General features: G+C 43.3%; 1 protein-coding gene across 1 annotated transcript; it reads left to right on the top strand.

Moving 5' to 3' along the window:
• The first annotated feature begins 6995 nt into the window (after positions 1-6995).
• On the top strand, positions 6996-47600 carry LOC103191011 (arf-GAP with dual PH domain-containing protein 1-like). Its single transcript, XM_042341241.1, has 10 exons — positions 6996-7141; positions 7501-7592; positions 15396-15478; positions 32433-32545; positions 33105-33251; positions 33372-33455; positions 33890-33952; positions 43064-43135; positions 43996-44224; positions 46888-47600. The coding sequence occupies exons 2-10, from the start codon at positions 7504-7506 to the stop codon at positions 46914-46916; spliced, it is 909 nt and encodes a 302-aa protein (XP_042197175.1). The 5' UTR covers positions 6996-7141; positions 7501-7503; the 3' UTR covers positions 46917-47600.
• The last annotated feature ends 2932 nt before the right edge of the window (positions 47601-50532 follow it).

The following is a 50532-nucleotide window of genomic DNA, read 5'->3' as shown; positions in this document are numbered from 1 at the left end:
AGTTGGGAAGGCCGACAAGCAGGTCGTTTGCATAATCGAGCCTGGAGGTGATGAAGGTATGGACAAGAGTTTCAGTGGCCTGAGGGGTGAGGTAGTGGTGGAGTTGGGCGATGTTATGGAGGTGAGGGAAGACAGAGCGGTCATGGCTTGGTTGTGGGGAAGAACACAGTTGAGGGTTGAACAAAATACCCAGGTTCCTGACTGGCTGGTGAGTTGGTGAGTTGTAGTATTCAACCATGGAGGTTGATGTTGCCAGAGCCTGAGGTGCAGAGGCGCTGACGTGAGCCAATCAGGAGCCTTAGTTTTGTTCACATTCAACTGTCGGAAATTTTCCCTCATCCAGGACTTGATGTCCAACAGACAGTCTGTCAGGACAGCAGTGGTCCTGGAGTCGAGGGTGGAGGCAGAAAGATAGGGTTGGGTGTCATCCGCATACAGGAGGAGACACCGTTAGGGGCAACGAAGTGGAGATGGTGAGAGAGATGGGAATCGAACCAGGCAAGGGCAGATCCATGAAGATTGAGTAAAGTGGAGAGGTGGTGTATGAAGATGGAGTGGTTGACAGTGTCGGAGGCGGCAGAGAGGTCAAGGAGGACAAGGAGACAGAGGGAGCCCTGATCACAGAGGTTCAGAATGTCATTAGTGATTTTGATTAGGCCTGTTTCTGAGAGAAAGGAGTGGAGCTGGGACCCGACGACTCATTCCAGGACCTTGGAGAGGAATGGGAGGTTAGAGATTGGCGGGAGCTGGAGAGAAGGAATGGATCCAGGGAAGATTTTTTCAAGATGGGGGTGATGAAGGCTGTTTTTAGGGGGGTGGAAACTGAACCCGTGGACAAGGAGAGTTTGATGACATCGGACAGGAGAGGGGCCAGAAGGTGGAGCTGGGAGACGAGGAGGGGATGGGATCGAGGGAGCAGGTGGTGGGTTTCAGTTTGCGGACAGTCGTGGTGAGGGAGGAGGGAGAGATAGGGTCGAAGGAGTATGGGGGGGGATGGGTGGGGGGTGGGTCATGAGGGAGAGGTGATGTGGGGGTGGCTGTGGACGGGGCTGAGACGGCTGAACGATGCGATCAAATCAACCAAATCTCGTTCGTCACTTACATGACCTGTGATATTAATAGATTTTCTCCCTCCAGTAAAGTACCGAAGAAAAAAATCCCCAAATTGAGGACAGTACAAATGATTTCAGTGTTTAACACCAAACAGAGGTCTTGCTAAACAGTTGGCATTCTTAACAATCCTCTTTGCCAAAAATCAACCATTGTCTTAGAATCAATGCTCAAGTCACACTTTGCACGCAATTTAGTAAATTATAATCAGTGCCAGAGGTGGTCATTACCATCGAATAACTGTCAGCAGCTCTGCTCAGCAAGTGGTTTGTGAGAAAAAGGGTGTAAACACATTGATGTTAATAATAATCCTTGCATTTAATATAGCGCCTTATCACATCGTTGAGACGTTTCAAAGCGCTTTGCAGAATATTTTGTAAATTGAATTGACTTTGTATAGTTTGTGAACAAAACGTGGCAGCTCTTTCAACAATGTGGTACACCCCAAATAATACAATGCAATGTCCTGTAGCTCAGTGGTTAGAGCACTCACCTCGCAAGCGAAAGACTTTGGTTTGGTTCCTAGCAGGGCGAAACCTTGGGCAAGTTTCCTTACTCCACACTCCTGATAATAATCCCTCAAGAAAAAATAATAAATTGGTCACTTCAATCCACGACTGTTTGTGGCACAATTGGCAGCTGCTTTTCACCCTCAAATATACAGTCAATTCACTTTACAGTATATTCTGTGAAGCACTTTGAGACGTCGAGAAGACGTGAAACGCACTATATCAAATGCAAGGATTATTATTATTATTACAATGTGTGAGTTCAAAGTCCTGATGTCACAAGTTCCTGACTCGGAAGTGAGGTTGCTATCAACTGAGCCAGGCTCTTAAACCTGAGTTACAGGGGGTACAAGTCCCAGCTGGGTCTAGATTTACTCTGTCTTTTTAAGCATTTTAGCACTTCAAGAATTTGGCAAATCGGAAATCCTACACAAAACTTGCTTCAAATTTAACGTCGCAAGAATTTATCAAATGCACTGTACAATGAGTAAATATCCAAACCCAAGTGGAATTTCTACCCAGCAGCCTAGCCACTGATGCTATACTTTGGAAGCGGCATCTGTGCGTACCAGCTAAGCTGAACTGTGACGATTTGATTAGTCTCATTTTAAGGTTGGGTCGAGTCACTCTATTAAAACCTCACTTTGGCTTAAAATAGTGGAGTCTGTTCTTGTCTCTATCGCATCACAGTGTCCAATGTTAGCGATCATGTTCTTTAAAGCCTGTTTAAGTTAAGCCAGTATGGAGGATGTAGCAGTGTATTTTTTAAATAGCACAACGGCTTTGATTAGTATCATACATCACGACCAATAGATTTCACAAGCTTTCATTCAACATAGCATTTAAGGCATTAATGACACTATTGGTCTGCTAGCTTGCAATTCCTCACTGTCACAGCCAGTACCTTTTACACTAATTAATTGTGGAGTGCAAAAGGTTCTTTACTGTTTTCAGTATTTCACAAGAGAATAAAGAAATGCACAAGGGCTGCAGGCCTTTTCAGCCTCAAATGTGACTGGGGGCATTTGGAGATTGTATCTAGAGAAAAGTAGTTTGCAAATCAAGCTGGAACAACCTGTAGCTCAGTGGTTAGAACACTCGCTTTCCAAGCGAAGAGACCCGAGTTCAATTCCAGGCAGAGGGCGAAACCTTGGGCAAGTTTCCTTACTCCACACAGAGCCTAATAATAATCCCTCCAAAACCAAAAACAATAATAAATTGGTCATTTTCAATCTACGACTGTTTGTGGGACATTGCTGTGCGCAATTGGCTGCCGCGTTCGCCCACAAATATACAGTCAATTCACTTTACAGTGTGTTCTGTGAAGCGCTTTGGGACGTCCTCCCGACGTGAAAAGCGCTATATCAAATGCAAGGATTATAATGACTCTCAGAGTGACTGTGTTTTTGTAGACAAACAAGGGAACGTACGAATATGCTGTTGGGCCAGAATGGCCTGTTTCTGTCTATGTAACATACAGAAGTTGAGATATACTGTGCCATTTCTGATGGTTTTGTTAAAACTTGCAAAGGGTTAATTTCTGGTATTTATGATTTATGCACCAGAAATACTATGTCGAACGATGTGATCATCATGACGTCACAGACTGCATAGTTCACTCCATTATTTCAATGACAGCTGAGAAACAGATATGGTAAATTTGTGGTAAATTTGTTTTCAGCTGTGCTGCAGTCTCTGTTTCAAGACCAGACTCAGAAGATCATTAGGAGTGGATAGAGCAAGCAATTGTAGATAACTGTGCAATTCTGCTCCACATGGCTTGAAGGCCTCAGTTGGCCTGCATTTGATACACATCACCGTTAATCTCCTCACTGCACAGATGACACGAGCATCGCACACAAGAAAATATAATTCCAACAGCACTTGGCACTCCATCCGCATTCGTTGATTAACAAGGTTGTACATTTCCTCTTGTGTATAAATCCTTTTTATAATTGAAACCAGTCCTTGTGATCTGAGGCACTTGAGCCGGCGGTGGGAACCAATCACTGGGTTAAAGGGAGGGGAAGATGAATTCTGTTGGTAGGTTGAGATCTCTTTCATACCTGGCCCCAGTGAGACTAATTCCTGCCCTTAAATCTGAAACATTTACACTTAAGGTCTTTAATAAGAAATTTAATGATGAAAAATCTACTTATTGTCAATGGTGTAGCTAGGAATGGAAATTTGGGTAGGCACCAACTTATGGACAATGACCAAATTTCCATTCCTAGTAATGCTACTTTATCACATCTCCTGCTCTGGCTGTCTTCCCATCGCTTGCTCTCCACGCTGCCTCAGCATGGAGATGGGATGAAAGGCAGAGTGGGAGGTACGAGGCATCGCGGAGAGCGACAGATGGGCCCCAGATGTTAATTGGGTGGGCTGTGGGTCACCTCATTCTGCAAATGAGAAACCCGAAATACGTCCCGCACAAGGCGTTTGCCTAGATGTTCAGCGACTCAGAAGCAAAACATTGAAACATGAATCAAATCAATCACATCCCTGCTTTAGGCAACACGGAGAGTCTATTATGCACCATGTGTAAACTGCGTGTAAATCATGTTTACGACCACTACATGCCATGTGTACACCGTATTTATAGACTATTATGGGTCAACGTGTTAAACAATGTGTACTAATTGAGTCCTGTAGCTCAGTGGTTAGAGCACTCGCTTTGCAAGCGAGAGACCTGAGTTCAATTCCCGGCAGAGGGCGAAACCTTGGGCAAGTTTCCTTACTCCACACAGAGCCTAATAATATTCCCTCCAAAACCAAAAACAATAATAAAATTGGTCATTTTCAATCTACGTCTGTTTGTGGGACATTGCTGTGCGCAATTGGCTGCCGCGTTCCCCCACAAATATACAGTCAATTCACTTTACAGTGTGTTCTATGAAGTGCTTTGGGACGTTTAAAGATGTGAAAAGCGCTATATCAAATGCAACAATTATTATTATTATTATTATTATAATTCAAGTGTGAACTATGAGCAAATGCACATTTACAGAGAAATTACTTGTGCCCTTAAATGAGGGAATTAAACAGTGAACAAGAATAAATATTTAATTATGGATTCATGGAGAAAGTGACATCACAGAGCTTCTCACTCCTGACTGAGGGTAAGGATTTGGGGCAATGAAGGCAATCCATAAATTACTCACAGATCCACAGACAGGAAGGAGTGAAAGAGGCCCAGATGCCCATCAAGTTCTTCCTTCTTAATTACTTCCATAGTTCAAGACCAATTAGCAATGAAAATCTCATGGGTGTTTATAGACAAACTCGAAGGACAAGAACATGAAGCCACAAGTATAGGCAGTGTGAGCATATCACTGCTCACACTGCCTATACTTGCAGCCCGTGGTCTCTCCCGCACCAAACTCCATGACCCCATTTCCCCCATTCTTGCCCAACTCCATTGGCTCCTTATCCTTCAGAGGATCCAGTTCAAGATCCTGGTCCTCACCTACAAAGCCACCTACATGGCCTCGCCCCGCCCTACCTCTGTGACCTCCTAACTCCCTACCAACCCGCCCGCTCCCTCCGCTCAGCCGGCTCCAGCCTGCTCCACGTCCCCCGACCCACCGGCCCCACCATTGGCCTTCAGCCACTCTGCCCCCAACCTCTGGAATTCCATCCCCTAATCACTCCGTCTCACCCCCTCCTTAGCCTCCTTCAAGTCCTGCCTCAAAACCCTCCTCTTCGACTTTGCCATCGGCCACCCCCCCCTCCCCTCCCTTCTCCCCCCTGACCCCAGCTCGGGTCTGAAATGGTGTCACTGTCCAGCACCTTGGGACGTCCTCCCCACGTGAAAGGCGCTATACAAATGTAATCTTGTTCATTGAAATAGTAAACATTCCAATATGGAACATGCCTGAATTTATCCTATCCATAAAGGTATTGAGATGGTAGTTAGTGAAAGATTACTCCTGCTGGTTAGTAAGTAAGTTACAAGCAGTCCTGTAGTGGTGAGACCCCAATCATATCTTTGAGAATGTTTGATATAAGGCACTTTATCAAATACAAGGATTATTTTTAATTTTTTATTATTACAGAATATTCTGTATGTTGTCGGTGAACGCGGCAGCTAATTTGCACACAGCAATATCCTACAAACAGCCATTTAATTTTAACTAAAGACAGAATTTAAGATGCAATATTTTCTTAAAATTTTAAATTTAAGCTTAAATTTTAAGGCCAACAAAGGGTCTCGCAGGAAAAGACTAGGAGGGATTTAGTGCTTTATGACTCAAGCTGAGCCCAGGGAAAGCAGACCTGGTTAGTGTTACTAAGGAGCACGGCAGGTGGTACATTTGCTCAATAAGGCTTTGCAGGGGCCTCCTGTTGTTATCCTTCACCAGAAATATTATACATTAGTAAGTGTAAGCCGGAGCTGTAACTGCAGGAAATCTCAACAACGCCAATTCTCCACTGGATCACTTATCATTTCTAAATACCTTGAACCTTTCATTTGGTGCATGCAATTAATTAGCTTGGCTTTGTACATTACTCCTACATCCTCCCTTTGGACCATTTACCGCACACACATCCTCTCCCTCTCTACCCCCTGCATCTCCAAAATAGGCTGGTGGTCTAACCCATACATCACTACATCTTTCTCCTGTGACAGAAAAGAACATTCGAGCAGTGATGTCTTTGGAATGACAGCAACTTCGAAAACATTTTCTGCGATTTCACATACTGTACTAACATTTTGATACAATACGTATAAACATTCAAATGTCTGAAAGCACCAGGAGATCTTTAGTATCCACCAGAACAGGAAGACGGGACCTCAGTTTTAAATTGCAACACATCCCCAACCCTGCATTGGAGTGTCATCTTAGACTATGTGAGTTCAAGTCCCGACATGGGGCTTGAACCTACAACCTTCTAATTTAGAGGCAAGCATGCTATCACTGTACCAGGCTGACAACTCCATTCTTTATGTAGGAGTCGAAGATAATAGAACATCGATATGCGGGGGTAGGAGGAGTAATTTAGTTTCATGTATTAAATATATTATAAATACATGATGCAAGGATTATTATTTTTATTAATATTAAATGAATGCAGCTGGAATTTTGACAGCCTAATGATTTAAGTGGTGATGACAAGTTAAGTGGGGACGAGTTGTCAGGAGTTTATGGTTTCATTTTCACCTCACACACGAGCAGGATCATCAATAGCCCAACAGTGCTGCACTTGAAGTTTGCTGAGTTAGAATAATGCCCTTTGATATAAGGCTCTATCACATTGTTGAAACGTCTCAAATATGTGCCTTTAATAATAATACTTGTGTTTGATACAGCCCTACATCACATCATCAAAACCTGGGTTGGAAAGTAGCTTTTAAAATAATAGAAATGCTTCCCTTTGCTTTTTCAGATCCCGAATGGGCATCTTGCAACCTCGGAGTTTTCATCTGTTTAAATTGTTCGGGAATTCATCGAAATATTCCTCAAGTCAGCAAAGTGAAATCCATTCACTTAGAGGACTGGGAAGATGCACAGGTTGAGGTAAGTCCATGTGGAAGGGTGGCCTAGATTTGGATTTAATCTTCACAGCAGAAGGGCTGTAGCCCAAACTGCCCTGAAGGTTCACTGGGTAAATGTGCCACTGAACCTCGCAGACCAGGAAAGACCCGTGTTGAGTTAAGAGATTTATTATCTCTCACTGACTTATCTCATAGAGCCAGCACCTGATCACCAGCCTGGCACCCTGGCTGTAATATAGTAGCAGGAGGTCAATGGATTATGGCTGGTTGGAGAGAGGATAATTATAGAGAGGCATTAATGATTCAGGTCATCTTTGGAACCTAGAAAAAAGGAACAACATTACTAATCGATCCAAAAACCTATTGGTTTTCTTTTCACAGTTTATGGCCTCACACGGGAACAATGAAGCTAAAGCAAAATACGAGTCTAAGTTGCCACCATTTTATTACAGACCTACCTTTATGGATTGCCAGTAAGTAAATCATTTCCTATAGAAATCCCTCATCAATATGTTTGACTGCAACTTAATACTTCAGCCATGGGGGGAATGCACGTACGTGTGTGTGTGTGTGTGTATTCTGTTAAGCAGAGCGATAGTTTTATGCATGTCAACGCCCAGCTGATTCTCCTGTTTGACTGCATGATATCGTAAAGCGCCTTCAGGGGTAAGGTGGGGGGGACGAGGGGAGTTAAAAAGCACAGGCCTCGATGGTTTTCTATAGTCCATTGGCAATGCTACAGAAATCATTCTCCACTACTGAGCAAAGTGATTTGTACAAAGATTAAAGTTCCTCAAGCACCAGCAGTGTTCTAGTACTGTCCTCTGGTACTTATCCAAGTGTTCATAACAGTAATAATCCTTCCATTTGGTATAGCGCCTTTCATATTAGGAGGATATCCTAAACACTTCACAGGATTTACTGTAAAGTGGATTGACTGTGCATTTGTGGGCGAATGAGGCGGCCAATTTGCACATAACAGCAATGACCCACAGAGGATTGTTGACCAGACCATGAGGAGAAACTCCCTTCTCTTTTTGAATAGCGCCATAGGATCTTTAGCATCTACCAGAAGAAGAAGATGGGTCCTCGATTTCAGTGTCTCATCCAAAGCACGGCAACTCCGACAATGCAACACATCCCCAGTCCTGGATTGGAGTATTCATTTAAAACTATAAAACTTAAAATCCTGATGTGGGGCTTGAACCCACAACCTTCTGACTTGGAGGCGAGCATGCTGCTACTGTGCCAGGCTGACACACTCCATTCTTTATGTAGGAGTCGAGGACAATGGAGCATCGATAAGGTGTGGGGGTAGAGGGAAAGAAGTAAAGAGTCCCTGGGATAGTGATCAGAAGTGGGAACCCAGTCAGACATCCCTGACCCAGGGATTCTGAGACCTGTTGCAGTTAACGGCCTCAGCTGAAATGAACTTATTGCGTACAACAAGTTTCAATACGTGGGTCCTTACAGCTCTGCATGGCTCAGTACACCAACACGTGCCCATATAGCAGTGCTTACAATCCCATGATAGACTCGAGAGCTGGCACCCCATTGAAGAGCCTGGCTTTGGTTATTCGGACTTGGTTAAACTTCTGAATTCTGCTTCTAAGAACTATTTTTAAACTTTAGATCCTCCTAAATCAGGTCTGGATGTTAAAAAAAATCAATTTCTGTAGAGCCGACAGCCACGGTTTTTTTCTCTATTGGCAGCTGACGGCTAAATAAAAAGTTATGCTTTGTAATGAAAAGCCAGCCAAGCATCCAGTGCATTCTGAAGCTCATGCCATTGCCTTGGCAGCTGTTCCCACATTGCATCATTGGATTCTGTGGTCGGAAGGCAGTCACAATGCAAAATAAAACTCAGAAAACATCAATCTTTTAAAACTTTGCGTCTGCATAGGCCCAGGCAAGAGGTGTCTACTCTGCCTAATTAACTCTGTTGCTGAACTGAGTCAAAGCTACCATGTTTGCAGTATTTGTTAATGAAATTTCTTATTCTGGTTGGGAATAATCTCTGCTCCGAAAGTTAGATTGTGTCAGAGTGAAGTTCCCGGAGGTCAGGGTAACTATAATAATAACCCTTATTATTTGGAATTGTTTCAAATTATTTCAAATTTGAAGTTGAGGTACAGATCAGCCATGATCTAATTGAATGGCGAAACAGGCTCGAGTGGGTGAATGGCCTCCTCCTGTTCCTATGGTCCTGATAAGGAATCCAGCACAGAAATGCCACTATTGTCTGACATTATATTCCTACAAGTGGGCAGGTCAGATTTCTTAATGGGTTTGATGCAAGTTAATACGGTACAATTGTGCCTCTTACTGCGAGACGCTGTATGCAAAGACCAAACACACTTCAATCGAGATTGGTTTATTTAGCCAAAATGTCATGCCCATGAAATTCTTCCTTCATTTAAGCATTTTATGACTAGAATAGTTCAGCTTGTAGGTCGGACTGAGACCCCTCGAATGCTATGCAATAATAAGTGCGCACCATCTGTATCCAATTAATGGGGATCTGGTTTTCACTGCACACTGAAGTACAGCTGCGAGTCCTGGTCGGGCGAGATCTAGAAGATGGAGCAGGCTTGCAATAACAGGTCATCCAGAACTGTCAAAGGATTGAGGAGCTGGAGCCGCTGATGAGCAACACATTATACGTGTGACACAAAGCAGGAGCACAGCCCATCAGTTCTATTAAACCATGGCAGATCTTTTAATCCTATTTCCCTGCTTTTCCTCCCTTACTTCTAAAGTATCATAAAAGTCCTTTATGTATACATCTGTTATAGTTGACTATATGTGGGATATAACTGTGCAACTTAGTTGCTGCATAAGGTCATGACAATTGACACGACAAGTGACGATAAGCATTTTAGATGTCCTCCTTACATGAAACGTACAATATCAGATGCAACAATTAATATTATTTATATGAACTTCCCAATCTATTCTGCATCTACGGCCATCTGCAAGTTTGTTTTCAGAACTATATAATACAAATTTACATTTAAACGGTTGCTTTCACGACAGAAGTCTCAAGTCTCAAAGTTCTTGACAATGCTGGTTGGGCACCCAAGCTGGGGATAGAAAACTGACTTCAAAGTTAAGACTGAATCTAAGGATCTGTGTCAAATTCTGGACACTCTAAAACACCACACAAAAAGGGTAAATTTTGTCCCAGATGGAACTTTTCCCCATCTTATGTCCTGATAACCTTCTTGTTTGTGGAAAAACAAAAAATGGGTATTTTTGGTTATTGTTCCTAATTTCAAACTCCCAATTGAATTCTTATATAATTTGTTATATAAGAATTTGTTTTTCTTGTTGATGATGAAATGCCTCAGTTGAAAAGATCACAGCTTGGGTGGGTAAGGTATTGCACGTTGTGCTTTGCTCAGCTTCCTGTGCTGAGCTTCAGCCTAGGCTGCTCAACGTGTAACTTTAATAATAATTTTCCATATGGGCTTGTGATGTAGGTCGACTCGGCATTACAACTTGTGTGTGGGAGGGAAGGGTGGTGGCCCTGGGTTTAGATGTTTCAACACCAGTTTCAAACTTTTTTTAAAAAATGCTTTTTTGTATAAAATTGTTCACTCACTTCATGACTGTTTGTGGGACACTGTTGTTCAAAATTAGCCAGCACATTCACCTACAAATACAGTTAACTACACTTTAAAATCATTCCTGTGAAGCACTTTGAGACACCTTAATCTCCGGTCGCTGGTCTGCCCTCCTCCACTATTCTCAAAATTCAGTTTATTCAAAACTCCGACACCTGCATTCTCACCCATACCAAACTTCGTACCCCGATTACTCCAGTCCTTGCCAAACTCCACTGGCTCCCTGTCACAGAGCGGATCAACTTCAAGATCCTACTCTAGTGTTTAAATCCCTCCATTCCTTGGCACCCCCCATTTCTCTAACCTCCACAGCAGTACCTGTTGCCTCTGCTCTACTGGCTCTGGCCTCCTCTGCATCCCCCGAATCCTCCGCTCCACCATCGGCGGCCGTGCCTTCAGCCACTACGCTCCGAAACTTTGGAACTCCCTTTGTCTTGCCCCCTCCTTCCCCATCTTCAGGCCGTGCCTGAAGATCTTCCTTTTCGACCACGCCTACGGTCACCATCCCCACCCCTGGCTCAGCCTTGGGCTCAACCATTGTTAAGTGCTCTGAGACGCCGCCAGGGGTGGAGGGCTCTATATAAATGCAAGTTGTTGTTGATAAGGAGCTATATTAAATGCAAGGATTATGATTTTATTCATATTCTGCATTCTGGTTTTCCTTCCATCTGACATTGCATCCTGACCTATACACTGTGGTCGGGCTTGCACAAGATGGGGCACCTGGCCAAAGCCAGACTGTGTCAATGAGTCAACAGCCCTGGTGATGAAGGTGAGAAAGTTGGAAGACATCAAATGAATACAAACACCCCAAGTCTATTTCAAAGCACCACTCTGTACATTCTCACAACTGTCCAGTCAGCTACCCTCACCTCATCAAAAGGAAACGGATTAAGACTGTGGGACTTATTGGCCGCTCAGAATGTGCCAGTTTGCTGGGGTCTGTAAATGCTATTTCTTGTCAGAGTCAAAAATCGGTTTCAAAAGTGCAAACTTTAGTGTACACCTTGTGACCAAGAGACGCTGACATTGAATCCTATGATCTTGTACAGATGTTTATTTATACAGTACCAAATGTCAAATCGACTGAGCTGTTTGACGGACAATAGGTTGTGTGTGATGCCTGAGGGGGGCTAAATGTATCGTGGCTCATGAGGTTTGCTTTGCTTCTGTAATTTACAGAATCCACCCTCACCACCAAACCCAGCTTAAACTCTTGGGCCCCACACATGTTCTTCAAATCCCTGAGCCATAAAACAAGAGCAGCTGCAGAAGCGTTGATTCCACTTAATACTCGGTCCCTTGATATGTCCACCTTTCCGCATAAGGTCGCTGATTTGCCCATCCTCCCCCTCCCAAAGAAGTACCCTCCTCCTCTTTCTGCTTCCCTTTCTCCCCAATGAATACATATGGTCCCAACTTCCCCACCCCTCCCTGGAGACACACCATCCCACACCCCCAGGAAACACTATCCAAACTTCAAGCAGCTCTATTTTGGGCAAAATGAATTGAGATAAATTGATCTACGAAACATTTCACCTTTTGAGCTTAACCATCAGCACATTTAGCAAAGGGCATCAATACAAAAATGAGACCGCATTGCAGCTGTATGACTCTCATTGATACAGTTGTAGTCTACCCAACCCTGTATCTGCACATTGGCAGCACCACACAACAGAGCATCGGTACACTGGCATGCTATGTATCATCACCACAGATTAATAAACCCAGATGCTGCTCTTTGCTCACATTTGACACTGCTGCCACAGCACTCCTCCAAAACCGCAAGCAGCCTATCAACATGGGTAGCTGTTCAAACACTGGAATTGGTCCATGTCCTCGACATTGGACTCACACTCCTGACCATTACTCGGTACTTTCCGTGATCTCTGGTGGAAAAGGACACAGGCATGGTGGAATCTGGTCGACCATCAATGTTTGGGCTCATGCAGGAAGAACAGCCAGAGGTGGTGTACCAGATCCCAGAACCATGGAAATTTACAGTACAAGAAAGAGCATTCAGCCCATCGTAGAAAGCTCTCCATTTAGTCTCATTCTCCTACCTTTCTCCACCCCGCCCCCTCCAAACCCAGTCCCTTTTGATATTTCTTCTCGATATTTATCTAATTCCTTCTTAAAAGCTAATATAGATTCTCCCTCTACTACCATTCTACGTGAGACATTCCATGTTTTTAAAAACATTCTACAAACCTCTCTCTTTGCTATGTTGGTAATTACCTTAAATCTGTTGCTTTTACTTATTGACTGACCGATTGGTGGAAATTATTTATCCCAGTTTATGTTACCGAAACCCACTCTTTTAGAAAGCTCCATCCGGTCTCCTCTCAACCTGCTCTGTGTAAAATAGGCTTGGATCCTACAATAATAACTAAACACCTCAAACCGCTGCTTGAATTGAAGGCTTTGTGAGTGGAGGTTAATAGAAGTAGATTCACAGGAACGCTAATCCTTGTATTTAATATTAGTTTAGAATACTTGAATGTCTCGGTGGCTTCACACAGAATTGCTGTCAAATTGTGAATTTGCAGACTAATGTTCATGCCAATTTGCACAGTGACATGCAACAAATGGCCATGGAGTGAACACCCTATTTATTTGGAGGAATGCTGGCAAACGGGTCCTCAGTTTAACGTCTCATCTACCAATGCGGTGCTTATCCAGTGCTGCACTGAGTATCAGCCTGGACTGGGAGCAACCCCGATCAAGTGGGGCAGGGGGGTGTTGAATGCACAACCTACTGACCCAGAGGCAAATTGATGGTGATAAACAGGTTGTGTAAAAGGTGACCCAGCTTGTGAGAAAGATCCAACCCCAGTTTCAATCCGTCGGTTGAGGCGATAAACCAAGATCCAGTCTGCATATTCAGGTGGACGTTACACAGCGCTATTTAAAGGGAGAAGAGAGTTTCTCTTGGCCAACAATTCCCCCAAATAAAATCGGTCATTCGCTTCATGGCAGTTTTTGGGACATTGCTGTGTGCAAATCAGCTGCCAACGAATGTGTGGGCGAATGTGGCAGCTAATTTGCACCCAGCAACAATAATAATAATCCTTGCATTTGATATAGTGCCTTATTACATCTTCGAGATGTCTCAAAGCACTCCACAGTATACACTGTAAAGTGTAGTGACTGTATATTTTGTGGACGAATGTCCCACAAACAGTCCCAGAATACAGTCACCTCATTTTACAGTATATCTTGGGAGGCACTTTGACGTGAAAGACGCTATACCAATTGTAAGGAAATTTTATTAGTTGAGACATTTTGGAACATTGCCAAGCTCCAGATTTCCATAGCAACTAGTGCATAACACAACCAGAAATCCCAGTATCCAAACCCCAACTACAGCCGTAGCTCCCGGAGTGTCTGATGCTGAATTCACAGCTCGTTGGCCTGCAGCTGTTCTTCAGGGACAAAAAGTACAGCATAAAGTGTAGAGTTGCTTTCCTGTTGCTTGCACAGTGAGGAATTCAGATGCTCCATTTAATGCATATCTTTCATCATCATTAGCCGATTCCCTGTATAAAGGACTGTATGTTTTCTGTCAACAAATCTGGTTGTGAAGTTTACGGCCTCGATTTGCAACACTAACGCCTTGTGTCAGACAACATTTAGAAGATTTTACAGAATAAATCGCTCGTACCGCACTGCGAGAATGACGGCCAATGGCCTTCAGGAAATGTGGATAAACAATAGGGATTGGCAAATGAATCTCTCCGTTGCCTTTGTGTTATCTGTGGGTAATTAGAAATGGGAAGTGACCACCATTGGCTGTTGAGCCTTCAGCCTTTCTTCCCCCTACCCCATGGAACACCCTCCCGAAGTCTTTTCGCTTCGTCCTTGGCCCATCACAAGATATTCAAGGCCCATCTCAAGACGTTCCTTTTTGATCGTGCTCCCACGCCCCTAGTCCTCGACCCCTCTTGATTCCAACCAGTAGCTCGGGTGCAAACCATTGATTATTCAGCACTTTGAGATGGCCTCTTGACATGAAAGGCATGATATAAATGCAGATTTGTTGTTATTCGAAAGCATAGCCTTTGTAACAATGAATAACACCGACTTGAAGTGAGCCATTGTGTGCTGTGTTTTCTGGATACCTTTCCAATATCAACCCTATTTCCATGTTACCAAAATCATACTATCACTCTCTGATGGCTGAAGGGAAGTTTATTATGAGACAAAATTAATACTGTTTGTTGTGTCACCTGGCCTCCCCCTCCTGACACACAGCGTCTAATAAGGATTCCTGAATAACTGAGTCCTGTAGCGTAGAGCGCTCATGGTGCAAGCAAGGATCCGGGTTCGATTCCCAGGCAGGACAAAACCTTAGGCAAGTTTCCTTACTCCACATGCCTCCGTTTATCTAGCAGTAAGTAGGAATCTGGCTGTTAGTCAATTGGCAGATCGCTTTCCGGGGGTAATAATCCCTCAAAAAGAAAATGGTTGTTGGAATGCTTCCCTGCTTGGAATGCACGCCAAGAAATCACCAAATATAGGACCTCATTATCCAGTGGGGAAAATTGTGCAATTGTGTAATTATTTCATTTTTTAGGAAGAGATGAACCAATTTTAACCATTACTCCAAATGGAGTCTGGTCTCTCAGTTCCTGATCTGTTGCTTTTCAGAGTGCTCCGAGAGCAGTGGATTCGAGCCAAATACGAAAGGAAGGAATTTATGTACGTTGCAAAACAAGAGCCTTACTCTGCAGGTAGGGGACTGCTTACATACACTGAACAGAGCACACTGTCTACTCCACACAGGCATACATCACTGCTGGATGAGAGAGAGAGGGGGGGAAGAGAGCACAAGCACACAATGAAGCATGGAGCCAACTCTCTCCACAATCAATGCCAACCGCCCCCTGTATGCTTATGGAGCTCCAACACAGTACACATTCGGTGGAACTCTGGAGAGCAAGAGTTAAAAAGGAACCATAAAAACTTTGGAGGGGGAGGAAATGTGATTCAGTTCAGGGTTGACTGTTCAAACTGGATAATCTGATTTAAAAGCACAGCTAGAATTATCCTCCCACCCCTCACCCATACCACAGCAGTTGATGACAATAATTCAATACAATGATAATTTAGTGCATCCACCGCATATAATTCCTCAACTCAGTCTGCACCTGCTCCTAATAATCCCCAATCCTATGGCTGTTGATATAAACTCAAATTCGGTTTGCTGTCATATTCCCAGTGTGTTGCAATGTACTTGTCATATCGAGATTTCTTGTGTGTATCTGGATTGGATCAGGTCAGTTAGATTTGTGGAGAAATAATTTGCATTACAGAATTTTAGCAGCTCAGGCTGCATTGTAGGAATTGCAGCCAGTAGGCAATTTAGAACATCTGTCTGCTCAGGGTTTCCTGTTCAATGCAAGAGCTCTCTTTGTATCCAAGCTCCCCACCTGTTCACCATTTGGCAACTTGAGGGAAATCTCTCTGGAACCACATTTAAACATGGCCAGAAGGCTGAAGGGTTTCCTTTCTCAGTTTAAATCTGTCTGTGTTTCAGGGCAGTGTATCTGTATGCGTGTGGGGAGGGGGGGCACAAAATGGAAGTGAGAGAGAGAGAAAGGCTCTCCAATGTCACACTAGTTTGCCGGGGCAGATTTTTCTGCGAGTGTTAACAGCAATTCAATTTGTAATAATAATCCTTGAATTTGATATAGTGCCTTATCACATCATTGAGACGACTCAAAGCGCTTCTCAGAATATGCTGTAAAGTTTATTGTGTATTTTGTGGGCAAAATGCAGCAGCCAATTGTGCACAGCAGTGTCCTGCAAACAGTTGTAGATTCAGTGATTTTTTTTGAGGGATTATTACCCCCCAGAAAGTGATCCGCCAATCTACTAACAACCTGATTCCTACTTGCTGCTAGGTAATCAGAGGTGTATGTAATAAGGAAACTTGCCTAAGGTTTTGCCCCACCCGGGAATCGAACACGGGATCTCTCGCTTACGAGGCAAAGGATTTGCAATGTGAAGCCATAGCAATTCGTAATATACCGACCGAAGCCTAAACAAAACGAGTATGACCTGCCATGAACTCATCTCACCACAGCCTGCCTCTCCGCGCTCCTTTGGAAGCTTTCAGTTTCCTTTAATATTTTTTTTAAAACTAAGTGTTGTCACTTGTGTACACTTGCGGAAGGTCAGACATAACTCGCTTAACATGCAACATCGAACAGAAGACAAAGATCAGGCTTCCTTCCCATTTCTCTAAAGCTCAGAGTAAAGTGGTCGTCAAGGAAGACGTGGCTCACAGTCATGTAAACGCCTCATGAGTTGCACATTAGCTGACATCTTACCCCCTCTGCTAACACAATAAAATAAACAAATTAAATTAGATTTTCCTCACAGAGAGAAACACACACAGTACAAGCTTTACTCCTCTGCCATTTTGCAGCTTAGAAGAATATGAACATAAGAAACGATGTACAGTCCGAGTGCTTGTCACAGAGCCAGACGGTTAACTGTGTGCAGAATGAATCCACTTAGCTTGGTGATGTTCACGATGTGTTAGCACATCTGGAAGGTGAATACTGCATTGAGCTGCAGGTTTACGAAAAGGACCAACTGAACCCTGCCTCAAGCACACTGACAAGCAGAGACCTGCCCTAAATACTCTCTGTGGGTTATTACGGTCATAATAAGGCATTATGAAATGCAAGGATTATTATTATTTATTGTAGTCAGTGCAGTAGTGCCTCTGTGTAATTACACATCCACCATTGGGAGTTCCTGGCTATATGATCCTCTACTTTGTCAAATGGGGAGGATTTCAGCAGCTTGTATTGCACTTGTGAACAGGGTGAATCTAGATAACAACAACAACAAGATTCCATTTATAGAGCGCCTTTCACGTCGGGAGGACGTCCCAAGGCGCTGTACAGTTGGGTCAGGACCCGAGCAGGGGGGAAATGGTCAAGGGGAGGGAAGGGAGGGAGCGAGCGAGGAGGGGGGAAATGGTCAGGGTGAGGGGAGGGAAGGGAGGGAGCGAGGAGGGGTGAAATGGTCAGGGTGAGGGGAGGGAAGGGAGGGAGCGAGGAGGGGGTAGAGAGTCGAGAGGGGAGCTGAAGACACGGTCAAAGAGAAAGGTCTTGAGATCGGCCTTGAAGGAGGAAAAGGAGGAAGCACTGGCGGATGGAGTTCCAGATCCTCGGGGCTGAAGGCCTGGCCACTGATGGTAGGGCGGTTGGGGCAGGGGGTGTGGAGCAGACCGGAGCCAGAGGAACGGAGGGTACGGGCAGGTAAGTAGGGGGATAGTAGGTCAGAGAGGTAGGAGGGAGCGAGGCCGTGAATGGCCTTGTAGGTGAGGATGAGGATCTTGAATTCGATCCTCTGGGGGATGGGGAGCCAGTGGAGGCGAGCGAGGGTGAGGGTGGGAGTGATGTGGGCGCGGTGTCTGGTGCGGGACAGTACACGAGCTGCAGAGTTCTGAATGACCTGCAGTGTGGAGGGAGGGCCGGGAAGGCCGGCGAGGAGAGAGTTCCCGTAGTTCAGCCTTGAGGTGATAAAGGCGTGGACCAGAGTTTCAGATAAGTCCGGCCATCAAGTTGGGGTATATGTTTGTAAGTTTTGTTGGAGGGCAAGAAAAATACACAGAATTCTTTAGATTCCAGAAATCTGGGCGTGAGGTTACAAAAACATATGAAGAAAAGGCAAATGGGGTTCTGCAATTTAATAATCGTGGGGACTGAAAGTTAGAATTGTACAAGACATTGGTCAGGATTGCACGTCAGGAATATTGTGGTCAGTTTGGAGTCCCTTATCACAAGGAGGCTAGCATTTCAATGGGTTTTATTTATACACAGCCTCTCATAAAATCAAAACATCCCGCAGCGCTGTCTGAAATACAAATATCAGCGATGGAGAGTGTGGTGAGTTATATAATAATAATCCTTGCATTTGATATAGCGCTTTTTCATGTCTTCTCGACGTCTCAAAGCGCTTCACAGAATATAATGTAAAGTGAATTGACCGTATATTTGTGGGCGAAATGCAGCAGCCAATTGCGCACAGCAGCGTCCCACAAACAGTCATGGATTGAAAATGACCAATTTATTATTGTTTTTTTGAGGGATTATTTCACTCTCGTGAAAGGGGGATAATATGGGTGGGAGGGGGTAGAAAATACACATGTGGGGAGAGACTGGCTAAACTGGGGCTATTTCCACAAGAGCAGACAGTTCAGCAGACTCCCCCCACTTCCCTCCATACTGCACTGCGTACCCATCACGCCCCATCTTCACCAGGTTTCTCTGGTCTTCTAGACGATTGACATCAAGAGAATTTCTCATTCCGTCTTTCAAAGGATTCCATGCTCTTACGGATACAGAAATGTTCCTCCCTTCCACCCCAAGGAGCCATGAAGTGAATGAGAAATTGTATTTGGGGGAATTGTTGGCCAGGAGACCAGGAGAAACGCTTTTTAAATAGTGCCACAGGATGTTTAACCTGAACAGGCAGACAAGACCTAGGTTTCAACAATAACAATTTGCATTTATATAGTATGCCTCACATAGGATAGTGACCCAGAGCACTTAAACGACTTATGGTAACACCTCTGACAATGCAGCCCTCCCCAACCACATTCTGTGTTCTGTGAAGCGCTTTGGGACGTCCTCCCGACGTGAAAAGCGCTATATCAAATGCAAGGATTATTATTATTATTCGAGTGTCAGCCTAAATTAAAGGCCCAAATTAAAGCACATACCACAATTAAAATTGGCTATTCACCGCTTGGCTGATTGTGGGACATTGCTGTGTGCAAACTAGTTGTTGGGTTTGCCTGCAAATACACAGTCATTACATTTTAAGCATTTCCTGGTGAAGTGTTTTGCGGCTAATGTGAAAGGAAGCTAATATTAGATACTCTCTGAAATCAATGCTGTTTATAACGCCATAGTATCAAAAGTGAATCCCACCCACCCCCAGAACTGTGAAGGTTAAGGGATGAATAGGGTAAATAGTGAGAGTAATTCCACTGCTCAGTGAGTCAGGCAGGTTTTCCTAACCTCCCCTTAATTACTTTTCTGATTTCAAAGGAATTAAAGGGGAGGTTAGGAAAACATTTCTTAATAATACAAGTATAGACTTAATAGGCCATAAAGCCCGTTTCTGCATTATTTACAAAAACTCAACCTTGTAGCTTTAGACAAGAGGAAGTGATGCAGTGTTCTGGGTTTGGAGATAAAAAGAAAAAAAAACTGACCAACAACTGTATGAACTGCAAGACTCAGCTCACAGTGTAAACCGCGTTAAGCCGAGGTCCCATCTGCTTGTTTAGGGAGACGTTAAAGATCAGACCACCATTCGAAAAGAGAAGGGAGTTTTACCGGGTGTCTTGGCTGGCAATCTCCAATAAATTGGTCATGGGCGCTTACGGGATATTGCTGTGCACAAATTGGCTGCCGCGTTCGCCTACAAATGCAGTCACGTCACTCGATAGCAATAACCTGTAAAGCACTTTGAGACAATAGACACTGTATCAAATGAGGATTATGTTTTTTGCCTAGCATTTCACCCGGTGTCTTGGCCTACAATTATTATTAATACTAATAGTAATCTTTCATTTGATATAGCACTCATCATGTCACTGAGACTGAGCGCTTCAAAGAATATATTGTAAAGTGAATTGGCTGTATATTTTGAAATCATAGCTCAATGCCAATAGTACAAGGTAGATGGAATTAAAGGAAAATAATAGTTATACAATTCTACAAATTCACAGGTACATGTATTTGTAGAACTCTCTATAATATTCTCCTTTATTATTGCCACTAATTTTCATTTAGTAATTTTCACTAATTTCATTTATTTGGAAATTTAGGGTGGCCTGTCCCTTTTAAAAATGTGGGGAAAAAAAGGAGCTCTTCCTCCGCCCAGTGCCTGACGTTCTGCAAAATAACTGTATCCCAGCGAGATAAGAGATCCAAACTGAATTCATAATCCAACAGTTCTCACCTGCACAATTCCATGGATACTTCTCGGACTTTGCATTTAGTCCAAGCAATGGCCAGTAGTCATTGTGGCCCTATTCACTATCACACAGCATGAAGCACAGCACACACACACCTCACAGCACGTTGAGATGTTGCGAAGTAGAAGGCACTATAAAAATTCCCTTGTGTCATTGAGAAGCTTTTCACTTGACTTTGGGTTTCTGTGTTAATTCGAGAATGTGAAGGAGTTCTGTTGAAACATTTGCCCATCCAGTTGCTCCTGATGTAAATATACAGGAGACCACCACAGCGTTGCACGTCATCGTCGTATATTACACAGAACAGGGTGATTGCTGTGACCTAACCTGCTTCGCTTTACAAACCTCAAAGTTGTGGAATTTTACAGCTCATAATAATAATAGCATTTGATATAGCATTGAGAAGTCACTTTAGTGAGCACCAATGTTATCAAAGCCATACTGAAAAGCAACAGCTTCACAGCCACCTGCACAACTCGGGGTCTGGTAGATCAGGTCACAGACACCCAACTCCACGAGAGCCACCTTTTCTCTCATTCCTTCAGACTTGAGTTTGAGGTAAATTGTATTAAGTAAGTCCTGGAGAAGACACAGCAGTAGTGTGCATATGGGTTCTACAGTATTTGGTTGAGGCCAGGACATTAAACTCATTTAAGAAACAGCTTTATATCTTAATGGGAGGATGCAGGGAGAATGAGATCAAATAGGCTGAAAGGCCTTCCTCATCTGAATCTCGCTTGCGATAAGTTCATTAAAATTCTTTGATTTCGTAGTCTACAAACAATCATGACTGAAACTCATTTGTGAAGGTTTATATGTGCCACCAAAACCTATACGTGATGGTGTGACAGACCTGGACCAGACTGAGGAAAAGCTCAAGGTTTCACTCCAGAAACCTCTACTCCATAAACAAACAGAAAATGTCCAGCACCACGTTACCTGCTTTCTGAAGACCAACTCCTCCTGTGCTTCTGGCTTCCTCCATGCAGCCCAATGTTGCTGCGCTGGCAGCTCCTCAACTAGCCATCTGCCTCTTATTATTTCATCAATTAGACCCTTGTCTCTAAAGACCATCTTAAGGGGAGACTTTACTAATTCACCAATCTGGGTACTCTGTGTCCTCCTGGGACCCACTCAGCCTATCACAGATAGATCATACAACAAAGAAATATGACCACACAAGTACAATCAATCAGATCACTGCAGACCAAACAGTCATCCAAACTTCATAGAAATTTACAACGCTAGAAGCCATTTCAGCCCATAGTGCCTGTCCCAGCTCTCCAAAAGAACTATACATTCAATCCCATTTTCCTGCCTTTTCCCTTATTACTATTTTAAAGTTAATATTGTATTCTTTCACTCCTTCTTTCAGACAAGATGTTAAATTGGGCTCCCATCTGCCTGTTCGGGTAGATGTTAAAGATCCCACAACACTGTTTGAAAAGAGAAGGGAGTTTGTCCGTGTATCCACGTGAAGCACTTCAAGGCCAGTTGGAATTATATAATAATATAATAATCCTTGCATTTGATATAGCACTTTTCACAACTTCTCGACGTCTCAAAGCACTTCACAGAATATACTGTAAAGTGAATTGACCGTATATTTGTGGGCAAAACGCGGCAGCCAATTGCGCACATCAATGTCCCACAATCAGTCATGGACTGAAAATGAACAATTTATTATTGTTTTGTTTTGGAGGGATTATTATTAGGCTCTGTGTGGAGTAAGGAAACTTGCCCAAGGTTTTGCCCTCTGCCTGGAATTGAACTCAGGTGTCTCAGGTGAACTCAGCTGCAGGACTCCACATTACAGGCACTGTATCAAATGTAAAGATTATTATTGTGGAACAAGTTAAAAAAATGCAATTGTGATGCACTGAAAACAGTGTTTTATCATAGTATGGAATAGACAGGTTCCAATATGTAAATGTGGACAAAATAGCTAAGATTTGCAGCTATGTCCTCTTGTTCTACTGGCTTGTTGCATCCCAAAGTATTGTTCTGGGATTATGCACCCTCCACTCTTATGACTTTTGTCTACAGTTCACTTCCCACTCACTTTACTCGACCATCAATGGTCAAACCTCCAAACAACATGCAAACAACATCTTCTCTCACTTCCTGCTGATATAGCTCTGGGTTGGGCTGATTACTGAATGGGAAGCTTCCTCTCATTATTTCATCAATTAGTCTCTAATTGCTAGCTTCCTGCAACCACATCTCCTCCACTGAGCCTTTGATGAATATTTTTAAAACTCTATTTCTCTGCTTCGTGTCTACCACGTTTGTCAAATGCCCAAACCATTGTTTTATTTACATATTTGATTTACGTATAAAAATGGAAATTGTGCTCCACTCCCACATCATGAGCCATCCTCCCATCAGCCAGTTACTGAACAAAAGCCTCTCTTATGTTGCCACATCAATGCATACAATTGGGTTGGAAATTCCACCTTGTTTTAGCCTGTGAGATTATAATAAGATCTAAGATTTATGTAATTGTGGAACACTCTTGAATGCAGTCTTCATTTGGATTTTGGTTTTCCCAGGTTCTTAAAATGAACTAGTTTTCAAATTAAGGCTGAATTTAAGAATTCACAATTCTGCACAATCGTAAATTGTAAGATAAATGGTTTCACAGATGAAGATAAAGTGGAATTTCGAACATAAAGTAACAACCCATCCCCCATTGACCTACAAGAGCAGCACCCGGTTTTCAGTTTCACCAAAGCTATCAGAAACTCAGTCAGTGGCACAAAAGGAGTTTGTTATGCATGTCAGCCTGGTTTGGTAGCACTCTTGCCTTGGTTTTCAGAAAGTTGTAGGTTCAAGCCACATTCTGGACTTTGCACTTTCATAGGGTGACACTCCACTCCAGTCCTGGGGAGTTATTGCATTGTCAGAGGTCCCTTTCTTCAGATGAGACGTTAAACAAAAGTCCCATCTGCCTAACGTTCAGGTGAACGTTAAAGATCCCATGGTACTTCTCAAAAAGAGAAGGGAGTTTCTCTCTCCTGGTGTCCTAGCCAACAATCTCCCAAATAAAATTGGTCATTAACTGCATGGCTATTTGTGGAACATTGCTGTGTGTAAATTGGTTGCTGTGTTCCAAAATCCACAGGTACTATGCTTTACAGTAAATGCTATGAAGCACTTTGAGACATCCACCTGACGTATCAAATGTAGTATTTTTATTCAGTTTGTGAAATGCCTGGGAGAGGCCATATAGGCACTGCTCAGAACACAGGAACACAGAGCTAGAAAAGTTCTTGTGAGTTCCGTACTCTATGTAGGCAAAGACACTTTGAAGCAGTGGAGTCCTGTAGCTCAGTGGTTAGAGCACTCGCTTTGCAAGCAAGAGACCTGAGTTCAATTCCCGGCAGAGGGCGAAACCTCGGGCAAGTTTCCTTACTCCACACAGAGCCTAATAATAATCCCTCCAAAACAAAACAATAATAAATTGGTCATTTTTGATCTACGACTGTTTGTGGGTCATTGCTGTGCGCAATTGGCTGCCGCGTTCGCCCACAAATATACAGTCAATTCACTTTACAGTGTGTTCTGTGAAGCGCTTTGGGACGTCCTCCCGACGTGAAAAGCGCTACATCAAATGCAAGGATTATTATTATTATTATTATTATAGTGGCTATTATTATTATTATAGTGGCTGCATTGTTGGAGGTGCCTTCCTTCAGATGAGACATTAACCCGAGGTGCTGTCTATCCGTTCAGGTGGACGTTAAAAATCGCAACAGCACTTTAGAAAGGAGAGGTGCGTATCCTGGCCAACAATCCCCCAAATAACACGGATCATTCACTAGTAGTTTGTAGAACATTGCTGAGAGTATCTTGACAACTGTGTGGGGACACCACAAGAATGCAGAGCTGTAGCAGCCAGACACCATGCAGACGTTCTCAGTACCCACAACTGCAGATAAGCAGGAACAGATTTGATATCGAAAGAGACCCTGCGAAGGGGCGCAGTTTATTTTAGAACAAATAAAATAAGTGTTGAACCTCCATCTTATCGAAAATCAAACTACACACAAGTTCAAGGTTTCGCACAGGTTTTTGGTGCTAATGGCATTCCAAGGGTTTGAATTCCACCTAGTCTTATTTTTGGAGACTCTACTCTGCGTGAGGTGTGCTATATAAACCTAAGTTGTCGTTGTTGTCTTAAAAAGGTTTAGATCCCGAAAATCTGGTCTTAAGTGTTCTGAGACCTGCAGAAAATCAGCTTCCAAATTAAGACTGAATTTTTCATAATTCGAACACAAACTTAAATTTTAAGGCTCAACAGTCTTACCGGCTGAGACAGTCAATTCACTTTACAGTGTGTTCTGTGAAGCGCTTTGGGACATCCTCCCGACGTGAAAAGCGCTATATCAAATGCAAGGATTATTATTATTATTAGGTGGAATTTCGGACCTATGGAGTACACTTTTGAACACACCAGGTCTCGCAACTCATTTTATTAAGATAAGTGTTTATTTATTGTTTTAACGGTTGAGTATATCAGTTGCATTTGACAGCAGCCTTTGTATTTCAACATACATGGTAATAAACGTACTTCGAGAGAAATTGTGACCCGCTTTGTGGCTATGTTGTTCAGTAGAACAAGAGGAAACAGGTAAAGGCAATTTCAGGACAGACACCTGAAAACTTTGATTCACCCAGAGGATAATTAATGACTGGAAGAGGTTACCAGGAAGGGTGGTTGCGGTGGGGGAAACTCGACTAAATTAAAAAGCAGCTTGATGCTGCAGGGTAGATGTTCTAGAGAGATGAAACCAGATGGGGGCAAAGGGGCTTCTACATCCAAAATAATCTTGTGATGACAGATGAGAAAAAGGATGAGATCTTCCCCAGTGGTCTCAGCAGGCCATTGCAACTTGCAGTGTGGTCGATCAAAAGGCCATCTCTGTGTAGGATTCGGGTCAAAAAACCCCAAGGGCTAGGAGTATAAAGAAATGGGAGAGGGAAAGAGAGTGATGTGAGAGGAGAGAGGACAAGTACACACAATGGTCAATGCTTGACAATTTTTAAACTCATAGCACTGAAGCAAGCCTCGTAGAGACAAACATCACTGAGGATTACCAAGGGCAAGACTGAGGCTCCAAGCTCAGCAGAGGAGCCAGCCAGGCGGGAGAGAACTTGGCATCTTCAACATGAACAGAATGGTATTGGGTTTCAGAGGCTTAAGCCGGTATAAATAAAATTGAACAGGCATCAGAAATAACTAGGGACTTTTGTTTCAATATAAACATAACTCAGATGGGTTTATTTTAGAGTGACGCCGTGTGTGGAATCAACAGCAGGGCGGAACCAGTTGGAATAGGCGTGGAGGAAATCCAGTGAAACAAAGTCAGCTCTCTTTGCTGCCTTCTGCCCTCTCCTCCCAGCACATTTATGGAGCTCTGCTTCCTTTGTCTACTTTGCCTTTTCACACTTACTCTCTCAGAACATCACCTTGCAAGCAAGAGGACATGGGTTCGATTCCTAGGCAGGGCGAAACCGTTGGCAAGTTTTCTTACTTCAACACGTCTCTTTTTATCTAGCAGTAAGTGGGAACTCGGTTCTTAGGCGATTGGCGGAACGTTTTCTGAGGGTAATAATTCCTCAAAAAAAAATTGTCGCTCAATCCACGACTGTTTGTGGGACACTGCTGTGTGCAATTGGCTGCCTTATTTCACCCACAAAATATACAGTCAATTCACTTTACAGTATATTCTGTGAAGCGCTTTGAGACGTCTCAGGCAACAAACTGAAGAGAAGGAGGGCATTGACCTCAAAATGCAAAGTGAACCAATTCTTGGCCATCATCCTGGAACCTTCACATGACCTACATCTCATGTCCAGTTGGTCAATTCCTAGAATCATAGTATAATTATGCAGCGCAGAAGGAGGCCATTTGGCCCATTGTGTCTATGCTGGCTCTTTGAAATGAGCTATCCAAATTAATCCCACTCCCCCGCTGTCTCCCCATAGCCCTGCAAATGTGTCTTCCCCAAATAATTATCTACTTCTCTCTTAAAAGCTGTTATCGAATTGGCTTCCACCAACCTTTCAGGCAATGCATTCCAGATCCCAACAACTCGCTGTGTGAAAAATTTCTCCTCATCTCCCCTCTGTTTATTTCAACAACTATTTTAAATTGGTGTCCTCGGGTTACCGACCCACCACCAGTGGAAATAGTTTCTCCTTGTTCACCCTATCAAATCTCCTCATAATTTTGAAAACTTACATTAAGTCTCCTCTTAACCTTCTTTGCTCCAAGGACAATAATCCCAGGTTCTTTATCCTCTCCTGATAACTGAAGCCCCTCATTCCTGGTACCATCCTGGTAAATCTCGTTTACACCCTCTCTAATGCCTTGACATCCTTCCTAAAGTGTGGGGCCCAGAACTAAACCAAGTCTCCAGCTGAGGCCTAACCAGTGTTTATATAAAGCTTCATCATAACTTCCTGACTTGTGTATTCTATGCCCCTATTTATAAAGCCTGGTATCCCGGATGCTTTTTTAAAAGCTGTATCTGCCTGTCCGGCCACCTTCAAAGATTTACTATATGACCCCCAGGTCTTTCTGTCCCTTCCCCCCCTTTAAGACTGTACCATCAGCGTATATTGCCTCTCCTCATTCTTCCTCCCCAAATGCATCACTTCGCATTTCTCCACATTAAACTTCATCTGCCACGTGTCTGCCCATGTTACCTGTCTGTCTATGTCCATTTGCAGTCCGCTACTATCCTCCTCACTGTTTACTACTTTTCTTAGCTTAGTATCATCTGCAAACTTGGAAATTGTCCTCGCTATACCCAAGTCCAGGTCATTTATAGAGATCAAAAACAGCAGTGGTCCCAATACCGACTGCTGGGGGACACCACTGCACACTGCAGTCAGAAAAACAACCATTCACCACCATTACTTTCATCCACACTCTCAGTTACTTCATCAAAAAACTCTATCAGGTTTATTGAAGATGATTTACCTTTACAAATCTGTGTTGGCTGTCCTTTAGTAACCCATATTTTTCTAAGTGAAAATTTATTTTGTTCCAGATTATAGTCTCCAAAAGTTTCCCTACTACTGATGTTAGGCCGATTGGCCTGGAGTTCTCAGGTTTACGCTTCTGCCCCCTTTTGTACAGGGGAGTAACATTTGCAACCTTCCAGTGCTCTGGCACCACTCCAGTGTCCAAAGAGGATTGAAAGATTGTGGCCAGAGCCTCCACTATTTCCACCCTTGCTTCCCTCAGTAACCTAGGATGCATCCCGTCCGGACCAGGTGACTTATCTATGTTGAGCACCGACAGCCTTTTTAGACCTCCTCTCTGTTTATTCTTATCCAATTTCTCTCCCCTCTCCTCCGATACTGTGGCTTTTGCTGCATCCTCTTCTTTTGTGAAGACGGATCCAAAGTCCTCATTCAGTATGTCAGCCATGCCCTCTGCCTCTTTCGTCCCTAATTGGTCCCACCCTATCTTTGACTAACCTTTTATTCTTTATATGCTTATAAAATACCTTTTTATGTTACCCACTAATCTTTTCTCATACAATCTCTTTGCCCTTCTTACTTCCTTTTTCAGTTCTCTGTACTTTCTACATTCTATTTGATTATCTTCTGTATTTTGGACCTGACATTTATCATAAGCCTCCTTTTTCTGTTTTCCTTATTCATTCAGGGAAGTTTGGATGCCCTCCTTTCCCCTTTGTGGGAATGTGTTTGTTCTGTCCCTGAACTATCTCCTCCTTGAAGGTTTCCCATTGCTTGTTAGCTGTTTTACCTGCGAATCTTTCTCTCCAGTCCTCCTTGGCGAGGTTCCTTTTTAACTCACTGAAATTAGCCTCTTCCAGTTGAGTATCTTCACCTTTCATTGCTCCTTGTAGCTTTCCATAAGTACTCTAAACCTAATGATGTTAGATTGTCTATTGTCCAGATGCTCTCCTACTGAAACCTGCTCCACTTCATTCCCCAGAACTAGATCCAGCACTACTTCCTTCTTCGTTGGGCTGGAAACATATTGATCCAATAAGTTATCCTGCACACATTTCAGGAATCCTTGCCCTTTACACTGTGTGTTTCCCAGTCTATATTAGGATAATTGAAGTTCCCCCATTATCACTACTCTATTGGTTTAGCATCTTTCTGAAATCTGCTGCAGATTTGCTCATCTGTCTCCTTCCACTATTTGGTGGTCTATAGTAAATACCTAACAGAGGAACAGATCCTTTTCTGCTCTTTAACTCTAACCAAATAGATTCTGTTTTTGGTTAGAGTTAAGGAGCAGAAAAGGATCTGTTACTCTGTAGGTGTATAGATTCTGTTTTTGGACCCTCTAGCACATCGTCCCTTTCCAGGGCCGTAACTGTGTCTTTAATCAGTATTGCCTCCACCCCCCCCTCCTTTTTTTTCCCTTCCCTATCCCTCCTGAATATTCAGTTCCCATTCCTGCCCTTGTTTGAGCCAGATCTCCGTTATTGCCACTACATCATAACCCCATGTGGCTACTTGAGCTGCAGTTCACTAATCCTATTTGTCACATTTAAGCACATGCACTCCAAGACCGACTTAGTTTTTTCTGCATTTCTCCCCCATCTAATCCCTCCTTTTTTTCTGGATTACTCCTTATTACATTACTGTTCGTCTCTCCCAGCCTTCTATGTAACTTGTTTGTCCTCTCTAATACTACATCCCGATTCCCTTCGCACCTCAAAATTAGTTTAAACCCTTCCCCCAAGCACTAGTTAACCTCCCTGCAAGGACATTGGTCCCAGCCCTGTTCAGGTGCAAACCATCCACCTTGTACACGTCCCACCCGCCCCAGAACTGATCCAATGATCCAGGAATCTGAATCCCTCCTTTCTGCACCATTTTTCCAGTCATGTGTTTGGGACGTCCTCCTGATGTGAAAATGTAGTTTTGTTGTTGCTGTTTTGATACTCACTTGCATGAGGCACTGGGAGTCATCCAGAGATCACCACCTTTGAGGCCCTACTCTTTAGCTTTTCCCTAGCTTCTGATACTCTCCTTGTAGGATCTCAGCCCTTTTTTTTCCCTACGTCATGGATCCCAAGATGGACCACGACTTCTGGATATTTCCCTTCCCCCTGTAGAACATTTTTCACCCATTCCATGATGTCTTCAACCCTGCCACCAGGGAGGCAACATGCAATGCTAGAGTCACGCCTTTATTCGCAGAAATGCCTGTCTATTCCTTTCACCATTGTGTCCCTAATGACAATTGTATTGACACTCTTCCCTGTGTCCCCCTGTGCATCCATTTGCTTTTGACTCCCCTCCCCAGAGATGTCATCACCCTGACCGGTCTTCAGTACAGAGAACTGGTTTGTGAGTGCCACACTCTCAGGGGATTTCTGCATTGCCCGTCCCCTCTTCCTACCACGCCAGGTGGTCACTCACTCACTCTCCTTCTGACCCCTCTGTGGATATGGGGTGACCACCTCCTGAAACGCTTGATCCATAAACTTTTTAGCCTCCCGTTTGCTATGTAGTGACTCCAACTTCTCCTCGAGCTCAGAAACCCTGAGCTCAAGCTCGAGCAGCCGAAGGCACTTCCTACACACGTGTCTATCCAGGGCACGCAAGCATCCCGGAGTTCCCACATAGTACATATTGTGCATGCAACTGGTTTCACTGCCCTGCCATATTCCCAGACATATTTTATATTATTTTAATATAACTATTATATATTTTATAATTATGTACTTCTTTCCCCATCTGCACCGAATTCCTAAACTTACCAAATTCTGTAACAGAATTATAATAAATAATAATCCTTGCATTTGATGTAGCGCCTTATCATGTCTTCGAGACGTCTCAAAGCACTTCACAGAATATAATGTAAAGTGAATTGACTGTATATTTTGTGAGCCAAACGCAGCAGCCAATTGGGCACCGCAGTGTTCCACAAACAGTCGTGGACTGAGTGACCAATTTATTAATTTTCTTGAAGAAATTATTTCCTTGCTAGACACACAGAGAACCAGATATGCAGACACTACCACCTTCAAAAAGCATGAGATACAGAGGATAGTTCCACCGAGAAATCGAAGCACATATCCATCTCTTTCTCCTCCTTACTCATATGATAAACTAGGAATCTAGAAAGAGCAAGATTCAATGATTAGTCATGAATAATAATAAATAATAATAAATGAATTATTCTCACTCTGTTCCACCTCACTCAGTTCCCTCCTCACGCTGCTGGGCTCTCTGTCACTAAACCAGCCTAGGTTGTGAAGCTGCCCTGCTAATCCCCATTCTGTTGCCATAGAATAATCAAAATCAAACTGGTTCCGGGAACAGCCAATTTGACTCAAATGAAATTCAGTCTTCTCCAGAACCAATCTTTCAGTCTTTGAACTGAAGAAAAGCGGCTGATATCACATTAGCACTTCTCAGAGTTAAAGGTCAGTCCATAGGTCTCTGCATTCCCAGAGAATGGCTCCCAATTCCATTGGGAAGTGATGGAATATTGTCATCAGCCGGCAGATGGCAGCCTTGTCCCCATGCTCAGGATGGTTCCAGTATCATGTAGCCCTTGTGGCCTGATAGAATACAATACAAAATTATATTTGTTTACCGCCTTTCATCGGGAGGACATCTGAAGGCGCTGGATGACTTGTCCCTGTGTAACCCGGGTGAGATGTGGCCAGGCTGCCTTTGGAGCGCCACAACAGATGCTGGAAAACAAGCCACACCCATCTGTCCAAAATTCGTGTGGAATTCAACAACAACGTTCTGGGTTTAAAAAGAACGTCCAACATCTCTAGTTTCTGCTGCCTGTGAAATTTTTGCCCAGACAGCAGCATTGCCTGGAGATCTGTACCCAGGTATTACAGACAATGGGAAAACCTGCTGCACACTATTAGCTCTGTGAAATCTGCATGGTTCCCACATCAGTTGAGCATTGGACTTGGGACAAGAAGATTCTGTATTTTAATAATAATAATCATCCTCGCATTTGATATAGCGCTTTTCACATCTTCTAGATGTCTCAAAGTGCTTCACAGAATATACTGTAAAGTGAATATTATTTGTGGGTGAAACGCGGCAGCCAATTGCGCACAGCAGCGTCGTGGATTGAGTGACTAAATTCTTAATGTGTTTTTTTTCTTGAGGGAGTGGAGGCATGTGGAATAAGGAAACTTGCCCAAGGTTTCACCCTGCCAGGAATCGAACCCAGATCTCTCGCTTATAAAGCGAGTGCTCTAACCACATGTCCCATAGGTCTGATCTGATCTATTTTAGCCTGGTTAAATGAGTCTCATCTTTAACAAAACAAGAAACAATGTAAGCAGATCCCTCCTGAGCTGGTTCTGACAGGAGAGTAAACCAAGGCACAACTGGCAATTGACTAGTCTGTCTGACTCATCCATGAGCCTTGGAATGCCCTCAAAGCCCAAATAGGTATGGAGGCTTGGCTGGACGTATTGTGTCATAACGTTAACTTACCAATTGGCAGCAAGAGGGATGAAGAAAATGAGGGCAGGGGAAATGTACCCTCTATAATATTATATGTAAAAGAACTGGGCTTGGTGGGACTCTAAGCTTCTTTGGATTCTTCCTTAAATCCTTAGTCATATTATTCAGCAGATGAGTCTTATTTGGTCACTTGCTATGACTCTATACTGATCAGATCCATTACATTTCAGGGTACAGAGAAGGCTTCTTGTGGAAACGGGGACGTGACAACGGACAGTTTCTGAGCCGGAAATTCATATTAACTGAACGGGAAGGAGTGCTGAAATACTTTAACAAACACGATGTAAGCAACCAGTTTCCTCGCCAGTTCATAAAGTTTAGCAAAATCCCTGACTTCACCTCGCCATAGTCTGTAAGACCACATTACCTTTTAAACATTTAAGTATTGTGTAGAATTCTTAAATTCAATCTTAATTAGGACGCCAGTTTTTAGCAGATCTTAAAAAGAGCCGGCTGAGACTTCTTGATGACGTGAAAAATGCGCTATATTGAATGCAAGGATTATTATTGTTATTATTTGTCTTCTTAATAGGCTTTTTTTAACCTGAACGTGCAAAAGAATTCAAACCGCTATATCCCACACTGCAGGGAGGTTTCCTCTAGTTAAACACTGAGCTCTGAGACACAACTCTCTGCCCCACCCACACCCCCACACAGTGGTTCTCGAGACTTTGAAATCCTCTTCTCTTTCCCGTCACTCAAGCTTGTCTTCTAAGATTAGGAATCACAAAAAAGCAAGATTACTCTTGCTTTTTGTGATTGTAAAAGAAAAACTTGAATCACTTTTTAAACTAAATTTATACCCACTTCCTCTTCCCCCTCCCCCCCACCTTATTTTTCAGGCGAAAGACCCGAAAGCAGTCATACGGCTCAATCAAATCAATGCCAGCTTTCAACCAGCAAAAATCGGGAACCCGAATGGTCTGCAGGTTACTTATTTAAAAGATAACAGCACCCGGAATATATTTGTGTATCATGAGGATGGGAAGGTAAGAGGGGTAGGGGGGTGGAATGCCTAGAATGCTCTTGATGGTCACTTTCCCCAGAATCTGAATTAAAACTATGTTTTGAAAGATTATTTACTGATTATTTTATTCTTGTTGGGACAGGAAGTCGTTGACTGGTTCAATGCTATCAGGGCAGCTCGGTTCCATTACTTACAGGTGGCGTTCCCAGGGGCCAGCGATGCTGATGTGAGTCTCACAGAATTTAATGAACTGTTGATTTCACACACGCACTCAGAGAAATCACCCTTCAAGGCCAGATATACTGGACCAGTCCAGCCTGATACATCCTCTGGCAGGGCCACTCATTAACTAGACTGGTGGCCAACCTTTATGGACAGTCAACAATATAAATTTTGTTGCTTGAATATTTCTTAATTTATGCCACAAATCAAGAAATATTCAATCAAGAAAAAACTGAGAACACAATACCGATCAAACACGAACTAACCTAGACTAGTGAGAATTTTCTTTTGGGGGGTTCACTTATCCATAACCGCACGATCCACTTTCAGCCACTACAGGTTGATCACCAATGAATTAGACAAACACAAGCTTCTTAAAGCACTCAGCGAGCGCTGTTCTAGCATAGGTTAACATAAACTTTTTCCATTCTATTTCAGTTGGTGCCAAAACTGACAAGAAATTATGCAAAGGAAGGTCACATGGAAAAAACGGGTCCAAAGGTTGGTTTCATTTGACTTGTTAAGAGATGGACAGAGGATGAGAGAGAAACTTGTCACATTATCTAAGCTGACACTCCGCTGCAGTGCTGGGGGTGGTGTTACATTGTTGGAGATGCCATCCTTTGTAGTGGATGTTAAAGATCCCATGACACTATTTGAAAAGAGAGAGTTTTCCCCAGTGTCCTGGCCAACAAATGTCCAAATAAAATTGATCAACAACAACAATTTTCAATTATACAGTGCCCTCCACACAGGGCAGTGTCTCAGAGCGCTTAACAGTGATGGAGCCTGATTCTGAGCCGGGGTGTGGGGGTGACCATAAGCATGGTCAAAAAGGAAGGTTTTCGGGCGGGACTTGAAAAAGGGGAGAGAAAGGCAATGCGGAGGGATTGAGGGAGAGTGTTCGGGACGTAGTGGCTGAATGTGTGACCTCGAACCATGCGATTGCAGTCCCACTAAGGTGGATGAGGGAGGAGTGGCAGTGGGGGAAGATGGAGTGGTCTACTGTGTCAAACGCAGCAGAGAGAGATCCAGAAGGTTGAGGAGGCAGAGGGAGCCCTGGTCACAGATAGAGAGGACGTCTTTTGTGACTTTGACAGGCGCTGTCTCTGTGCTGCGAGCAGGGTGAAAACCAGACTGCAGTGGCTCGAGGAGGGAGTGGAGAGAGAGGTGTGACCGAAGTTGACCTGCAACAATGAGTTCCAGGACTTTGGCAAGGAAGGGTAGGTTGGAAATGGGACTGTAGTATGAAAGATTAGAGGGTTATGAGGATTGAGGAGAGGTGTGATAACAGCAATTTTAAGGGGGAGTGGAATAGAGCCTGAGGAGAGAGACTGTTTGACCATATTGGCCAGCAGGGGGGAGAGGAGGGGGAGTTGAGTGACCAGCAGCTGAGTAGGGAGAGGGTCAGGGCAGCAGGTGATGACTTCATGCACGTGATGTGGTTGAGAGGGAGGAGGAAGAAATGGGGCCAAAGGAATGTAAGGAGTGGCAGGAGCTGTGGCAGAGGGATAAGGCAGTTTGGATGGTCCGGGAGGTATGGAAGGAGACATGGGGTGAGGAGGAATGATGATGTTTTCAAGCAGATATTTTCAATTCTTTGAGGCATTTTTAATGTGAGGATAGAGGGAGCTTGAGGGGATGCATGGTGATGGATGGTGGAAAACAGTGTCCTTGGATTGTTTTTTGCCTCCAGGGTGACTTTGGAGTAAAAGTCAGTTTTGGCCTGTGAAAGGGAGAGGTGGTGGGTGTGGAGGAGTTCAAGTCACAGCTGGTGGTGAATCGTGAGGCCGAATTTCTGCCATCTGCACTCAAGCTTCCAGGTGTTGGGTTTCAAGTGAGCGGTAATGACTGTTGTACCGGGGGAGCTGGTGAGTTTGGAAACAACCCTGGATTTCAGGGGAGCCAAGGAATTAAAAGTTGTGGAGAGACAGCTGCATCAGGATCGCTGCGGGTGGAGGGCCAGAGGGAGAGGAGGTCCGAGAAAGAGAGGCAGCTTGGGAAGCTTTTACAAGTGGCGGAAAAACATGATGGAGGGCTTGGAACAGGGGAGGGGGATGCGGGAGTAGAGGGAGATGAGGAAGTGGTCTGAGTTGGCCTTGTCCGTGATGGACAGGTCGTAAATGTCAAGACCATGTGTGATGACAAGATCGAGGGGGTGGCCACGTTTGTGGCTCGACAAGTTGATGTGGAGGGTGAGGTTTAGGGAGGAGAGGAGGGCAATGAAGTCTGAGGAGGTGGTGCAAGAGGAGTTTAGGTGCAGGTTGAAATTACCCATTATGAGCAGGTGTTCAGTGCAGAGGGACAGGATGAGAGGAGAGAGGAGATATCAGTGAGGAAGGAGCCAGGAGATTTGGGGGGTGGGTGGTAAACTAGGAGAATTTTGAGGGAAAAAGAGGAGGGATGGTAGAGGGTGAGGTGCTCAAAGGAGGACTTGGTGAGAGTATGAATTTGTTGCAGAGGGGAAAGGAGGTGCAGGTGAGAATTTTTTTTTGCCTCATATACTGTATATAACAATGGAATACTTTGTATGTTGCAGTAGTTGCAAGATTTTTGCCTTCCAGGCCGAGATTTTGAAGCGATTATATGCAATAATTGCAAGATGGTAGATTCATTCAACGCTCAAGTAGTCAGCCATAGTGAGCGACTGGCCATGCACCAAAGTAATAATAATAATCCTTGCATTTGATATAGCGCTTTTTACGTCGGGAGGACGTCCCAAAGCGCTTCACAGAACACACTGTAAAGTGAATTGACTGTATATTTGTGGGCGAACGCGGCAGCCAATTGCACACAGCAATGTCCCACAAACAGTTGTAGATTGAAAATGACCAATTTATTATTGGTTTTGGTTTTGGAGGGATTATTATTAGGCTCTGTGTGGAGTAAGGAAACTTGCCCAAGGTTTCGCCCTCTGCCTGGAATTGAACTCAGGTCTCTCACTTGCAAAGCGAGTGCTCTAACCACTGAGCTACAGGACTCCACAAGTATTAGTCTGACTCCAAACTATTAGGGATTGAGAAGTCTTTATAAATGATGTATTAGAGCTAGGCGCGGCCTGAAGATGGGGAACGAGGGGGCGAGGCGAAGGGGCTGAGGGAGGGAGTTCCAAAGTTTCAGGGAGTAGTGGCTGAAGTCACGGCTGCTGATGGTGGAACGGAGGATTTGGGGGACATGGAGGAGGCTGGACCCAGTAGAGCGGAGGCAGTGGGTTCTGCTGTGGGGAGGGAGCAGGTTAGAGAGATGGGAGGCAAGGAATGGAGGGATTTAAACACTAGATTGAGGATCTTGAAGTTGATTCGTTCTGTGACAGGGAGCCAGTGGAGTTTGGCAAGGACTGGAGTAATCGGGGTACGAAGTTTGGTGCGGATGAGAATGCGGGTGGCGAAGTTTTGAATGAGCTGAATTTTGGGAATAGTGGAGGGGAGGGGGGGAGACCAGCAAGGAGGGCGTTAGAGTCATCCAGCTGAGAAGTGACAAAGGCATGGACAAGGATTTCGGCAGCTTTTGGGTTGAGGTATTGTGGGAAACGGGCAATGTGGCAGAGGTGGAAGAAAGCGATGCTGGTCAGGGACCAGGGGAGGAAGGATAACTGGGGATTGAACCTGACACTTAAATTGTGCACGGGTTCGGAGAGTTTTAAGGATAGGTGGGGAGGTTGAGGTGTTCGGAACCATGGGACAGAAGACGTCAGCAGGAGCCAAAGAGTATGGCTTCAGTCTTGTTGACGTTTAGCTGCAGGAAATTTGCACTCATCCAGCGCTTGATGTCCGACAGACAAGCTGACAGAACATCAGGGGACAGATGTTCCCGCTCAGTCTGACTCCAATTACAGATTGGAGGTAGATCTGAAGGACTTTATTTGGCAGAGTGACTAAATTAGCAATAGAAATTGTGGACATTAACCACCCTTCAATATCTGTTTTTACAGGCATGACTTTAAAAACGTTTTCTGTTTCAGAAGATTTTATCTTAATAGCTTTTAGCTGTTCTTGCAGAGGGGACGTGGAGTCCTGTAGCTCAGTGGTTAGAGCACTCGCTTTGCAAGCGAGAGACCTGGGTTCAATTCCCATCAGGGCGAAACCTTGGGCAAGTTTCCTTACTCCACACACCTAATAATAATCCCTCCAAAAAAAAACAATAATAAGTCGGTCATTTTCAATCTACGACTGTTTGTGGGACATTGCTGTTGGCAATTGGCTGCAGCATTCGCCCACAAATATACAGTCAATTCACTTTACAGTGTGTTCTGTGAAGCGCTTTGGGACGTCCTCCCGACGTGAAAAGCTCTATATCAAATGCAACGATTATTATTATTGTATTGCACGTAGTCTCTGGTCACGGCTGCAAATTCAAAGCTGTTGGTGTTTCTCCCACCAGCCTGTTTACCAGCTCGTTTTTTAATTCTTTTATGAGAACCTGTTATTCTCTCTCTTTCTTGTTTAATGAGTCAATTAAAGACTCGGTTTCAGAAAGTTTCTGCTGCAATCACCCCACCTCAGCCTGATTGTTTCTTTAATTAACAATTGTTTTTCATAATTTTTTTCCTCAAATTTTAACACCAAATTAGAATTTTCAAGCTCCGATTCTCTAACAAGATTGTTGCGTGGTCTTTATATTTTTTAGCAGACTGCAACCTGCTAATTATTATTATTAGGTGTGTGGAGTAAGGAAACTTGCCCAAGGTTTCGCTCTCTGCCTGGAATTGAACTCAAATCTCTCACTTGCAAAGCGAGTGCTCTAACCACTAAGCTATAGGACTCCACACCGTCAGGTATTAAATCCGCACGGCTCACCGTCTGCAATGTTTTCTTAATTTTTTCTTACAAAGTGAGCGATTCATTCTTTTAATCTCCTCAACTGAATGAGTGACTGACATTGAAGAGTCCTCATCCTCGCTAGATATCTCAGTAGAACTGGTTTCACTGGGTTTACATGTAATTTCATTTAATAGTTCTTTTCTTAATGTGGGTCTGTTTGCATCACAAAATTCGAAGTACTTGGTATCATTACCAGATCTATTTAATTTTTTTTTAACGACTAACAACCCCTATTCTTTCTTTGGCTTTCGTGTGTTTCACAAGCATGCCTCGCCTTATAGCTATTTCCCTCAAGAGAACGAGTTCTCCTAATGGGTTTCCCCATTTTGTACGCCAGATTTCAAAATGTTATTTGTTAATTTGTTATCCCGGCCGCTGGCTGTGTCCATTTTTACTTATCTTAATCCAAGAATAAAACCATGGTCCGTTGGCCTGCTTTAGTGCTCTCCAGCCCAACGTTGGGCACCAAGTGAGACGGTTCTGTCACCCTTATATATGTACCCACAATATGGCTCGCTCTCCCTTGCAGTGTCCTGGGTGACCTCTGTTTTCAATTCTCACTGATGAATGCAAGTCCCTGTAACTAGGTGTAACTTGACTAATGAGTTCTTCCACTACTACAGGTCCTACCGATTGCTATTTAAATTAAAGCAAATTGGGAAGCTTCAGTCAATCAGAGGTTAATTGTACACCTCTGTGACCTTGGCGGAACCTGTTTGTGTATTCCCTCCTTTGATTTATACATAAAGCTCGAGTTAAAGCAGTTAAGTTAGCTCAACAGAATTTTATTGTAGCTTCAATGAAATCCACAGCCATTGGCATTAAATCTTAAACAACACAATAAATATCAACAAACACAACTCTAAGATAACAAACATTAACCACACTTATATTATACATGCTAGCAGCCACAGGTAATGAAGTTAATGTAAAGTGCATGAAGAACCAACCTCTATGACTACCCTTCATCAACACCACTCATCTCACTACACTCATCAATGACCTTTGATGTCATCAGGTAGAAAAATATCTGCCATGAGCACATGGCTCTCATTCTTTTATGTGCATTGAGCCTCTCTGTGAATTAGGGTCCCCAACGGTAATTGTATAGAACCAATTGATTGGTTACTTGATTACCTTTCTTATGATCCAATCAAAATCATCCTTTAAGTGACCCAATAGGGAGCAGTGCACTTATACAAATTATAGATAGTCAGTTACCGCCAAACTGTAATCAACGCTAGAGTCCGACTTGATGGCACCATAAGTATCAAAAACGTTAAGAACATAAATTTTTTTTAAAACTCTACTCAATATATTTAAATAAAAGACAGGCAGAGAAAATAAAAGAGATGACCATAACAATTCCACAAGGCTCTGTTTTGAGACCTCTTTCATTTAATATTTTTATAAATGATCTGGAACTAGCACAGTGGCTAAGTTTGCAGATGACACCAAGCTAATGAAGGTGGTAGATTGTGAAGCTGAACAAGATAGGTTACAGAAGGATTTGAACATACTTGGGAATTGGGCAGATCAGTGGCAGATAAAATTCAATGTAGAGAAATGTAAAGTACTTCACATGGGGACAAAAAATCCTGGAAGGGACTATTATTTGAACAGAAGGAAAATAATATGTATGGAAAAAGAATAGGACTGGGGGTCCTGATTGGTAATACATTGAAGCTCTTCCAACAATGTTTTGTGGCAGTGAATAAAGCAAACCAGATATTGGGATTTATCAAAAAATCAATAGCAGCCGAAATAGTGGGGTCATCCTGCCACTGTATAAATCGTATAAACCATACTTAGAGTACTGTACAGTTCTGGTCGCCGCAGTACAAAAAAGGATATTGGAGAAATCGAGAAGATACAGAGGAGGGCAACCAAAACGATTGAGGGAATGGAAGGACTGGACTATGGGGAGGGACTGAGTAAATCGGGTATGTTCACGCTGGAAAAGGGAAGATTGAGAGGTGACATGATTGCTGTCTTTAAGATTCTAAAGGGGCAAAACAATATAGGTCATGACAGGCTGTTTCAACTTGTCCAGAATAGTAAAACCAGAGGACACGGCCTGAAATTGAAGGGGGTAAATTCAGAATGAATCTATGCACATATTCTGTGTAAACACTATTTCAGTGAGCAAGTAGTGAACCCGTGGAACAGGCTCCCTATGGAGACGGTTGAAGCAGGAAATGTTGATTCTTTCAAACACAGATTAGATAGTTTTCTTTTAGGAAATAACATTACAGGATATAGTACATAGGTAGTTCAGGACATATGTGCATGCGACCTCCAGGAAGGTGGAAGGCGAACCTTGGCATTTTTTCATCAAGCATTTCTTGTGTTCTTATGAGGAGAAACAGCCAGAGAAATAGGGGTAATAGACCTAGGGAAGCTTGGGGGATGAGAGCCACCCCGCCGCCACGTTGTTTGGGGCAGCGGGGGGTGAAGAGTGTAGCCAGAGGGGAGGCTTCAACAACAACAGCAAAATTACATTTGTATAGCTCCTCTCACGTTGGGAGGATGTCCCAAAGCGCTGGACAGACAGAGTTACGGACCCGAGCTGAGGGTCGGGGTGGGGGAGGGCAGGGGGGAAGCAGGGAGATTCAAAGCACGGTTGAAGAGGAGGGTCTTGAGGTGGGTCTTGAAGGTGGCGAGGGAGAGGGCGAGATGGAGGGACTACGGGATGGAGTTCAAAAGAGTGGATGCAGAGTGGCGGAAGGCCCGCCTGTCGATAGTTTGCATAGTTGAACCTCGATGTAATGAAGGCGTGTATGAGGGTTTCGGCGGCCTGCGGTGTTGGAGCCGAATGAGGGGGATGGGTCACAGGGGGAGAGCCAGGTTTCCGTAAGGCCAACAATATCGATGTGCTCATCCAGGATGAGGTCATGGATGGTAAGGGCTTTATTGGAGAGGGAGCAGACATTTTGGAGGGCAATGCAGATAGGTTTGCTGGTGAGGTTGTGGGGGGGGGGGGGGAATGGAGAGGCGAGTGGTAGGATTTGGGGTTTTGGGGGAGAAATGGAGATTTGGAGAGGATATGCATGAGGGAGGGGCAAAAGTTTGCCTTTTGGAGGCGGTTGGTACGGAGAGAGTGAGCGATGGAACAGTTGGGGTGGCTGCTGTGGGACAACCTACGCCGGGACCCACGATGGGCCTGACAGAGGATACCCAGGCTGGAGCAGAGGAAGGTAATGTGGGGTCCAGGCGAGAGAGAATGTAAGGAGGGCAGGGGAGAGAAGGACAGAGTGGGAGTAGTGGAGTGTGTGGGGTAGGAGCAGCAACATTTTCAGAGGGAGCGGCTCGGGTCGGGGGGCAACCAAAACGCGCACGTAGAGACTGGGAACGAGCGATCAGCGAGGCAGCATCAGCCCGTGGGCTATGGGAGACAGCGCAGGTAGGGGAGAGAGGGGGGATGGCAATCATGGCTTAGGTGCCAGAGACAGGGAGGGAAAGGAGGCATAGCAAAATTGCTCACTTCATGGCTGTTTGTTGGACATTGCTGTGCAGAACTGGTTGCCATGTTTGGCCCACAAAATACACAGTCAATCCACTTTACAGAATTCTCTATGAATCAGTTTGAGACATCTTAATGATGTGATAAGGCTTTACGTCAAATCCAAGAATTATTATTACTATTACCGTCCTCCCACTACAGCACTCAGCTGTGTCTTAAACGCATCCAGTCTTCTTGCCTGAAGCACACCCCTTGGTAACCCCATTCCGGCTGATAATTTACTCTCTGTGTAAAGAAATACTTCCCAGTTTCTGTCCTTAAATTGGCATTCACAGCCCTGAACCCATGGCCTCTTGTTCTGCTGCTTTGGCATATATGAAAGTAACATCATTGTCCTGATATTCACAGCCTGTAACAGCGGCTGTCTGCAACAGCTTGCAGATCCTGCCCAGCCACTCTCTCAGAAAGCAGCTTAAGAAAACAGAAGGAAAACCGTTCAGTGTACACTCCCACAGTCTTGACGTGGAATTCAGTTCATACCAATTGCTCGTTTGTTCTGTCCTTGTAACAGGAAATCAAACAAAACCTTCACTGGAGTTTGCAAGCGCCTATTTCATTTTTGCAGCCTGCTGGCGGCACCCTCTGGCCAATGCTATGAAAGCACTCCAAATCAGGAATAGAAATGATGTGTATTATAATACAAACATAAATGTCATTGAATACTACAACATGGAAACAGCCCAACTGGTCCATGCTGATATTTGTACTCCAAAGAGTCTCCACCTCTCCTATGAGCAAGTAGAGATTCATGATGAGATTTGTATTAGTTCTGTCATAAAAACCTGAGTTTTGTGTCCACCACTGCTTTGTATATTGTAGAGAAAAGCATGTATCGGGTGTTTGTTATTTAATCATGACTAGTCCTGTACGGGAAAACCCACACAGAGTCGTGTACAGGGACACGTCCACAAGCTATTACCACAAGGCAACATCATAAATGAACTGTCAGTGTAACTACTTTATTTTGCAACTTATAATAATAATAATATAATAATCCTTGAATTTGATATAGCGCTTTTCTAGACGTCTCAAGTGCTTCACAGAATATATTGTAAAGTGAATTGACTTCATTTTTGTGGGCAAAATGCCGCAGCCAATTGCGGACAGCAGTGTCCCACAAACAGTCAAGGATTGAAGTGACTAAATTATTATTGGTTTTTTTCTTGAGGGATTTTTGTAAAGCAGCTTGTGGAATTAAACTGTGCAGTAAAATCCATTTGCCTGTTCAGGTGGACATTAAAGAGTTAACATTGCTGTATCTTTTCCCAGCATACTGAAGGTTTCAAGAAGCGGTGGTTCACGTTGGATGAGAGGCGACTGCTGTATTTTAAAGACCCATTGGTAAGCTTAGCCCGTAACCCGCAACACTTTGTCTGGCGTCTCAAGTGTACTCAGCTTCACGATTCCTCAATAAGCAATCTGAGTCTCAAATGGGGATTCCTTCCCATAACTGTAAGAACATTACTCTGAGGAGTGGGAGCAACCAAGTTACTTCTACTATTGGAGCAGAGTTTGCACAAGTCTGGCTAACTCTGTCCTTAGCAACATAGGGAAAAAGGAACGGGAGGAGACCATTCAGCCCATCGAGCCAGTTCCACCAGTTTATAAATCTTGATAGATCTTTTAATGCCATTTCCCCCCCCTTTTACATAACCAAATTCTCTGCTGCCCAAGTGTCTGTCTATCTCTCTTTTGAACGTCCCTATCGATGGGCTCTATAGTTTTCAGGGGAAGAAGGTTCCAATTCATCACAACCCTCTGCGTGAAGAAATGCCTCCTGAGTTCAGTCTTGGTTCTGATTTTACGGCTCTGGCTTCTCATAATATAACCCTTCAGCTTTTATTCCAGTTCCACAATAAAACAAGAGAACTCTAAAAACTGGTATCGTCTTCTGCACAAAGTGTGCTTTTAGCTCGGGCAGTGATGGAACATTTGCGCGAGTAAGTCCGATCGGTAGTGTGTTTTCCATTGTTTCTTGATTCAGTATTGGCATAAATCAAGAAATATTCAATCAAGAAAATGTAATACATTGGCCGACCATAAAGGTTGTCTTTTTCACCCACAAATATACGGTCAATTCACTTTACAGTCTATTCTGTGAAGCGCTTTGAGAAGTCTAGACGACGCGAAAAGCACTATATCAAATGCAAGGATTATTATTATTACCATTGACCTCGGCAGTTTTTCCCCCCTTTTTGCAGGATGCCTTTGCCAGAGGTGAAGTATTTATTGGAAGCAAAGAGAATAACTACAGTGTGTTGGATGGACTGCCTCTGTCAACTCAAGGAAATCATTGGCAGTATGGAATTACCATCGTAACCCCCGACAGGAAGTTCCTATTTGCCTGTGAAACAGAAAGGGAACAGCAGCAGTGGATCGAAGCCTTTCAGAAGGTCATTGACAGACCAATGTTGCCGCAGGAGTATGCAGGTAAGAAACAGCCCTCACAAAGCAACATGGGCCTCGCCCTCAGTCTGTTCTAAACAACATCACAAAATCAGTCCCTTTGCTCCATTTACCTCATCCTTCCAGATTCCCCCACTCTACCGTCCTCCCATGACAGCATCAAGCAGTTTCTCACATGAGTTCAGCATTCTGGTCTCAACCACCCTTCCTGGTAGCCCCATTCAGTCATTATTTACCCTCATTACAAAAACATATTTTTTGGTGAAACATGTGTTCTCCTGAATTGCCCTCTGCAACCCTAAACCACTGCCCTGGCATGTCGGACAGTAAACAGATTTTTTTTGGTGAATGGGGTATCCCCATTCAGCAGAGATCATGAGTTAATATAATAATAATAATCCTTGCATTTGATATAGCGCTTTTCACGTCATCTAGAATATACTGTAAAGTTAATTGACTGTATATTTGTGGGTAAAATGCAGCAGATTGAAGTGACTAATTTATTATTGTTTTTTTCCTTCTTGAGGGATGATTATCAGGCATGTGGAGTAAGGAAACTTGCCCAAAGTTTTGCCCTGCTGGGAATTGAATCCAGGTCTCTCGCTTAGGCGAGTGCTCTGACCACTGAGCTACAGGGCTCCTATGCAAAGATTATTATTATTAAAAGGGCATCTGTAATTCCCTCTGTACACGTATGTGTGTTTACACTTGGCACATAATAGACCCCAGGACACGCGTATGTGCATTCAGTTTGCAATATTCTAAACCAATCAAATAGGAGCTTTTGGTTAGTCTCCAACTACGAATGCCGAAACTGATACCATTGTCTTTCTATGGATCAAGGATGATATTTGTGTTTCCCTTCCAGAACCATACATAACATTTACAGGATATGGAGGGAGCGGGTGGGCTGGATGCGGCCCGTGGGCCGTCAGTTGGACCACCTTGTTATATTATATTACAGAGATTATGTTACAGACAATGGGGTGGAATATTCACACTTTATGAGTCACCAAAGATAAGCCTCCTGCGTGAGATTGAGATCTCTGTAGGAGTATTTGGGTGGTGGCTGTGCTCTCTCTAATCCACTGGCCCCTTGCTCACTGCGCCTGGCTGTGAGATATTGGGGGTCCTGGCATGGAATGGAACCCACATGCCCTGGCGCCTTCTCCAACGTTGATCAGTTTAGTAAGAAAAATAAAATAAAACTATCCCAGCTGTACTGTACCATTCCGGCCAAGGCTGAATTGATTACATTTAACAGTGATATTATTTTTTGACCAACTGGTTGTCTGACACGTGCGGAAACCCATCACCATGCTTAAGAGTTTCCAAACCAAGCTGAGAACACCTACAGCATGCATCCCACCAACAATAGTGATACAATCAAGTGCCGATTGGGGGAATGAGGAGACCAGAGGATTCCTGCAAACACAGGCATCTGATTATTTCCTTGACCTCCCCCCCCTTCCATTCTAAGTTGGGGGAAAAGAAAAAGAGCGATCTTTAAGCGTTCGTGACTCTGGCGTAAACTTGAGACGAGGAACGTTTGCAATCAGATTGAAGGCAGTGGGCTGCGCTCAATTATTTATCTCAATTACGTGCTGCTCTTCTCAGGTGACTATGGAAAACATTAGGATTCAATACCCGGGTCCTCATTAAATTCCTCTCACCCTTAGCCTTAACACCATTGCCTTAAAAATATACAATTTTTTTTAACCCCCCCACCACCAGGCCACTCATCAACAACAACAACTACAAGATTACATTTGTATAGCCCCTTTCACGTCGGGAGGATGTCCCAAGGTGCTGAGCAACAATGTGCATTTATGTAGCGACCGCCAATGCAGGATAGCTTCCCCCAACTCAAACTCCCAAAAATCAAATCCAGGTTCCAAACTGTCTAAAGACCCAATTGTTTTACAACCTCATAACCTCACGAATAAGTGAATCAGCCAGATCGCTTACTGACCAGGAGCCAAGGTAGTCTGTATTCCAGTAAATATTGCCTTAGTGACTCGTTCAAAGTGCAAATCTTCTTATTTATGTATTGAATTTGCCTAAGGTAACCTTTGCTGCACCACTGTTCTTCCCGATTGATGTGTCTCGGCTGCGAGAACAAACCTATCCCCTTCAATAGACCCAAAACCCAATTTGTTCATAACTAAAATGAACAAAATAGAATTCCTATTTTATTACTTAATGGGTTACCTTTCATTATAAAGTAAAATTTGTCATTTTAACCCTTGACTGTCTCAGATTCTAACTCTGTGCAGATCTTCGAACAACACCTTTGTTTAAAAAGCAACATTGCACCTTATAATGCTTATAATGCCTTGCTTATAATAATAATGATAATAATAATAATAATCCTTGCATCTGATTTAGGGCGTTTCACGTCTTCTAGACGTCTCAAAGCGCTTCACAGAATATACTGTAAAGTGAATTGACTGTATATTTGTGGGCAAAATGCTGTGGATCTGCACTAACTGAAAATGCAGTGCTTTCGCACTGACGAGGTAGCTCACAAACCAGCCTGGATAATCTGCCAGATCACACTGATTATGGGAGGGAATTATTTGCCGCTGTCAGAGTGTGCAAAGTTATATTCCGTTACAGGGCAACTCTTTTCTACAGAGCTCGATATTCTGTATAATAACAAGCTAGCTGTGTCCTTTTCCTTTCAGTGGAAGCGCATTTTAAACACAAACCGTAAGAGAAGACCGCTGAGCTGGGCTGACTGCCGCAGAGAGAAAGCAACAGGTTATAAAACGTTGCTGTTCTTGTTATGGAATTGTGAAAAAATATTGTTTGATGTTATGCAGCAATCTACAAACTCAGCCCCTCCTGCATTCAGCTAAGGAGAAGACAGCTGCACAGAGGCAGAAAGTGAACCTGAAAGCCATTCTGCATGTTGCTAAAAACTGTATAAACAAAGCCAGAGCATGAAATTCAACTGCGCAAAAGGAACCGGACATCCATCAGAATGTACGATGCAATTCACGTAAAAATACACTGCATGAACACGTTTATCCACTAATACAGTCAGTAGTCCTGAATGTTCTTCCACCACATGAATGTTACAAACTTGACTACATTGAAAAGCTAGCGTTCTCTCCCTACATTGCTATACCTGCCTGTCTGCCTGTGACTTCATGTTCTCTGCAGTACAATGGCCTTGACCTTCCTCTCTTCTGATCACAATACCCAACTGCTCTGTGATCATTCCAGGGACCATTCCCTGAGTGTGTCTCCCTGCATTGCTACCCCGCGGATAGCAGCATTGAGATAGTTTGCAAACACTGAGTGAGAAAGACACCTTTTACAGCAATTACACCTTGGGGAAGGGAAGGTACGTTGAAAAAGGACTGTTATTAACATTAGGTCTTCATTTACTTATTTGTATGCTTATTGCCGTTGAGAAAGCATTAAAAAAAGGGGTTCTAGAAGTGAGATTTTTCCCTGAGGCAATGGCTATAATTTTGGATTTTCTTTGGGGGGGTGCGGGGTACAGTTTAGTTTTGCTATATTCACCCAGCTCTGATTCTCCTTACCTTTTAAATGCTCCAATTTCACAGTTGACACTGATCTGGCTGTAAGGATGAATTGTTGCAGTCTCAAACTGAGCCAAAAAGGGTCCTGGCAGAACTCTTATCCTAGCACTGAATAAAAATAATAATACTAATCATTACATTTGCTACAGCATCTTTCACGTCTGAAGCCCTCTCAAAGGGCTTCACAGGAGATACTGCAAAGTGCGGAAGCTGTATATGTGGTAGAATGCATATTTATAGTGTTTATGATTTACACAGTTAAACCTTCATTTGAAAGGATATTTTACAACTATAATAGTAATAATCCTTGCATTTGATATAGTGACTTTGCAGGCGAAACTGGCATAATCTTCTTAACTTTAAAAAAAACATTCTTAAGTTATGTACATAATAAATCCAATATTTTGTTTCAGCTCTGTCTCCCATCCCCCCCCAAAATGTTTTTTTTTAGCTTGTTACTTCCATAATCACTCCCATGAAGGTGATTCATAAGTCTGCTAACAGCATCACTGCAGGTTCCTATAAATTCTGTTAAAGTTAATGGCATTTAGCAATGCTCATATGATAAAAAGGGGGAATTGGAATGTATTTCAAGAGGAATAATATGAAAGGGTTTGGAATCAGAGCAGAAAGTTCAATAATAAGAATTCTAATCCCTGGATTTGATACAGCGCCTTATCATATAGTGAGATTTCTTAAAGAGCTTCATAGAATATACTGTAAAGTGATTGTATATTTTGTAGGCGAAATGAAAAGTGGAGGAACGAGCACCAACACAGTAGACTCCCCCTGTGCTGTCATTTCTATGATTTGGCTCAAATTAGAAGACGTTGGTTAAAAGAGACCCATTTTAAAAGCAACAACAACAAATTACATTTGTAAAGCATCTTTCATGTCGGGAGGACACCCCCAAGGCATTGGTCAGTTAGGGATTTGGATCCGAGCAGGGGTTTTGATCACAATTAAATTTACAGCAAGAGAAATGTCCAGCCAATGTTATTTCTAAACATTGTAGTGTAAATATCTGGAGAAAAACTGCACAAATAGGCTTTGTTATTGAGTTTATACACACTATTCAACATTGTGTACAATAGCTTTAGTTTGTCATGATGTGACCATTTGCATACGGGCCTTGAATTTTTAAAAAAATAATCCTCAGCTGTTCAGAGAAGTGCCAGTGTTAGTGAAGCTGAAAATAAACTATTGTAGTGTAATTGAGTATGTTGTTTTACAGTGGTACGCTTTAATAAAAAAAGGTGCATCTGCTCTTTAAAAGGATTTATTCCGTTAAAAGATAATTGTTTGTATTTACATATTAGCTTACATTTACATTTTAATGATACCTTCTGTTCTGTGACGTTTGTTAAAATTAATGGTGGAATTACTGATAACAGTGTTCATTAACAGGATCACATTGGCAAATGGTAATGACATTGTTTAGAAAAAAGCCTTTCGCTCTAAACAATTCTTCCAAAATTGCACCTGTACCCTGTTGTTTTTATTGCTGTCTTTTAAATTAATTGGGCAAAGTCTTTAATGAATTCCTGAAGTTATTCTACTTATGGGTTCTGTCAGTTCTGGTTCACAATCTTAACGTAACTAAAGATTGCATTGGAAAGCATTGTCCTCCAGACCCATCAGTGCTTCATTTGGAATTATTTAATATATATATCTCGGCAAATAACTGGGACCAAATTATCATTTTGGGTGTTATCGTAAGCAATCTGGGGCCCCAGTTAATTCACTGGATGTTTTGAGGTATTCAAATCCACACATTTATATGGACACAAAGCAATCTTCACATCAAATTGATCTCAAAATGATGGTGGTGAGGTGTCATGTTTCTCACAGGAAAGGACATTGTATTATTTGTGCCTCTTTTGATCTTGAAAGATGAAGGCAGCTGAGGAAGTCTCTTGTAACAGTTTACAATTGGGTTCTGTGGACCAATCTATGGGAATCCTGTACCTATTAATCACTTGGTCACACATTTGGTGACAATGAAGTTCAGCATCTCACAAAGTAATTGATTTTTCACATAACTTGCATATGATTTGGGAGTGTTTCAAAAAAGAATCTGCCGCTAAAAGAATAGGCAAATGAAGTGTGCAGTGGGTTATGAGTATAAATATACTCAGTAGGAAACTCTCCAACAGCAGAATTACTGTGAAAAGTGAGTTACAAAAAAAATCTGTTGATTATGAGGCAGAATAATACCAAGTGTAATATTTATTTATAATGTGAGATATGCATAAGTGTCCACTATATTCATGGGGTATGGAAAATGGAGCTGATGGAAATGATGCTTCTGTCACCAGACCGTTTGTTTGGCAGATCCGGTACTTTCGATTAAAAAGGCTTTGATTGTGTTTCAGAAATTGTTCTTTAAGATATATTTTCATTTGTGTTCAATGCAGAAGTCTGTCAAAAACCAAAGGGACTGCAGGAAACATACGAGAATTCCTGCTTAAAGTGGTTTATGGTTAAATACTTAACAGTGACCGCTCTCAGGAAAACCGCCGCCCAACAGCGCTCACAGTGCGGATGGTCAGACAGTGCGGATGGTCAGACAGTGCGGATGGTCAGACAGTGCGGATGGTCAGACAGTGCGGATGGTGCAGACAGTGCGGATGGTCAGACAGTGCGGATGGTCAGACAGTGCGGATGGTGCAGACAGTGCGGATGGTCAGACAGTGCGGATGGTCAGACAGTGCGGATGGTCAGACAGTGCGGATGGTGCAGACAGTGCGGATGGTCAGACAGTGCGGATGGTGCAGA

This window comes from Callorhinchus milii, unplaced genomic scaffold (assembly GCF_018977255.1).
Source record: "Callorhinchus milii isolate IMCB2004 unplaced genomic scaffold, IMCB_Cmil_1.0 Scaffold16, whole genome shotgun sequence".
NCBI lineage: Eukaryota > Metazoa > Chordata > Chondrichthyes > Chimaeriformes > Callorhinchidae > Callorhinchus > Callorhinchus milii.
The sequence above is the reverse complement of the archived record's forward strand: the minus strand, read 5'-3'. Positions and strand labels throughout refer to the sequence as shown.

Coding starts and splice junctions, on each gene's coding strand:
- LOC103191011 (XM_042341241.1), top strand. CDS start 7,504: ATGGCCTCACACGGGAACAATGAAGCTAAAGCAAAATACGAGTCTAAG. Junction 33,252..33,371: donor TGTATCATGAGGATGGGAAG/GTAAGAGGGGTA, acceptor TTGTTGGGACAG/GAAGTCGTTGACTGGTTCAA. Junction 33,456..33,889: donor CAGGGGCCAGCGATGCTGAT/GTGAGTCTCACA, acceptor ATTCTATTTCAG/TTGGTGCCAAAACTGACAAG.